The sequence below is a fragment of the Leopardus geoffroyi genome, chromosome B3 (assembly GCF_018350155.1).
Source record: "Leopardus geoffroyi isolate Oge1 chromosome B3, O.geoffroyi_Oge1_pat1.0, whole genome shotgun sequence".
NCBI lineage: Eukaryota > Metazoa > Chordata > Mammalia > Carnivora > Felidae > Leopardus > Leopardus geoffroyi.
This window is the reverse complement of record NC_059337.1, coordinates 87,787,305-87,859,393: the sequence shown is the minus strand read 5'-3', so window position 1 is coordinate 87,859,393 and position 72,089 is coordinate 87,787,305. Positions and strand designations below refer to the sequence as shown.

The window sequence follows — 72,089 nt, the reverse complement described above, 5'->3', positions numbered from 1 at the left end:
CCACCCCCATCCTGAGATATTTGAGAGAAGACATTCATGGCCATTTAGAACCAAAGAAACAACAGCAGCAGCCATGAAATTTTATTCCTGAAGAAGGTTGGATGATTTCTCTTTCAGCTGATCTTCAGTAAGAGAGCAAATATTCTCTGTTACAGATCCTTAAGAAAAGTGAGAAATTAGAGTCGACAATCCAAATACCAGCTGATGCTAATTGTTTTCCAATAGGAAATAGGTCTTTGTGTCTTAGTTACTTTTATTCCTTGCATATTAATCACTTTGTGTCAGTAGGCCTCTAAGAGGGCATTAAATAATGAGATAGTAATACAAACAAGGGGTTTTGAGCTCAACTCCAGCTAAGTTATTGGCACATGTTTTATATGGCGTCTGTATGGGAACTCCATAATGAGTGAGATTAAGGCAATGAAGTGAGAAAATGAAAAATTCATCCAGGAGGTAAATGTCCATGGCCAAATTTCCAGTGTTCATATACATATATAACAACTTAGCATCAATGAGTTGGTTGCAGTAGTTATAACAGGCCTTTGCAAGGAATTTTAGGTTAGAAGAGAATTTGAGTTTATTATAAAGTGGAGTGTTACAATGTTTTCTTCAACTTGTTGGGGTTTCTGAGCCAGTCCCTCTGATGAGGGGAGGAGACATGACTGAAATTAGGATATCTGGGAATAGTTGGCTATTCCAGCACAGAGGCCAGCTATGCCACACCTGTTCAGAGCAATGGGCTATTTATATGAGACGATACCAGGCAGAGAATGCTGGGAGAACATTGTTGAAACCATGCAAAGCCAAATGTTTCAAATGTGTCTTTGAGAATGGCTCACTTAATAATGATGATAAAACATGCTCACGATAGGATGTTAAGTGAAATAAACTAGGTAGCAATTTTATGTATAATATGCTTTCAACTGTTTTTTTAAAAGGCATATAAAAAAGGCCTGGAAGGAGATGTATGTTAACAGGTTTGTCTTTGCGTGATTGAAACCTGGAGCATTAAATATATTGGGACAAATCTTGGTCCGACACTTAGGAGTAGTAAAAGTAAAAATTATTTCTGTGTTTATTTCCTTTTTGATTGCATATTTTGTTTGTATTATAATCTGTACACATGCAGTCTGCTAATAGTGATTTAATATATGGTTATTGCCTCCAGTACTGTATTAATGACGGCAGGATATGAGTATTTAGATATAAATACCGTGAGTTCTGTTCAGAAACCTGAAGATATATATTTGTATAACATGTAACATATTTATTGAACAAGTGTTATGTGTCACATACTCAACTAGGCATTGGATATATCAGACAATAACTAACCTCATGAACTTTGCAGTTTAATGGAAGGTATATTAGTTTCTATGGCTGCATAAGAAATTACAATACACTTAGAGGCTTAAAACACTTTTATTATCTAACAGTTTCGGTAGTCAGGATAGTGGCACAGATGAGCAGGATCTATCAGCCAGGCTGTGTTCTCATATAGATGCTGACCTGGGAAAGAATCTTCTTTCAAGCTCACCTGATTTGTTGACAGAATGATTTCCTTGCAGCTGTATGATTGAGGGTGCTAGTATCTAACTTTCTGTTAGCTGGAGGCCAGCTCAATTCTTAGAGGCTGCCCTCAACTCTTTGCCATGTGGGCCTCCCAACATAGACAGTTCTTCTGAGCCAGCTAAGGAGAGAGAATCTCTAGAGTGAGTCTGCTAGCAAGATGGAGTTGTATATAATGTAACATAATTATAGGAGTGCCATCTCATCCTCTTTGCATGTCCTGGTGGTTAGAAGAAAGCCACAGTTCCTATAAATAGTTAGCCACTGCTGTTTGTTATTGGGAGCTTATTCTGCTGGGAACATCTTGTAGAATCCACTTCAGAATTGACTGTAGCTGATGTTCAAGGTCAGTCATGGTTTGCCATAGGGGGGGAGAACTCTCACTTCAAAGGGTGTAGATGATTCATTTCAGAATGACCTAGTAGATTCTCAAAGGCATGTCTCCCGGGGGCAGCAGAGAAGCCCAGGGTGGAAAGACATGCTACCTAGAGCAGCTGAAGTCAGGTGTTGTCAGGTTACAGATGTGCAATGCTGGTTACCACAGCGACGGCTGGAGTTAAAAATGTGGGTCCGCAGGGTGTGAGTTGGGGATGAGTGTTTGATGCACACAGCCAGTGAGAGGCAGAGCTGGTGGTTCAGCCTTTCAGACTTCACTGTCCCCAGCTGTCATACCACCATCTCCTGCACTTTAACAAATATCTTTTTCATATGCACTGCATTTCTTTTTTGCACTGAAATTCTCCATTTAATTTTCGTTGCTTTTAGTAAAACTATTTACAGCACTGCCTCTCAGAATTTAATGTGCATACAAATCACCTGGGGATCTTGGTAAATGCAGATTTTGACTCAGAACATTGAGATATGGACTTCTAGTCTGCATTTCTAAAAGGCTCCCAGGGGATGTGGATGCTGCTGGTCTGGAGACCACACTGTGAGGAGCAAGGTCATAAGGTAAGAACCTAAATGAAAAGGGATGATTAGGTTGTATATTTGAATGAAATGAATAAAAGACAGGTGTTGTGATGCACCTTGAAGCTGCTGACTCAACTTCCAGCAGAGCCTTTGTCAAACTTACTTGCTTTCTCTGTGGCCTGAAGGTTTATAAGACCCTCTAAATGTATTTTGAATGATGATTTGAATAATACTGTTATATAAAACCTTCTCCCAAAGCAGTTCAAAGTGCTTTTTATAATGTTAGCCATCTGGTCATTGCTTTCTGAGGGTGCTAATCTCCTTCTAGGAAAACACTAATAATATACTAGTAATGTGAAAAATCAAATCCATACTCCCCACAGAACGTCATTTTCTTGCTCTGCAAGTACATTCTCATTACAAACTGCATTCCCTAAACCAAAATAGCAATATTATGAGGGTGCACTGGGCCTATTGTAGTTTTGTCTCTACTTCCTAACGGGACAAATAGGGAATTTCAAAGTCCTGCATCATCTGCTAAGAAGTTTTGTTCTGGGGACGCTGTATTTACTATTGACTGATTCAGTTTGATTAGATTTTCATTCATAGTATCCGCAATTTCAAAGAAGAAACAAATGAAGTAATCTCAGAGATCCTATCATACATTTATGTAGTTCTGTAAAGGATGTGATTAACTTTTGCAGTATGGTTTATGAAGAAGCACTTTGAAAGGAAATACGTAAAAGCATACTTCCAAGGTTTTCAGCTAAATTGAGATTTGATGTTGTAATATGATAGAGCAGATAAGGCATGGACTTGAAACGCAGAGCCTTAACAAAGCCATCATAGGGATGATGGTTTTTAAAAATTACTTTGATACTTTTTCTTCTCTGGGGCTTATTACGTGTTCACTTAGTGTTTAATATGCATCTATTGAGCATCCATGGTGAGCACTGACCTATCCCTAGGCTTGCAGTGGGAGACAAAATAGTTACCAACCTCATGGAAGTTACACCTGAGGGGAAGGCAGGCTAAAACAAATAGCTACACAAATACATATATGATTACTCACTGTGGTAAGTGCTACGAAAGGCAGTCCCTGGGTAGAGTCATAAGGGCAAAAGAGAGTTCATCACATTTGAAGAATTAAAAAAGCCAAGTGCTGCTAGAGCGTAGTCAATGAAAGTAGCAGTGAATACTTACATAATGTGTGCAAGGTACCAGGCATGGTGCTGAAGCCTTACAGGCCATAACACATTAAGGCCTTACTACTACCTTATAAAGTCAGTACCACTATCCTCATTTCCTATATCAGAGGCACAGAGAGGGTTAAGCTAGTTGCCCAGTGTTTCATGGGTGGTGTTTGAACCCAGAAGGTCTTCATCACTGCCCAGCATTGCCTCAGTGCAGAGAAAAGGGGGCAGGGCCCAGCTTGGCAGCTTGATGTTCCCCTCTCTTAATATAATGTGCAGCTTCAACGTTTTAATCACCATGTGAAAGAACAGGAGGTTAACTGACTTATTCAAATACAAATAACAGTGACATAAAATAATAATGGTTTACTATATCATAAGATAACTTATAGCCCCGGTAAGTAAACTCTAAAAATGCATAGCCATCTTATCATTTCTAAAAAATTCTCCATGAGGGGTGACCTGAAGAGGCAAATAGCCATAAACTATATTCACATCTCGGCATGGATGATTCAGGTCTTCATTTTCTGACTATGATATTAATATGCCCTTTCTGTAATTCATGGAGGATATATTAACTAATAATCCAATGAGGAGACTTATATCTCCTTTGTATTTTCTATGGGAGGACAATGCAGCAAGAGTGTAGATGTCATGGTAGGATATGAAAAAAATGGAAGTTTATATGATTACTTTTTGTCATTCTGAGTAGATCAGCTTTGCTATGGATTTAAGTTTTAAATAATGAATCACTATAAACTTAAAAACACTTACTAAAATTTTCATTTAATTTTCTATTTATTTCATATACATTTCCCAATGTAGAAACCAAGCCCTGGGATATATTATTGCTGTCATAGTTCTGTAAGTGACAACGCAGTGGAAGAGAACACAGCAGACACCAGGCCACTTCTTATCATACCAAGTCATCCAGAAGGCTCCAAGCAGTTGGAGTGTCTGATGAGAAACTTGGAAAAGGATAGATAAGGCATTCTTAAGTCATAGTCTATGCTTTTCAGGGCTTTGCTTTTTGTGGCTGAGTTTTAACAAATGTCATGGTTCATTGTGGCAGAAAGAAAGGAAAAAACATAAGTAAATCACAAGCCGGGTAATGTCTTCTAGAAGCTAAAAGTTGCCCATTTGGAGTTTTGATTATCATAAAGTGATGGGAGTCTTGGAGTAATGTCACTTGAATTTTCCCCTTTAAGGATGGGAAACAAGGCTGAGGCATCAAATGAATTTCCTGAGGTCATGTATCAAGCTGGTAGCAGCAGAGCAAAAGCTAGAGCTCAGCACTCCTGACTCAGGCTGTGCACTTGGGGCAGGCAAGTGTATGAGACATTGTGCTTTAGGGTTCCTCTGACAAGGGCATGGAATTAGAAATACAGTATGCATTTTTTAAGGAGTACACACACCCAGAGAACACAGATATTCCAAAACTCGTGTACATGGTTTATGAAGCAAAGATAAGTCAGTAGAGATATGATACTGGGATAACATATGAACAATACCCTAATATTGGTCTTAAAAATAATAGAACATCTTAACCTTGATGACACCCATGGTCCTTCTCTTTGACCTAACCAGTCTTTCTAAAGACTAAAACACCTTACAAATAGTTTTCACATGTGAAAAATATTAGGGTCATTTCATAAATTCGTTATGTCCTGATTTACTCTCGGCCATTAGATGTCTCCTCTTTCCTGTGAGAACCCAGAATGATCCTCTACTGGTGTACTCCTGTGTGAAGCCCACTCAGGGCCCTGCTAGAGCTATGACAAACAAGAGACTGAGGTAGCAAGGTTTGTGCAGGATTCAGGGAATGAGGGTATCTGCTTTTTATTATTGCGTTGAGTCTGAAATCATAAGCAATGTCAGTGATAAAATCTTTTCCTTGATGAGGTTGACTGCAGTGCTCCCTCCACCTGTGTGTACTACTGCTCTGGGGAACTATGAACAAACTAAATCCAAGGGCAGGGAAGGGGGGCAGAATTTTCACCTGGATAATAACATTTGCTTCTCTTCTAATCTTCAGACCTTCATGCAGAATATCCATGAAAATCAAGTAAACAGTGAATTGTACTAATATGAGAAATAATTAAGATTGTCTGCTACAAGTCAAATGTTAATGAAAAAAGTAAATTGTAACTAAAAAGCTTTCCTTTATACAATAGAAAAGTAGATATATAATGGAAAACAATCACTTGCAAAGTAATAGAAATTATAAAATATCTAGAAATAAATTTTATCCCAAATGCATAGATATATATGAAAAAAACTATAAAACTACTGAATTACCATATTAAAAAAATTTTTTTAATGTTTATTTATTTTTGAGAGAGAGAGAGAGAGAGAGAGAGAGAGACAGAGTGCAAGCCGGGGAGGGGCAGAGAGAAATGGAGACACAGAATCCAAAGCAGGCTCCAGGCTCTGAGTTGTCAGCACAGAGCCCGACATGGGGCTTGAACTCATGAATGGTGAGATCATGACCTGAGCTGAAGTCAGACGCTTAATCCACTGAACCACCCAGGCACCCTAGGCATACCATATTCTTGGTTGAAAAGATATTTCTTTCTTCTAATTTAGTCTATCAGTTTAATGAAATTCCAATAAAAGCCCAATAGAATTTAAAAGATTTCCTTTTAATTTGACCTTGGATATGATAATAACCTCTTTGGACTTTAGTGTAAGACTAAAGTGATCAATGTTTAAGACATTTCGGAATTATGAATAATGGCCTTAAAATGCTCATATATTTTAACTCAGTAATTTCACTTGTAAGAGTTTATATTAGGTAAGTAATTGGGAGAGGACCATAAATCTCCATGTCTAAGAATGTTTGTTAAAGTTTTATAAAAAAAAAATTGGCAAAAGACAATGAGGTATTTAGCTTAAGCACATTTTGGCATGAACATAAAGTGAAATATTACATAATTATTAAAACCTCTATTTCAAATACTAATTAATGGAAAAAATAAATGTAAAATTACATTAAGTATTTCCATTAAAGTACACACATACATATGCAAAGAACATCTGTAGGTCAAGAAAATATATAGAAATGTTTCTAGTAGCTATCTCAGGATGGTGATGTTGTAAGGTGTGGGTTCAAATCTCTTGTGCCAGCTGTGAGATCCTGGCTTAATGGTACTGTTACTTGAAGTCTTAATTTCCTCATATGTAAAGGTAATAAAATGTTTTTGTGAAGGTTGAAGTAGTTAATATATGTGAAGCTTAGCATTTACCAGGTGCTCACTAAATGGTGTTTAATATCAATAATACTATAGATTTCTGTATTTTATAAGCCTACTTTTATTATTTAAAAGCCTGAGATATATTTGATGTATAGCATTATGTAAGTTTAAGGTATACAGTGTATTAATTTGATGCATATATATATTGCAGTATGATTAACACTGTAGCATTGGTTAACACCTTTAACATGTCACCTAATTATCATTTCATTTCGTTGCAAGAAAATTTAATATCTAGTCTCTTAGCAACTTTGAAATATATAATACAGTATTATTGACTATAATCACAATGGTGTGCGTTAAATCTCCAGAACTTACTCATTTTCTAACTGCAAGTTTGTACCCTTTGACCAACATCTACCCATCACCCCCTGCTCCCTCTGTTTCTAGGAGTTTGGCTTTTCTAGATTCCACATATAAGTGAGATGATACAGTTTTATCTTTTTCTGTCTGATTTATTTCTTTTAGCATAATGCCTTCCAGGTCTGTCCATGCTGTCACATTTAAACATTGCAGATTTATTAATTTCATGATCAGAAACGAATGATGAATATTACACATTTTCAAAAGAGAACATTCAGAAACTTGAGGCAAAATGAAAAACCAATTGCGAGAAGAATTGGGAAATGAGCAGAAAACACAAAATAGACCCCATGATGTAGGAGACTTAAGTATACCAATTTAAAAGGGAAATAATATTTATTGAGTTATTTTTCTGTGCTTTGGGTATTGTGTATGTATAATTCAGTTTAGTTTTTGATATCACCCCGTGAGACAGGTACTATTCTTATCATCATTCTACAGATGAAGAAACTGAGGTACAGAAAATTTAATGCATCCAAGGGTGTAGAGCAGCAGAGTGGGGCTATGAAGCAGTTTATATCAGCTTAACTACTGGGATAGTTAACTACTGATATAGTTAACTACTGATAGTACAGGCAGACTACTTTCTCAAGGATGAATTCTGCGTGATTCATGTAGTATAAGAGCAAATGAATTGCTTAGGATAAGCACAACAATTCTTGATTCTGAGACAAGAAATACATTTCTCCTGAATGGCCTCATGCAGTTGACACTGCTCAATTCCATGATGAACATCCTCAAAAATACCCTTACAGCAGACATACTGACAAGTTTCATAGGACTGTTTATTATAATGTCCTTCAATGTGATCCTCTGGCCTTGCATTTAAGCCCAATTCACTATAAAACAAACAAACAAACAAACAAACAAACAAACAAAAAAGGCTTTTTGTTTTAGAAGAGTCCATAAGAAGAGAGTGGACTGGACTTGCATTTAAGCCCAATTCACTATAAAACAAACAAACAAACAAAAAAACAAACAAAAAAGGCTTTTTGTTTTAGAAGAGTCCATAAGAGGAGAGTGGACTGGACTGATTGATGGAGGGATACTGACACACTGAGATATCATTAAAATAATTCTCTTTTGTACTGAAAAATCTTGAAAATAACTTAGAGGAGTTAAAAATGTTATGGCTTTGCCATATACTTGAAACTCAAACAGGACTTTAAAGGGGCAAGAAATCTCCCAAGACATAGGAATAAGATCACAATTAGTTTCTACTATTCTTCAACAATTTTGTTATGAGAAAGATTCAAAATGTAAGATGTTGACTGAAATAACTTATAAAAAATTGCATGTAGTTGTGAACTTGGAAATTATCTTGTTGATTTGCAATTGGAAAAATGATATTCATTAATTTGGGATAGCATATTGAATAATTAATTCAGTTGTCATACATAGAGTTTAGGTCTTTGTCACAAGTTGTCACTCTCCAGAAGCAGACCTTGAGATGGAGTTTGGGTTCAAGATGTGAAAGCAATGGGGATGTAGCAGGATTGTTCACATTGGGGCAAAATGGCCTGACATTTACACACATGCCTTGCTCAGCTTCTGGATGTGAGTTGCCCTGGGAAGGGTGTGATCTGGGGAGAAGCAGCTCTCCCAGCTGAGGCCGATCCTGAGGGAGCTGGCCCTGGGCACACTCTGTTGACTGCATGTCCCACAACTGGGCATCAAATCTTCCCTTTAAAGAGGATCTGAGTAATTAATTTCCATCCCCATACACATATGATAAAGAGTTCTCTAGCCTATTTAAAGAGATAATGGAACATTAGATTTTTGCATAAGTTTTGAATCTGAGGTAGGAAGTGACCTTGAAAAATTTGGGCCTTATTTTGTCTGCTTTATAACTGTAGCCGATAATCTATTTCTTTAATCTCTTGATACACATTCAAGCTGAATGAAGAATCTTGCTTGTTGTAGCTACCTAGAAGAATGTGGTTGATTTGTAGTGTGATTAGCAGGTGTCTCAGTCTGCTTGGGCTGCCATAACAAAATGCCACAGACTGAGTGGCTTAAACAACATAAACTTATTTCTTACATTTCTAGAGGTTGGGAAGTCTAAGATCTAGGTTTTGGTGAGGTAGTCTTCACTCTGCGGCCTCTTCTCTTGTCTTGTATGTAGCCGCCTTATCTTGCTGTGTGCTTATGGTGTCTTTCCTCAAAGTATATGCATGAGAATGAGAGAGAGAGAGAGAGAGAGAGAGAGAGAGATTACTCCCTTCCTCTTTTTATAAGGCCACCAGTCCTTTTGAATTAGGACCCCACCCTTATCCTTAATAACCTCCTAAAGACCTTATCTCCAAATACAGTCACGGTGGAGATTAGGGCTTCAACATATCAATATAGGAGGGACACAACTCAGTCCATAACAGTTGGTAAGCATTAGAAGAGTAATGCTTAGAACAGGGTAAGCAAACTTTTTTGGACCATGGGCCAATAAAAGCCACTGGCCCATTTTGTGTGGCCCATGAGCTTGGAATGATTTTCCTATTTCTAAAAGATTACAAACAGATAATACCCCCAAAGAGTAGTGTGATGGGCACTGTATTTGACTCACATAGCTTAAAATATTTACTGTCTTGGGGCGCCTAGGTGGCTCAGTAGGTTAAGCATCAGACTTCGGCTCAGGTCCTGATCTCGCAGTCTGTGAGTTCGAGCCCTGCGTCGGGCTCTGTGCTGACAGCTCAGAGCCTGGAGCCTGCTTCAGATTCTTTGTCTCCCCCTCTCTCTGACCCTCCCCCATTCATGCTGTGTCTCTCTCTGTCTCAAAAATAAATAAAACATTAAAAAAAATTAAAAAAAATATTTACTGTCTTATTCTTTACAGAAATTCTGCCAATCCCTGGCCTAGAATCATGACCAGACTTACTTTCAGATATTCTGGACCTAGTTTCTGCAAAAAATTTTTTCTCAAAAAATTAGAACTAGAAATTATTTTTTTTTTAATTTTTTTTCAACGTTTATTTATTTTTTGGAGGACAGAGAGAGACAGAGCATGAACGGGGGAGAGGCAGAGGGAGAGGGAGACACAGAATCGGAAACAGGCTCCAGGCTCTGAGCCATCAGCCCAGAGCCTGACGCGGGGCTCGAACTCACGGACCGCGAGATCGTGACCTGGCTGAAGTCGGACGCTTAACCGACTGCGCCACCCAGGCGCCCCTAGAAATTATTTTTGTTGCATTCCTTAAAAGAAAGGGGTTACTCTGTATATCAGTTGAACAGGAATTATTTCGTAATTGGACAATCAGAGTGAGAGAGTCAACCCAGATGAGGCCTTTTAAATTGGTTTTCTAGTCACTTAGGGCTTTTTGTTCTCTCTGTTCTGGAGAATGATGCCACATATACTTGATATGACAGATATGATATGATGTGATATGATATCATTTGATGTGATAGAGACAGCTTGGAAGGTCTGGTTAGGGAGAATGCTCAAACCAATTTGGGTTCCTAGGAGATTGGTAATAATGAGTGACAGGAATGTCAATGAGTGATGGAAGTTTAGATGATACTAGAGTAGGGAGCGTAGATGGTAGTCTAGTTAGGACCCCAAGAAAAGAGGGAAGACACGAGATGAGAAACTATTGATCGTGCCGTGGCTAATAATTTCAGAAACCCAGATATTTCTTCGTGCTTTGGGTCAACTATTTTGGTGAAATTTTGCTTTGTTCCTTTGAGTCAGTGTAAAGTTACTGGAAAATTATAGGCCATTCACATTCAAAAGGCTTTTACCTTGTTGGCCACAAATGGTCTGTGCTACACCAGTCTTCAGGATGTCCAGTCTCTAACACTTTGCTATCCTGGAAAAAATAAATAATATTTAAAGGATAATTGGGATTTTCTAATACAGAAAAAGAGTAACAGTCCAAATGATTGAATAAGATAATCTTTGATGGTATAGTTGTAGACTGGGCCACGAAATCAAGGATGAATTCATCTGTAAATTCAAGGCATACTCAACAGAGGCATAATTTCAAATCCAGTATGTTTAAAGTACACATCTTTTAAAATTTTTCAGTTATAAATCCTATTTATTTTTTAGGTTATGAAAGCAACCAGGAATTTGAGACATTGACTACAACTTAGCTGAACAAGAACTTCAGTCTTGTAAAAATGTTATTTTCTTCATGGTAGAATTGACATTGTTACAGCTTTGAGTTTCATACGGTTTCACTGAACTTAAACTTGTTTAAGCTGAAATCCCCCTTGCCTGACAACCCCATAAGTGCATGCTGGGTGTTGACTATTTGGAGAGAACTCCTTACTTGATCATTTGGTTCAGTGACCTGTGTTATATATATTTTTTTCTCTTCTCATGCCTTATTACCCATTTAAAATACTTTCATTAGAACAGAGAACTGTGTACATTTTGTTCTTGGGTTTTTACTCAGCTAGACTCAACTACCTCCTCCTAGAGAAAATTTCACACAAAGGAAAATGAAAACTAGCAGAAGTTTTATTTATAAACTAGCAGAAGTTTTATTTATTTATATTTATTTATTTATTTATAAATTTATTTATTTATTTATTTATATATATATATAAATTTATATATATATCAGTTTATAAATAAATACTGGATTACCAGCTGGATTGCAAGGGCATTCACACAAAACGTACACATTTCTACATTAGCTATGCCAAAGTGAAGGTGCCAGAAAAGAAGCCAGCATAAACTTTCAAAATAGGGGAAATTTTACTGAATATTAAAGGTCATCTGGCAGCCTGAAGAGTTGCATAGAAAAGGTCAGGTCCTATAAGATGCAGAATGTAGAGGGTACAAGCAGCTGTCCAGGTGTTTTGCCTTTAAGGATGGCAGACAGCAGACAAGGTTAAAGTAAAAGACAATATATCTTGAATGTTTTGCCAGAAGAACAAACTTACCCCTATTATGCTTGTTGAACATAATAGGACTAGAAAGAGCTTTTCTAACTGGAATGTGGTCAACCATGGTGGGAGAGGAAAATGTGGTGCTCACAGTAGATGCTGCCATGCATCCTCAGCTATTTTGCTTCTAACTAAAGGAAATGGCGGGTTATGAGTTCTACAACAAACAAAATCACAGGAGAGTAAAGGCTTATCATTAGCAGAAATGTCTGGTCAGTGAGAATGCAAGCTGGTACAGCCACTCTGGAAAACAGTTTGGGGGTTCCTCAAAAAACTAAAAATAGAACTACCCTATGACCCAACAATTCCACTGCTAGGCACTTATCCACGGGATACAGGTGTGCTGTTTTGAAGGGACACATGCCCCCCCCCCCATGTTTATAGCAGCACTATCAACAACAGCCAAAGTATGGAAAGAGCCCAAATGTCCATCGATGGATGAATGGATAAAGAAGATGTGGTATATATATACAATGGAGTGTTACTTGGCAATCAAAAAGAATGAAATCTTGCCATTTGCAACGACGTGGATGGAACTGGAGGGTATTATGCTAAGTGAAATTAGAGAAAGACAAAAATCATATGACTTCAGAGAAAGAGAAATATATGACTTCACTCATATGAGGACTTTAAGAGACAAAACAGATGAACATAAGGGAAGGGAAACAAAAATAATATAAAAACAGGGATGGGGACAAAACAGAAGAGATTCATAAATATGGAGAACAAACTGAGGGTTGCTGGAGGGGTTGTGGGAGGGGGGATGGGCTAAATGGGTAAGGGGAATTAAGGAATCTACTCCTGAAATCATTGTTTCATTATATGCTAACTAATTTGGATGTAAATTAAAAAAAAAAATGTCTGGTCAGGGGTTTTGGTTCTTAAAAAAAATTAGAGTATAATTTTAAAATATTGTATCCTGTGTTGGCTCAGATAAATTTTTGGTTAAGTTTTCCTTTTTTTTTTTTTTTTTTTTTTTTTAACGTAAGCAATTCTCAATTGTCCATGATGTTGTGGTCAGGGAAAACATGGGTAACAAATCCAAGGACAGGAAATTTTTAGTCCTTAATAGGCCCCATTAATTCTGTATCCTCCAGCATTAACCTATGACCTTCACCTGGTGATGACTGTTTCATTTCTTTTTTACTTCTTTGTTCATTAAAGATTCTTGTGGATAATGAAATAGAAGAACAGGGACAGAAGGCCTCCATGATTAATCAATGAACTGGGTAAACAGTCCTCGCAACTGAGAATTTATTAGATAGTGAAATACTGTATTTTAAGTACTGACTATCCAATTTTTAAGTCCTAACCTTGTTTTAGAGCCTCAGCCTTTAATTTTTCTAGCAAGTTGGTACTTGGACAATATAAACTCTTAGTCCTACCCAAGGAGAGGCTATTATTTCAAATCATGCAATACATGTCATGAAAGTACACATTAGTTTTAGTTTTTTAAGGGAAACAACTAGTGCCATTCCCCCCCTCCTTCATTAGGGAGATAATTATTGAGGTATCTTTTATGTCTAATGTACTGTCTACAAAATAGGTAATGAAGTTTCAGTGTCTACCAACTTGCAGAAGAGTACCTGCCACGCCTTGCATGGGGTTTGTATGCATTTACATGCATTTAACAATTTAAAAAAGGAAAGACTCCACCAAAAAATTGGTCGAACTGATGCATGAATTGAGTAAATTTTCAAAAAAACTAACATACAGAAATCTGTTACATTTCTATACACCAATAATGAAGCAGCAGAAAGAAAAATCAAGGAAGCAATCCCATTTAATTACATCAAACCCATAAGATACCCAGGAATAAATCTAAAAAGGTGAAAGACCTGTATTTTGAAAACTATAAAATGATGGAAGAAACTGAAGATGACACACAAAAAATGGAAAAACATTCATGCTCATGGATTGGAAGAATAAATATTATTAAAATGTCTGTACTACCCAAAACAATCTATATATTAAATGCAATCCCTATTAAAATACCAACAGCATTTTTCACAGAGCTAGAACAAACAATCCTAAAATTTGTGTGGAATCAGAAAAAAAAACCCTTATAGCCACAGCAACCTTGGAAAAAAAAAAGCTGGAGGCATCATAATTCTGGACTTCAAGTTATATTTCAAAGCTGTAATCATCAACACAGTATGGTACTGGCATAAAAAAACAGACTCATAGAACAATGGAACAGAATAGAAAACCCAGAAATCGAACCACAACTATATGATCAACTAATCTTTGACACATCAGGAAAGAATATCCAATGGGAAAAAAGCGTCTCTCCAACAAACGGCTTTGGGAAAACTTGAAGCAACATGGAAACAAACCGGACCACTTTCTTATACCATACACAAAAATAAGTTCAAAATGAATTAAAGACCTAAATGTGAGACAGGGAACCAGTAAAATCTTAGAGGAAAACCATTAAAATCCTAGAATCCGAACTTCTTTGACATCAGTTGAAGTAGCTTCTTATTAGATATGTCTCCTGAGGCAAGGGAAACAAAAAAATAAACTATTGGGACTTCAGCAAATAAAAAGCTTCTGCACAGTGAAGGAAATAAGCTACAAAACTTAAAGGTAACTACAGAAAGGAGAAGATATTTGCAAATGACATATGAAGGGTTAGTATCCAAAATCTAAAAAGAACTTACCAAACTCAACAGCCAAAAGCAAATAATCCAGTAAAAAATGGGAAGAGATATGAAAAGATATTTTTCCAAAGAAGATATACAGATGTCCAACAGACATCTGAAAAGATGCTCAACATCCCTCATTATCCGGGCCATACACATCAAAACTACAATGAAATATCACCTCAACCCTGTCAGAATGGCTAAAATTAGCAACACGGGAAACAAGAGATGTTGGTGAGGTTGTGGAGAAAGGGGAACCCTCTTACACTGTTGGTGGCAATGCAAACTGGTGCAGCCACTCTGGAAAACAGTATAGAGGTTCCTCAAAAAATTAAAAATAGAACTACATCATGATCCAGCAATTGTACCACTAGGTATTTACCCAAAGGATATAAAAATACTAATTTAAAGGGATACATGCATCTTGATGTTCATAATGGCATTATCAATAATAGCCAAATAATGGAAAGAGTCCAAATGTCCATCAGCTGATGAATGGATAAAGAAGATATGGCACACACGCAAACACACACACAATGGAATATTACTCAGCCATCAAAAGAATGAAATCTTGCCATTTGCAGTGACGTGGATGGAGCTAGAGAGTATTGTGCTAAGTGAAGTAAGAGAAAAGCAAATACATATGATATCCCTCATATGTGGAATTGAAGAAACAAAAAAAATGAGCAAAGGGGAAAAAAGAGAGAGAGAGGCAAACCAAGAAACAGACTCTTAACTATAGAGAACAAACTGATGGTTATCTGAAGGCATGTGAGTGGGGAGATGAGTTAAACAGGTGATGGGGATGAAGGAGCGCACTTGTGATGAGCTCTGGGTGTTGTCTGGAGGTATTGAATCACTAAATTGTACACGTGAAACTAATATTATACTATAAGTTAAATAACTGGAAATTGAATAAAAAGCTAAAAAATACGAAGCGAAATAAGCACAGTAAAAAAAAAACCCAGTTACTGCTATGGCTAAAAAAAGCAATAAAAAAGGAAGCAGTGGTTATTATGTCTAAATTTTTGTGGAATTTAAACAGCTTAGCTATAAAATGATTAAAATGAAGTGTCCTGGGAGCACTAGTTAAAAATATTAATTGGTAATAAGAATTTTTATTTATTAGTACTGCCTTTAGAGTGGTTTGTTCTAGACTCTTCAGTATGACAGGTCCTACAATATGTCATCCTCATCTTTTAGACCATGAGCAAATGTCTGCTGCCACCTACAAATGAGTTTTTTCAACTTTAGTTGAGATTCTCCTGAAAGCGACTTCTAGGGTTCTTGATACTTGTGTACAGAATAGTGCACCAACTTAATGATTGTGTGTTCTAAATCCAGCTGATTTGAAACTCATTGTTGTATGAAAAACAATGTAGCTGCTCCTGCCTATTTTGGAACAATTATAATCATGAGTTCTGGGTCCTTTTGAGCTGGTGTCTTTACGATTTGAATTTTAAGTGTACTAAACTGGACTTCTACTTTCTTAAAAATTTTTTTTTAATTCTTTATTTTTGAGAGAGAGAGAGAGAGAGAGACAGTGTGCGGGTGGGGAAGGAACAGAGAGAAAGGGAGACACAGAATCCGAAGCAGGATCCAAGCTCTGAGCTGTCAGCACAGAGCCCAACACGGGGCTTGAACTCATGAACCACAAGATCATGACCTGAGCCGAAGTCAGACGCTTAACTGACTGAGCCACCCAGGTGCCCCCATACTTCTACTTTCTGATGAAATAGTTATTCCGACTAGAATCAGTTTACATTAGACAGTCCATAGAGAATGTGTTGTTATCCTGCAAAAAAATTATACTTGCCTTAACATCAGAAGTATGTTCTCCACTAATGTGACTGTCAAAATTTTGGAATAAAGATAAAATGTAGAGGTGAATGAATATAGTTTCTCAGATCTTTGAGCCTGAGTGACATTTACAGAGCTACTCCCCATTTCAAGAAGTTGAGGAGGGGAATTCAACTGCTCCAAACTAATAGTAATACTCCCTTAACATTTATAATCCTTGGCACTTGCTACTCAAAGATCAAGGACATTTAAATTGGCATTATTTTGTTTCTAAATTAAAGAGGAAGTAATTTATGAATTTCTCTCTTGAACTTTTTTTTTTCTCTCAAAAACTACATAGAAAGGTATAAAGAATTCTATAATGAACCCCCATATACATCTCATCCAATTAAAACCGTATTAAACCCATGGGTGAGTTTGTTTTACCCATCCTGGGTTATTTTGAAGCAAATTCCAGACATAAATTAATTTCATTTTTTTTTCATTTTTTTTTTTAACGTTTATTCATTATTGAGACAGAGAGAGACAGAGCGTGAATGGGGGAAGGTCAGAGAGAGAGGGAGACACAGAATCTGAAACAGGCTCCAGGCTCTGAGCTGTCAGCACAGAGCCCGACGCGGGACTCGAACTCACGGACCGCGAGATCAGGACCTGAGCCGAAGTCGGACGCCCAACCGACTGAGCCACCCAGGCGCCTCAATTTCATTTTTTTAAGTACTGAAATATGTATGTCTAAAAACCCCTTCCTATTTTAATATGAAAGAGGAGCGACAGGTTATCAGTTCTAAAAAAAACCTTGAGGAAGTGTTTATCATTAACATGTTTTTATTTCTCTTGGGTAAATGTAAATGCACATTAGTGGGATTCCTTAAGAAACCTACAGATCTTTTCTAAGTGAATGTAGCATTTTGCATATTCACCAGCAATGTTGAAAAGTCCCATTTGCTTCACATATAGGTCAATCCATTAGTATTGTACAGAAATGCAACAGCTTTTTGTATTTTACCTTGTACCCTAAAACTTTGCTAAATTTATTAGTTCTAACAGTTTTTTTGGTGGTCTTTAGGCTTTTCTATACATAATATCATGCTATCTTCAAAGAGTGACAATTTTCATCTTCCTTTTCAATTTGGGTGCCTTTTATTTCTTTTTCTGCTTAATTGCCGTGGCTAGGACTTCCAATATCATGTTGAATAAAAGTGGGGAGAGTGGGCATTTTTGTCTTGTTCCCGATCAGAGAGGAAAAGCTTTTGGTTTTTCATCATTGAGTATGATTTAGCTGTAGACTTGTCATATATGGCCTTTATTATGTTGAGGTATGTTCCCTTTATACCCACTTTATTGAGAGTTTTTATCATAAATGGCTCTTGAATTTTGTCACATGCTTTTCCCACATCTGTTGAGATCCTCATGATTTTTATTCTTCATTTTGTTAATGTGGTATATCACATTGGTTGATTTTCAAATGTTGTACCATCCTTGCATCCCTGGAACAAATCCTTCTTGGTGGAGGATGCTTTTACTCTGTTGGTTGTTTGCATTCTTAAATTTATTCTAAGTAAGAATTGTGCACAAAACAGGCATATTATTTTCACACAAAAACTGGCACCGCAATAAAAATATTTAACACTTTTGCCATGAAACTCAAAAGATATTTGAAAAACTTCTCAAGATGTTTACTTTAAGTCACTAGATTCTTTAATATCTGTAGTCCATGCTTGCTCAATTATAATTTATAAAGTATATTACAATTATATTGCTCATTATACTATCCATTATGCTTATTATATATTTAAAACTTTTCTGAAAATTTTATGTTCTCCAAAAAATAACTTTTAAGTAAGTTACGTAGCTCTCAGCAGTACTACTATAAAACCAAAATTGTGTTTTCAAATAGCAAGTACTCAAGCCACACCATTTCTGATTACAGATATAATGAGCATTCAATTTTACAAATGGCTTTCACTCCTTGCTCCTATTTTAATATGCCAACCATCACTGATATCCCAGAGTTTTCCTGTAACAGATTCATCCATAGCTTTGGGCAATAGTTCTTCCTGTTTACAATTTCCAAAGTACTTTCCTGGACACAACTTCTGTCTCAGGTGAAGAGGTTAAATATTAAGCTGAAGTCTGGGCACTTTCTACTGGGGTTTTGAAAAAAGCCCATGACACCAAAGTCAAAAGTGTTTTGACCAACAGTGGAATATATATATATCTACTGAGATTAGTCTGTGAAATACCAGGGTGTAATATGTTGACAGTAATATCTGTGCCTTCTAAACCATGGGCTAGTTCTCTGGCTAAAAAAAAAAAAAAAAAATGTTAGCCAGTTTGCTCCAACTATAAGAAAATGTTTTTTTTTTTTTTTTTTTTAATGTTCATTTATTTTTGGGAGAGAGGGAGAGGGAGAGGGAGAGAGAGAGAGAGAAAAGAGGGGAGGGGCAGAGAGAGAGAGACAGAGGTGCCAAATGGGCTTTGCAATCAAGGCAGAGAGCCTGATTGGGCTGAAACTGAAATTGACCAATGCTTAACTGACTTCAGCCACCCTGGCACCCCAGCAAAGTTTTTATTTAGTTTTGTTGACATTTCAAGTCTTCGTAGTTGATGTCTCCATATTTATAAGGTTTGGAAAAAACTACCACAATTCTTCTTGGAGCTGACCTTTTGAGGAATCCAAGGAGAAAATTTATGAGTAGGAAGTGCCCCAGATGGTTCACTGCAAACTGTGTCTCAAACTCATCTTTGGTCTTCATATACGAGCAATGGAAGATCCCTGCATTGTTGATTTAAGACGTCCAGTCGAGGCTCTTCCTGGAGCATCCCCTGACAGAAAACATGCACCGAGTGCAGCCAGGCCAGGTCCAGCTCCTTGACCACCAGCTCCCAAGCCTCATGACCTTGCCAGCACCGGCTAGGAGCCTGGTTTGGCAGAGCTCTTGGTGGAGTTGACCTGCTGCCTCCTGGGCTTGCTGGTGTAGATGCAAGTTTGCCGCTGCTCACGATCACCCATGCCCCTAGGCACAGCATTTCGCCACATGATCAGCACAGCCTTCCAGTGCATGAGGTCAGAGTCCTTGCCTCTGTGCAGCCACTGGACACTGGGCCCCACCCAGTGTGGCCAGGAGGGCTGCTACTATAGCCACTGGGCCGAGGGAGCACCGGTCCCAGAGCAGGACTTCCTCTTTCAATGTATTGTGGACCTGGGTTTGTTTTTACCTGGTGAAGATTTTTGGATTATGTTTATTGGGGATATTGGCCTGAAATTTTCTTCTCTGGTGGTGTCCTTGTCTGGCTCAGGTATGAGAGTAATTCTGACCGCATAAAATGAGTTTGGAAATATTCCCCCTGGTTCTGTTTTTTGGGAAGTTTGAGGATTGGTGTTAGTTTTTCTTTAAATGTTTGGTAGAACTCATTAGTGAATCCATCTTGTCCTGGCTTTCTGTTTGTTGAGATGTTTTTGATTACTGATTTAATCTCTTGACTAGTAATCAGTCTATTCAGATTTTCTATTTCTTTATGTGATAGTCTTGGTAGATTGTATGTTTCTAGGAATTTATCCATGTCTTCTAGGTTGTCAGATTTGTTGACATATAATTGTTGTTGGGAATATTTCTTGTGTTGAAATTTTCTGATATTGATGTAACCATGCTAGTGTTTTCCTGATACATCTTTTTTCATACTTTGGCCTTAAATTTTCTATGTTTAACTTTTTTATATTTCTTTTTGTTTTGTTTATTTATTTTGAGAGAGAGAGAGCGAGAGAGAGAGAGAGAGAGAGAGAGAGAATGAATATGAGTTGGGGAAGGGCAGAGAGAGAGAGGGAGAGAGAGAATCCCAAGCAGGCTTCTGCTGTCATCAAGGAGAGCCTCACTTGGGGCTTGATCCCACCAACCCTTAGATCGTAACCTGAACCAAAATCAAGAGTCAGAGGCTCAACCAACTGAGCCCCCCAGGTACCCCTAACGTATATTTCTTATGACCAACATATAGTTGACTTCTGTTTTCATGCAATCTGACAATCTTTGCATTTTGATTAGAGTGTTTAGGCCACTTAAAATTAATATAATTATTAATACAATGAGTATATATCTACCAATTTGTAATTTTTTTATTTGTCCCACCTGGTTTTTGTTCATTTCCCCCCTTTTTATGCCCTCATTTGAACTGAATATTTTAAATGATTCTTTTTTTCTTCACCATTGTTCATTTCCCCCCTTTTTATGCCCTCATTTGAACTGAATATTTTAAATGATTCTTTTTTTCTTCACCATTGTCTCAGTTATGCTGCTTGTTTATTTTTCCTGTGGTTGATCTAGGGTATACAATGTATATCTTTATCTTAGCATAGCCAACCTTCAAATATTGTTATGCCCTCAATATAAAGAACCTCACAAGAGTATATTTCCATTTACTCCCTCATCTCTCTCGTACTATTATTGTCTTACATTTTACTTCTACATATGCTGTAAACTCCACAGTACGTTGTTAGTAACTTTGCTTTTAAGAGTCAGTTGTCTTTTAAGGTGACTAAAAATGACAAATAAATTTTGAAAATATTTGCTCACATACTTAGCATTTCAAATTCTCTTTATTTCTTTTTGTAGGTTTAAATTTCTAAATAGCATTCTTCTCCTTTAGCCTAAATGATTTTGTTAATATTTCTTGTAGTGCATGTCTGCTGGCAATGAAACCCATCAAGTTTTGTTTGTTGGAAGTGTTTGTTTTGTCTTTTCTTTTGAAAGATATTTTTCCTGTTTTTTGTTTTGTTTTGTTGTTTTTTGCTTTTTTTGTTTTTTGCTTTCAGCACTTTAAAAATATTACTTTATTAATTTATGGCTTCTAGAGTTTCTTATGGGACATTTTTAGTCAATCTTAACTATATTCCTCTGGATACAATGTGCCTTTTTTATGACTACATTTAATATTTTTTCTTTATTACGGATTTTGAGGAATTTGAGTGTGATCTTCTTTGGTGTGGTTCACGATTTACGATTCTTTTTCCTAGAATATGTTGAAGAGCTTGGATCTATGAATATATGTCAAAACCATATGTGAAATGGTTTGAGACCTTACCCAACTTGCAAACTAGTAGAGTTCCAAGGAGTACTTTATTATTCACAGCACAGGTATTAGGTAGAGTATGAGCATTCTCCTTAGTTCCAGTTCTCACACTGGTGATGTGATGCAGTCCAGGAGACATCTGAATGTTCAAGTGAGTAGTGTTATAGACAAGGTTCCTAAGCTTAGGGAACCCAAATCTTTATAATGAGCAGGAAGCATGCCTTTCCTTTGCACTAGAGAGTGATGATATCTCTACCTTCTAAGACTGTAAGCAAACCTACCTTTTTGTCTAGAGGGAGACAGTCTATCTTCTAAGGTTGTTTGCTATGCAAACATCTTTCAAAACAATTCAGAACAAAGATAGCATCTCTGGTTGTAATGTAGGAATGTGAGAGACCCAGGGACAATTATCTCCCTATGATATATAGTTTTAATCAATTTTGGAAATTTTCCAGATAATGTTTTTTAAAATATTTTTTTCTGATGCCCTATTCCTTTTAGAACTACAATTAGATAAATTTTAGAATGCCTGATGTTTCTCCACATGTCATTTTGGCTGTGTTATTTTATTTTCAGTCTGTTTGTACTCTGTGATTTATTTTGGGTAATTCCTATTTCTCTCTTTTCAAGTTTACCAGTCTTTTCTTCTGCAATATCTAATATATTATCAGTCTCTTACACTGTAGTTTTTATTGTAGAGATTTTTTTGTAATCTCTAAAATTTCTATTTGGCTGTATTTTATATCTTACATTTATGTCTCCATAATATGCATGTTTCTCTCTACCTTCTGGAACATTTAGAATATATTTATAGTAAGGGTTTTAAGACTTTTATCAGTTAATTCCATCATTTCTGTCATTTATGACTATTTCAATTGGTTGATTTTTTTTCCCCCTGGTTATTGCTCAGATGTTTCTCCTTCTTTGCTTCCTCATAATTTTTGATTGGATGCTAAACATTGTGAATTTTACATTCTGGAGTCCTAGATATTATTTCATCCCTTTAGGAAGTGTTGGACTTTTTTTTCTGACATGCAGTTATTTGGAATCAATTTGGCCTTTCTTTGGCTTGATTTTAAGTTGGTTAGAATGGGTCAAGAGCAGTGTTTAGTCTAGGATTATTTTCACTTCACTAGTTAATGTGATACCCTCAAGAGAATTTTATCTGATGCCAATGTATTATGAGGTCTTTCCACTGTGGCTGGTGGGAATATAAACAATTCTTGGCCCTAGTGAATTTTGGTTTGTTACTTTCCATTGGTTCTTTTACCACCCTCATCTTCTTATTCATATATATATGTGTGTATGTATGTATGTATGTATGTATGTATGTTCATATGTGTGTGTGTGTGTGTGTGTGTGTGTGTGTGTTTAGATTCAAGGGAATTGGATCGCTCTGTATATTTCTGAGTTTCTCTCTCTCTGTAGCTTCTCTCTCTATGACTCTGCCTCAGAAGCTGTAACTGCCTTGGCTTCTCTGCACTCTGATCGCTATCTCTTCAACTCATAAAGGCTGTAGGGCTTTATCTGGGTTCTCCCTCCCTGCAGGACATGAACAATTAGGCAGTGACCTGGGGGCAATGGTAGGGCTAACCTCATTTGTTTCTTCACTCTTAAAGATAACTACTCTTCACTATCTATTGTCTAATATCTAAAAATTACTATTTTATATAGTTAATCTGCTTGTTTATGTTAGAAGGGAAAATCAAATCCTTTTTACTTTATTATGTTTGGAGGCAGAAGTTTGTCATTCCTTCTTAATTTATTAGCTCGGATAATTCTAAAAGAGTAAACTCCTTTCATCAACTTGGTTATCCTGAGTATAGTCTATATATAAAAGGTTAGATTCTTTACTCATTTACAAAATGACACGTTTCTTAGTACATCCTAAAGGACAGAAGTGGGTTTTTTAAGTATTATGTATTCATAATAATAGCTTTGATGTTTTAATATTGAAGTTATTATTATCATGGATGTTCAAATTATCTCTTCTTTCACCAGTGCTAGACTCTTCAGTTTGATGCTTGTATCCTTTTAACACAATTTAATAGTCTTTGAATACTATCTTGCTTTTCTGTTATGACAAAATCCAATGTAGATGCTAAGAGACTCCTTGATTCCTTCAATCATATCTCCATGAATTTTATCTAGTCTGGAACTACTCATATAAGAACAATTTGGAGATGGATAAAACTGCCATCATTATAGATAATTATTCCACATGTTCTGAAAGTGACAGTACATTACAATCTATCAAGTTCGGAAAAATGGCTGGGATATTACACAAATCAAAGGGCATCATTAGGTAATGAAATCATACAACTTTGGATAATTCAGATATGGGTTATTTTTTGGACAAAAGGAATAAGAAAAATGGAACTCAAGATAAAACTGAATGGAAAGATGATTATAGAGGGTCTGGGAAGAGTGGAAGAAACATAGTTTGAAGGAATGAAATTAAAAGCAGAGATATATAATGCAAAGGGTATGTTTAAAATGGTAGGCAGATGGGGCACCTGGGTGGCTCATTTGGTTAAAACATCCAACTTAGGCTGAAGTCATTCATGATCTCACAGTTCATGAGTTCAAGCCCTGCATCGGGCTCTGTGTTGACAGCTTGGAGCCTTGAAGCCCGCTTCAGATTCTGTGTCTCCCTCTCTCTTTGCCATACTCCTCTCACACTCTCTGTCTCTATCTCTCTCTCAAAAATAATAAATAAACATTAAATAAAATAAAATGGTGGGTAGAAGGCAGAGCCTGAGGGTCCCCAAGGCACTGGAGCTCTTAGCAGGAGGAAGCCATAACTGTACTTGGGAAACCTCATTATATTCATAATGGCACCATAATAAGTGGATTTGGGTAAATGAGGCTGATGATGAGTGACATGAAGTTACATTAATCTGACCCATGTTTCTTTATTAAAGATCTCCAACCAATACAGAGACAGAACATTCTTCTTTGATAATCAAGGTGTTCTCTGAGTGGTGTTAGAATTTTGTTTCTCTAATTTCCCCTTTTATAATGCGCTGTTCAGTCCTTTTATGATAGCACACTCTTCACGCAAGGCACCACATAATAAGGTTAAATGGCTAGAATCACAATTTTGCCACATTTTCTTGAATTTATACCTTTATACTTAGGCTTTTGGATGCACTTGAAACTGTCAATCTGAGATTGAGAGTCTCTTGGATGGTGTTGTTGGTAGAGATGACGTCTTATCATTTAAGTTTGATTCTTTTATTTTTTTTTAAATCAGGTATAATTGACATAAAATTATTTCAGTTTCAAGTATACAACATAATGACTTAATATTTGTGTATACTGTAAAATGATCAACACAGGAAGTCTAGTTAACATCCATCATCATACATAATTAGTTTTTCTTCTTGTGATGAGTCCATTTAAGATCCGGTCTCCTAGCTACTTTTAAATATGCAATACGGTATTGTTAGGTATAGTCACCATACTATACCTTACATCCCCATGATTTATTCATTTTATAACTGAAAATGTATAACTTTTGGCCCCCTTCACCTGTTTTGTCCACTCCCCATCCCCACCACTGGTCTGTGGTCTATATCTGTGAGCTCACTTTTTGTTTTGTTTTGTTTTGTTTTGTTTTGTTTTGTTTTTTCTTTAGATTCCACATATAAGTGAGATCACATGGTATTTTTCTTTTTTTGTCTGACTTATTTTACTTAGCATAAGGCTCCCAAGGTCCATTCATGTTATCACAAATGGCAGGATTTCTTTTTTATTTTTATGGATGACTGATATTCCTTTATATATATATATATATATATATATATATATATATATATATATATGTATATATATATACACACACACACACATACACACACACACACATACCACCATTTCATTCATTCATTCATTCATTCATCAGTGGACACTTAGGTTGCTTCCATATCTTGGTTATTGTAAATAATACTACAGTGAACATGGGGGTGCATATATCTTTTCAAATTAGTGTTATTATTTTCTTCAGAAAATACCCATATGTAGAATTGCTGGGTCATATGATAGTTCTATTTTTATTTTTTTGAGGAACTTCTGTAATGTTGCAGTTTAATTCTTCCTAATTGCACTCTCTGGTGGTAACTTAAACTTCAGATTAGGGATTAACACTTTTCTGTTCTATATACCTTCATTATAGATATTTATAGGGTTTCTGAGAGTCAAATAAATAAATATTTATAGAGTATATACTGTTTCAACTTAATTCTGATACAAGCCTAAATGGAATCCATGTTTTAAACATCAATTATGTTTTATTGATTTTATTTTATTATAACACTTAGCTTTGTTCATAATTTCCTGATTGTGTTTTGATTTTTATGTATTACCTTTGCCAAATAGGTATACTATATGGTATAATTTCACTCTTTATATTTTATTTTTTCTCAGTATTGGAAAATTAATTGAAAAAGGAAAGCTAAAGTAGCTAAGAAGACATTTTATGTGTTTTTTTTCTGTATTAATTTTCTTTTTGGCTATTATATTGCTTAATACTTCAAGCGTTCTTCCATAAACAGACAATGATTATAAAGTAAGCCCATTTAACAACATGAATTTAAAATTCTGAGCCAAAGGTTGACTCCCCTTATATTTAGCCATATATTTTTTTAATCACATTACATTACTACATTTCTATTATTTGAATATATGGCTTTTCCTCCCATTTGTGCTTTCCTTTGAGGATAGAAGTCTTACTTCAATTATAACAATTTAGGTGCATAGAATGCCTACTCATGGTACATATTATGGTAAGCATTTATAAAGATTATTTTATTTAATTCTTGCAGCAACCTCATAAAGATAGGTATTTTTATGATACTTAACAGATGTGAACATTTAGGATTAAAGCACTCTTGTAACTTTCCCAAAAATACACATTTGGTGTCAAACCGGGGCTCTCTGATATCAGAATTCATAATGTTATTGACTATGCTTGTGATAGGAATATTAGTGGGAGTGATAACACTTGTAGTTAAGCACTTATGGATTAAGTGTATAGATAGATAAGTGGATAAATAGAGATGTATTTAGATATAGAGAGCAAGAGAGAGAGAAAGAGAGAGAGAGATTATCATTATGCTTTTAAATGAGTGTTGGAACTTGCTGTTTGTAGCATTTACTTGGGGCACTGCATCAGTTTCTGATTTATGAATTCGGATACATGACATTATCTCCCATTTGATTATACTTTCATTTGAGGACAGGAGTCTTACTTTAATTGTAACAACTTAGGTGCCTACTCCTTCTTACTTGTAAAAGTTTCATTGAAAGCTGCTTGTAATGCTGAGGAAAGCCTGATGTATATAGACACTGAAATCCTCCACATTCACAGAGAGACTGTATTTAAAAAACTAAATATATTAGTGAATTTGTAAAAAATGAAATGATGCCATTGCTTTTAAATCATGGCTAATCTAGAAAATTGTTATATAACCATGGCTTTTAAATATTCAGTTTTTATATATCATCTATCATGTTAACATAAACATAAAAATCAGTCTAGAAAGATATACAGCAGGTTATTAACAGTGGTTATTGCTAAGTGGAGGGACTAAGGTTGTTTTCACTTTCTTTTCTTTTTTTTCCTAAGTAAACACAATGGATATGTATTGGTACGGTTGTAGGAGGAAAAAACAATAGAAGTTATTCTATATTTTATTTTATTTATTTATTTTTAAGTTTTTAAATTTACTTTGAGAGAGAGTAAGTACAAGGCTGGGAGGAGGAGCAGAGAGAAGGAGAGACAGAATCTCAGGCAGGCTCCGTGCCATCAGCGCACAGCCCCATGTGGGCTCGAACTCAAGAACCGTGAGATCCTGACCTGAGCTGAGATCAAGAGTCGAACACTTAATTGACTGTGGCACCCAGGCACCCTGAAGTTATTCTTTATTTTAAAGAACCATCCACATTATACATGATCCTTCACTCTGGCAGAGAAATTCAGGGCTGACCCTGTAGAGGTCATGGTTGGGGCTGGGACCATTTGGTGAGTGCAGTACTTGCTTAAGTGCGAGACTTAAAGGCAGGCCAGAGAACTCAGTAATGAAGCTAATAAATAAATAAATAAATAAATAAATAAATAAATAAATTTTATTTAAATATATTATTTATTTTATATTTAAATATATTATATTTATATATGTATATAATGGAAGTATAGCTGACGCACAATGTTACATGAGTTTTAGGCGTACAGCATAGCGATTTAACAAGTCTGCATGTTATGCTACTGTCACCACTAGCATAGTTACTCAGATGACAATATTTTAAAAATCAAAATTAACACAGAAAACTACAATGTACAAAGTATCAGTATGTTAAATAAAGGCAGGTTCACACAGGGCTGGCATTAGGGTGAGGTGGGTGGGTTGAATTGTGCAATTGTGGTATGGGACCCGGTGTTTATGATACATGTTTATCTCAGAGCTTTCTGTGAATTGTGTTTCTTTAGGGCAAGAAAATTATACACTTAATTTCCAGGAATCATTCTTGGGCTGGACATGGCTCTACAATGTTTATTAATGTACCAAAAATAATATTCACTGAGTTTCCTGTAGTTCTGCCCTTGGTAGACTGGAGGTGTTTTAGAAACTGACTGTGGAGTAACTTGGCTGGTTATTTCTTAGCATATATAAAATACTGTTCCTCAAGCAATTTTTCAATGAACAAATCACTTTATAATAGCTTTGTACAAAATCATTTTTTGTGAAAGGAGAGAATAAGGGGCACTAAAAAAAAAGCATTTTGAAAGAGATACACGTGACTGAGCAGTACATGTTGAAGTGGTCTTCAGGGAGTTCATGTTTTGTCTGTCTCTTTAGTGCTTTTAAATGGAGATGACAAAATGGACCCCATTCTCCATTTTCTGAGGTAAACATATTTAGTGGTTTTTGAGCAACAGAGGATTCTGATCTTTAAGGAGAAATCAATATGGTGCTCCTGTAGAAACTGCTTTCTGATGCAAAGAGAAGAACCCTAAATAGCTAGAGTTTTCATTTGGAAGGAAGACAGGTGGAGGAAAAAAATCATGAAAGAAGGTGAGAATTCATGTTTCAAGGATAATCTTTAGATTCATTTTTAAAATCTTAACTGTATGAAAATTTCCCCCGTCACATCACCATGGAGGTATCTATGTTCTTGAACAGGTATAGGTTATTTAGAAGTTATCATTTTCTTTCTTTTTATTCAGAGTTTATTCTTTTCTGAGCAGAACACCAAAATGACATCTTTTCTGATGTTATTTGACACATGAGAAAAACTACAAAGTGAAAAATACTGCAAGTTCCCCTTGCCAAATAACAACAAAGAATTTTTAATTAAGATACGTATACAACCTAAGTGTCCATCAGTGGATGAATGGATAAAGAAGATGTTATATATATGTACAATGGAGTACTAAGCCACAAAAGAAGAAGGGAGTCTTGAAATTTGCGACAACACATATAGACCTTGGGGGCACTAAAGTAAGTGAAAATGTCAGACGAAGACAAATACTGTATGATTTCACTTGTATGTGAAATCTAAAAAACAAAACAAGTGGCCAAACAAAATAAAACTCATAGATGCAGAGAACAGAATGGGGGGTGCTGGTTATCAGAGGGGAAGGAGGTTAAAGGATGGGTAAAAAAGGGTGAAGGGGGTCAATGGTGATGGATGGTAACTATTATGGTGATCAGTTTGTAATGCATGCAAGTATCAAATTATTATGTTGTACACCTGAAACTAATAAAATGTTATATACCAGTTTTACCTCAGTTAAAAAAGAATTTTTGGTTAGAAATCCCTTTCCTATAATAAAATGAAAACCTGGATTTATTTTAATAATAATTTTTACAACTCAGTACTCCCGTGATAATCTGTCAGCAACATGAGACTGCCAGTTTAGTAATTCAAAGGTTGTTTCTGTTAATTAGTTTTACAACTGGATGGCTTGACTGTCTTGCTGCCATATGAAAACTAGCAGAGATGAATATGTTATGCCTAACAAAATAAATAACTCTGCCGAATTTGAAAAATGGACTCAATTTGTCTTCTCTGTTTTCAGTGGCAGATGCGAGATGACAGCTAAATGAGTGATCAGTCCATTTAAGAGGAAAATGTATATCAATATTGCCATCCATTGCCATCGAACACACATACATAATTTGATAGGCTGGCATACTTCTGTAGGCAAGCGATATAAATGCCACTAAAATTATGGTAATCTTGATGTATGGTGAGGAACTTTGAGCCCTTGATCATTCATTTATCTAAGTACTGGAGATATTTACAAATAACTTCCGGGGAGAGTTTGGGCCTTGCCTTTGGACACTTCCTTACTCCCCTTCTATTCAAGACCTCTTTGGCAGGGTCTTCAACTATCCTCAGGCCAGGTGACTGTTAAAGCCACAGAGAAGGCATCACTTCCAGGTCCTTTCAGCCAATGTGAACACACACTCTCTCCTGTTCAACTTTCATTTACCCTGTACAGATTTATTGAAAGCTTGTGTCATGCAAGGATCTACACTGGGGGATAAGGCCATGTGAGTGAACAAAGGACTATCAAATCTCATTTGAGAGAAAAGGAATTTATAGGAAAACATACAGACTGTGTATTCTTTGATAACAGTGATTCCAAGTCATTTTGGAGTGACAAACCCCTCTGAGAATCTGATAAATCTACATAGGCATTGTTCCCTGAAAAATTCTGATGTGCACAAACTGAACTGAATTTCGCATTCAGCTTTTTGTACATAATTTTTCAGTGAGGGTGAGATGTGAGGGTATGGACTCCAGTTCAAGAAATGCTGCTGTAGCTGTCCTCCTATCCATCTATTCAGGAGCAGACCACTTGGCCTTTAGGCCACCTGTCTTCTTGTGAAATTCTTTTTTTTTATCTTATTTTTAAAAAATTAAAAAAAATTTCCAGTTTTATTGACATAGAACTGACATACAGCACTGTGTAAGTTTAAGCTGTGCAGCATAATGATTTGATTTACACGTATTGTGAAATGATTATCACAGTAAGTTTAGTTAACACCCGTCACCTCATACAGATACAATAAAAAAAGAATGTAAAAAAAGCAAAAATTTTTTTCCTTGTGATGAGAATTCTTAGGACTTACTCTCTTAACAGTGTTCCCATGTAGCCTACAGCAGTGTTAGCTATAGTCACCATGCTGTACATTATATCCCTAGTACTTATTTATTTTATAAGTGGAAATTTATACCTTTTGACCACCTTCCTCCAATTAATTCCCCCTCCCCCATTCCCCACCTTTTGTAACCATGAGTCTAATCTCCTTTTCTATGAGTTTTGTCTTTTTTAGATCCCACATATAAGTGAGATCATATGTATTTGTTATCTCTGACTTATTTCACTTAGCATAATGCCCTCAAGGTCCATCCACATTTTTGCAAATGGCAGGATCTTCTTGTTTTTTGCTTTTTGCTTTTGTTTTTTTAAATGACTGAATACTTTGTAGCTGAGTTACTCTATAATGTTTTGCTGGTATGGGATACCATAACTTTGATGGACACTGACAACCCACACTGTGAAACTGATATTATGCCTACTGGACAGGTGTCTCTGAACACTGCTCACTGTAGTTAAACTGTTGTTTTATTAGGAGCACCGGATAAATGTTTCTTCAGAACTAATACTACAAACATTTGCTTTTTGGGCAACTGGATTGATTTGTAATTATAGACATGGTGAATAAAAGCCCTTAGGCTTACAGAAACTACTAAAATAACCCATTCACAGAAGTGATGAAATAGCTAGAATCAGGGACAGAAACCTCTGTCTGTCTTCTCCCTAGCAGAGCACTGGACATCTTCATCGCAGAATTGGACCCTAGAGCCTAGACACTCTATGGAAAAGAGAATGTCCTGAGTAATATCCAGGGCTCCTGATGACCAGCAGTAGATCTGACAGTCAGGATTGTACTAGTGTCTTTATTGTCACAATAGTTTGGTTAAAAATGTTATCTTTTTGTACAAAAGATGTTGTTGGGATTGTTACTTTTGCCTTTAGAAAACCATAACAATGAAAAGTCATTGTGTGCATGTGTGTGTGCAATATATCAAATAGTAAACTAAGGTCTAAAATCCCATATTCCAGGGTTCTCAACTCTGGCTGCACCTGGACGGAATTACTGGGTTAAACATACACAGGGCTTGGCCCCACTTCCAGGAGATTCTGATGTGCATCTATGGTTGAGAACCACTGTCTGGGTTAGCTGAAGAACCTGTCCAAAGCCACTTCAGGAATATATTGGTTCTTTTAGATAAAAGAAGATCCTTGATATTCCATATATTGGTAATGAGTGGTAATTCACTGCCCATGGAAAAATGTCTTGAAAATATTTTAGCCAGTATGTATGTGAGAGAAGAGAGGAATAGCTTGGTATGGTAGGAATATCATGGGGTTTGAACCTGAGTTTGATTAATATTCGAATCTCCTTCTACCTAGCTAAGTAATCTTAGCCCCCTCTTCTGCAAAATGAAAATATTAGCACCTTATTTACTGAGTATCACTATCAAATGGGGGAGCTTTGTCAACTGCAAAGCAGTCTGCTAACACAAAGAGAGGAAGGCCACGTGAAGACAGAGGCAGGGCCTGGAGCTATGCTGTCACAAACCACAGAACACCAGGAGCCACAGCACGGATGCAAGAGGCAAGGGAAGGGCTTTCTCCTCTAGAATGTGGCCCTGGAAAGCCTTGATTTTGGGCTTCTGACATATAGAACTGTGAGAGAGTAAGTTTCTCTTGTTTAAAGACACCTGGCTTGGAATAATTTGTTACGGCAGTCCTAGGAAATGAACACACAGCTCAGTAGGAGAGCCTTTGGGAGGGGTGGTGGTCAGTGCAGGATAGCTGTTCCTGAAGGCTGCTTTGGGGTCTGACTCCTTACTTCTCCCAGTTTCTTCTTTTCCTCTGCTTTTGGACTCAGAGTTTTCCGCCTGATTTCCATGGGAGCAGGCGTTAGCGCTCTTATGTTGCTGTTGTGGTTGGGGGCAAACCTACAATGATGGGAGGAAACACAGGCACCATGTGTAGGATTTGTCTGTGAGGCCCAAATCACTTAAGACATGGAGTAATTTAAAAACACACAGGCATGAGAACTAACAAGTGCTGGTGAAGGTTGTTCTGTGCTTAACTGTAAAAATAAATAAGGCTGGTTTGCCATTGGGAGTATCATTGGCACACGAAGAATTAATATAATAATGTGCTTAAAAAGTGTCTTGTAATTGTGTTTGCACTATTGATTTGCTTAGTAAATTATTTTGGAAAGATGGTCCAAACTTCAGTCCCAACCTGGTTAACTTATGGGAGTCTAATTTAGTTGATTCTAAATTGTTGACATTTTATTGTACACAAATGCAAATCATATATTTGCTTATCTGCTTGCACTCAACTTTATTGTAGGTCATATAAATAGAATAAATTAAGAGAAAATACCTTGGGACGAAGAATTATGTGCTTATATATACTGATATGTGGCCAAACTGAAGAGTCATTTTTGCTAACCTGAAATTTTTAAATCCTTTTTTGTCTTTAGGGGAAATGTATAGCTCTAGTTACTAATTAGAATGCTCCTTACTGTATATTTTTAATGTTAAGTTATTCTGTTTTAGACGTGTTCCACATTATAAGTGATTACATTTTTTTAAAAAGCAGACATAATCCTAAGTAAATAATCAGAACATCCCTGGAAGAGTGAGGTCTTCCTTCTGTTTCACTGTGACATTCTGTGAACATTTAGGGGCTATCTCTAAAATGCAAATAATTCCTTGGGCAGTAGGTCCTTTCATCTGTAGGAAAAGGGAATTCTGAAGCTCTTTCCCATGTTTATACAGAACTTTTAATGTCTCTCTGTAAGGGGAAAAGTATAAATGACTTTTTAATAGCTTTATTATTATTATTACCTTTAAAATATATTATGACAATTCCTCTTTGCTTTTTTTAGTAAGGCAATTTTTGTCATCTGCCTTCTTGTTTTTATTCTTTCATTTTATTGTCCTGGATATTCCACTGCTTTTTTGACACCTGACAACTTTTTTTTTAGTTTGGTCCTTGCTGAATTAAAACTGAGCTCTATGAATTAAGATCATTGTTCATAGAGTGGGTAATAGATGGATGGTAGATAGAAAAAGATGCATAGAGGTAGGATTTCTTTTTTTGATGATGTAAGGTTTTATTTGCGGGGGTCTTTTTTTCCCCACTGAATCAGATAATATAGTCTCTATTATGAGAGTTGCCCATTAGTCACACTGTTTACTTTATGGATTCAATTTGGTAAGACAGAGATAACATGTAGTAGTGCTACCTCACTGAATGTGCTTTATGAAACATGAGCTCAACTATGTCTTAGCTGAGCTGTAGTGTGTGGATCAAGGTCCATTAATCAATCTAGAAAATATTAATTAAGCCTCAGACTTGTCACTTTGTTTAAATCAACAACACAAGATGAGGCTTAAATATGCAGAGGCCTGTAACTGGTGAGAGATTGTGAGACAAACGTCTTGTATCATTTGAAGTTAAAGTTCACCGGAAAACAGAGTAGATTAAAGTGACAGAGTAGATTAAAGGCTGGCTTTAGCGGAGGTGGGGGGGAGATTAGAAAATTTGATTTCTACAGATTTTTGGAAACAAGCTTTTGAATAGTTGTGAAATAAAGTTATAGCTTTCTTTTAGCTTTATATGGCTAAATTACAATGTAAGAGTTCTTGAAAAGTCTTATAAAGCAACAAGACCCTTGAGTACCTTAAATATTTTTTTTTCCCCAGGGAGGCCTAAAGACTCAATTGACCTTAATAAAGAACTCTACAGAGACGAACAATAGAAATATGGGAGGTAAGGGAGTGACTCCTGTTGGATACTCGCTTAAGGCTTCTAACTTGGATGGATGAATGATTTCAACTGTCTCTCATTCTGCCAGATGCCAAGGTTGTGCACATCTAGGAGAATGCCCCAGGCTGCAATGAGGTAGATTGTCTTCAGATGGAGCAAGTCAGAGCAGCTTAATAGCTATATTTATATTCCAGACAGGCCACACTCCTTATGTTGATTCCATCATCTGTGGTATTGCTCATTCTACTTCCTCTATCTTCAGTGGTCCATATGAGTGGTTCTCAAAGCATGGTTGCTAGATCAGCAGTATGAGCACAATTTGGGAATTTGTTAAAATGCAAATTCCTGTGCCTCACCTCACATCTACTGAATGTGAAACTCTGGGGTGGACCCAGCAATCTGTGTTTTAACAAGCCCTTCAGGAAATATTGATCCATGCTAGTTTGAGACCCATGGATCTTAACTATCCTCTGCCTAATTTACTTTCAAGACTTGATCAGATATTTCCCTTTTCTTAGAAGATATTATGCATGTCATATACAGCATATATTATACATCATCTAACAAAATACCTTATGCATCAAAAGTACTTGATAAGTAGTTGTCCCGTGAGTGCTCAGTACTTCTGCAGAGTTTTTGAAAGAAAGGAGAATGTCTTAGTCCTACTGTCTAGCACACTGCTTGCCAACATGCTCCCAATTGCCTCTGTCTACCACTAGAAGTGCTCTAGTGATTTTGTGTGCAAAATTACAGGTGTTCCACAAATAGCAGTAAAATAAAACCTGCCCTAAGGGAGCCACAAGTAGAATGTGCCAGCCACCTACAAAACAGTTAAACTACAGTGTGTGCAAGTGATGTGTTTGTAAAGAGCATTCTTCCAGAATTTCTCAGTGGAATCAATCATAATTATTTTATATCCTTTTCCTCATAAATATCTGTGTTTCTCTCTGATCACATGTTCCAAAGTTTGGTTCAGAAAATACAATGACTATAGTCATAATGAAGCTAATGAAACACGGGCAATAGGGGTGTAGAGAAATTAGGATTTTAATATAATCAAATCTGTAAACTGAAGACAAGACACAAACCATTCAGGTGTTTTGGCTTGGATAGGAGTGGGGCAGTTGATTTATAGTTTGGGGGGCTGTGGGATCCTTTCAGCTTAATAACAATTTTTAAGGTAAAGTCAAATGTAGTTGGGTGATAAGAGTCTGATTTGAAGTCCCAACACTTCCATGTATTTGGTATATAAACTTTAACTTATTTATCTTTCTGTGAACCACGTATAAAATAAAAATATTAACATTCAGGTCAGACTCTAAGAATTTTCTAATATTCGGCCTTTTTGACCTATGAAAATGGAAATTTCACATGACTCAAACCAATATCTGGCTCAAAGAATTGTCATGAGGATTTAGTGAAGTCAATATGTAGAGTTCCTGGTACATAGTGGGTGCTCAATAAATATTAGATCTAGTCTCCTCATATGAAAGTGACTGGCACACGGTGTTCAATAGATATTTTTAAAGAAAACAATCACAAGAGAGAGCCGTCTTCACAATCTAAATATAAAGCCAGTCTTTGATATTGTCACCCTAACGGGCACTTCCATGCTAAGTAACTGTCTCCATACTCATTACTAAATTATTTTCCAGAATATTCATAGTTTGGAAGGGGTCTATTTTTTATCCAATATTTACTACTTTTGTGGGCATTAAAAATGTGATATTTTTATGCATATTTTCATTATTTAAAGTATTCATAATTTAGTGTTGGCATTTGTCTTGAAATGGATTTTGAATTGCATAAAACACTTAACTTCTATTGTGCTTTGGTTCAAGCAGGGAGAAAAACAACTTAAGGCAGTCAGCCTTTGGTATATTAAAAAACATTATTCATGCTTTCGTTTAGGCTCTCCTGCATATCACAAAGCCTGAGAAATGACTGGAGACTGGCTTTAACCCCTCAATAACAGTTATGTTTCCACTGTGGAGCATCTTTGAGAGTCAGGGGATTGTCAAATGTATGTCAGCGGAGTACATTCCACATTGATTGAAATTTGGTCTCCAAATACCGGCAAATAATGAATAGTCAGTTTTCAAGGAGAAGGCAAGAAATAGTGATAATGCTATATAGAAAACAGTATCAAAATATAGGACTAGCTGCATGTTTAGAAAATAAAGCACAAAAAGAATTTGACCTGTTGCAGGTTTTTGTTCTCAAAAAAAAAAAAAAAATAGTCATCGTAGCATTATTATCCTTGGGTGTCAGCATTGACCATGGGGGCTAGAAAACCTTTCCATCTTTAATCTTTATCTTCAAGTCAGGGTTGTGTTAGATTTTCCACAGCTCAGAGACAACATCTAATACTGGGTCAAGAGATCATGTAACTACTTAATGTTGCCAGCAGAAACCATCCAGATGGTATCACACCTGCCATTTGCTTAGGCAGTGGTTCTTAAAACTGTTTCTGTCTTTTCATTTCTTTCCTTTCTCAACCAACATAAAAAAATTGTCGGAGGAAGGTATGCAGTGTCCTTATGCCTATTTCTCTTCTGATTCATCCTTCTTCCCCAGATGGAAATTGCAAAAAAGTTTCTGTGATTGGGAAGGCATAGCATCTTGGGATGTCATACTCTTTCTTTTTGAAAAATTTGTTTTGCTTCTAACCAGAAGAAGGTAGAGGGTACAGGTATGGTGGAAAGAACATAAAACCAGGTAGCTTCACTGATTCCTGATGGTTTCACTGATAAAATAAGGGGGTTTGGATTATCTTATGAATATATGAATAAATATTTCATGAAGCCTTTGCCTGCTCCAACAGTTCATATTAAAAGCTAACTCTCTTTTAAAGGAAAGAGAAACATTGCTCTTTTCAATGAACTTTCTTGCTGTGACTCTGGAGACATCACCTTTTTTTTTTTTTTTTTTTTTTTTTTTAGCAGCCAAGGATGCTCTCAGCATAAAATGTTTACAACCTGACTCTAACCAAGACACATGAGTAGACAGAGCACTAGATTTTATGTTCCTTTTGTACCCTCAGTACCTGATATATAAAAAAATATAAAATATATATAAATTTCTGCTGAACAAATTTTTGCTGAAGGGAAGTCAGAAAATCTGTGTCCTATTGTTGGAATGAACTAACTGTGAAACTGCATCCAGGTCACTAGAGCTCCCTGGGCTCTATGGTGAGGAGGTAATTCCAGGTGACCCCTGAGATCTTTCCTAGCTTTAAAGTCTGTGAACCTGGATTCCAAAACAAATTGCTCTCTGAAAGCACTGTTTATACTTTTCAGAAACTTTCACGTTTTGAACACTTGTGTAACAGAAAACAGTTATGGTTAAGTATGAAAGTTTAAAGTGGTTGCAGTTGGAGCACCAATAATGGTTAATTAGACTAACCAACTCTCACCTGGAATCTCACAGGACATGAGGACTATGCCACTTACTTTGTTTCCTTTTTGAGTAGCTGAGCTGGTGCAGGGAAAGGAGTAAGAAAAGTAGGAAGAGGGGTAAACTGTAGTGGTGTCCAGCCTCGGGCAGCTGGAAAAACTAAGTGTGAAGGCAGAGCCTGGCCCAGGGTGGGACAAGAAGTCAGAGAAAAGAACAGGATACCTCTGATGGATTTGGCCAAAGACAAAGGCCCAGAGCCATGCATCACATGTGCCCATTGGCTGGTTACTTTTTCCTATGGGTCAGTGGCCACTAATTCTTAGCAGTCATGGCCTAGTTGTTTACGCTTTCTCTATTTGAGTCCCAGGTCTTTGGGAGAATTTTTCAGTTCTGTATGTTTCAATGTTTTCATCTTTAAATGGGTAATAATAATGGGGATTACATGACAATCCATGCAAAAATCTGTGTGCAATGCATGTTAGCCTATTAATATTAATAAACATCAATGCATTAGCTATTATTTTTATTACTGCTACCACCACTCATTCATTAGAAGAGATAGACCAGCTCACTGCCTAAAGGGGAAATAAGAGGTGTGCTAAGAAGATAAGTCCTGCTATGATCACTGAAAACCTCCTTATCTGTCTCTAAAAACAAAGCCCTCACCTCTTATGTGACTTTAATTCCATTTTTATAGTAACTCATTCTCTTGAGCAAAGCATTGCCCTCTTGCTGTGGTCCTCTCTTAAAGTGGAAATATTCACTGGGGACAGCATATTAGGTCCCTAAAATCTCACTATGGAACAATATCTAGAATTTCTGTTCTGTATGACAGGAGGGAGAGAGAGAGGGAGAGAAAGAGGGAACGAGAGAGAATGGGTCAGAATAATAAAGGGAAAAAGTGCTTGGTTCTAAAACGGCAAAGGGAACGTGGAGGTGAGTAGGAAGACTAAGAGGAAAACAGGAACCATGAAGGACAATTACCCCCTATTTCAGAGTTCTGTCCAGCAGAGTGTGCTCTACTCACCAATTGTGAAAATTTAGATACAGGATCAGTTGTGGTTCTGACAAGGATATCCTGGGAGCTGTAGGATTTTTATATCCAAAATTGAATCTTCATCTATAACATCACCATATTTTCAAAAAAAATTCTGCAAACTATGTTTTGGTGGTATCTCCAGTCTTCTATTTCTCGTTTATGTTTAACAGAGACACAATGGGGCTTGTTGGATCTAGTTCTAATAGTAAAACAGGCTATAAAAGATAAAAAAGATGGAGACTAAAACATCACCCGGGGAACTCTGAAAAAGATCATATGATTATAGGATCCTGCAGAATTAAGAGAACTCTTGAGAATGATTAGTTCTAGTCATAGGAATTATAGAAATATGGATACTGGCTAAGAAAGAAGCTATGTAGAATATCTAGGAAGATGAGATCAGAATGGAAATTCTTTATATGAGAAATTGTATTAAAATAAAATTTAAATTGATTAAAATCAAAGTCAGTACATTATGAAGCTACATACAACCATTAACAATTTAAAAGCTAGCTCTTGGTGTAGAGGATAGTCATTGATCTCCCTTTTTTTAGCATCACCTTCACACTCAAGAAAGCATATGTTTTTCCATTTGTTAAACTCTTCATGGCTCCCTCTTATACAGCTCTCGGTCCATTTCCTCCAGGAGACTTTTCTTCATACCACTGTACATGGGTATTCCTCTCACTTTTGATTCTCCTAAGCCCTTCCTGTTGGGGCCATTTCATGGATACTGACTTTTTATATCTATACCTGTCATTCTTGTGTATGACTTATCTCCTCATCAGTATTATAAAGTATTTGAGAGGAAGAATTACAAATACCTGTGTATCCCATACACTGTCTTTTTCTGTGATGTGGACAAAATAAATACTCAAGTAATATTTGTGGTTGAGTAATTTAGTTCTTGTAGGGAAGAAAATTTATGATTATGAACCCAATTTAAAAGAAATTTGTCTATTTGGAATTGGTGATTTGAAAGTAAGGAGTGTCACCATATTGACCAAACAATTGGTAGTGATTAATCAAAGTTCAAGTATATCAATGAAAAAAATTTCATTTTAAGGCAAAGTGAGTAAGGTAATATTAGAACCCATTGGTTTATGCATCATTATTATGCTTGCACTGTTTACTCCATTTTCTTTCAACTAAAAAATTCTATTGATGTCAATGGATTGGGATTTCCAAAATACAAAAAATTATAGACATGATTATTTATTTTTAAGGGACATTTTAATAAAAATTTATTTGTAAAAATTCTCAGAATCCTAAGCAAATGCTTTTAGACTTAAGATGTAGTTTATGACTCTTTCTCTTAAAACGTGACTTTATTCCACACAATCCAGGGGTGTTTTCTGATTATTGTTGGTTAGTGTCTAATATTCCCCTAGATGTCCTAGAATTGGAGAGTTGATTTTAAACAAGTGTCATAAGTACCAGGCAAGTTATTGCAGCCAAGGAAAGGTGCACCAAATTAGGGGAATTGAATTATGTGTGTAGTCTGGACCATTCTGCACAGACGGTGCCTGCCTGGGCCCTGATGTGGCTCTGTTTGCTCCATTTTGAAGTGAAACTTAGGGGAGCCTAAGACTATCTGAGGTCTTAAGTGAAGAAACTTTACCTAAGGGGGTGGGCTTAACATTCTGACGTGGAATAGAGGGGAGAACATGAGTCCCACCTACTCCCCAGCAGCACAGCTGGGCAAACAAATTTGGCTTTATACATATAATTGCCCCCATGGAGTGTGGCAACATGGACACTTTCCCCCCTGACCTCACCATTTTGCCTTTTCCTAAAGGACTTATGAAATATAGGATTCTCAGGTAGCAACAACTGCAAGAGTAAACATTGAGTGGAGGAGAAATACAGCATACATGAATTTATAGTGGTAAAGCTTTTCTCCTTTTCTATTTTGATGGAAATTTTGTATTGGACTTCTAGAACAAATTACCTGCTGATTTATATTTTAAAATTTATAAAACTTCATATCCCTTTGAAGCATTATTTTCCTGTGGTGATGACATCTCAATTGACTCCAACTCTAAATTCATTGTGACCTTCAATTAATTACAGTACTTCTCCTTACACCCATTTGTATTTAGTGTTCTTCCACTATGACAGCATCTATCGCAGTTTTTCAAAGCATCCAAATCAGAGTAGGGGAAGGAGTTCTATCTCCTACAGTTGCTCAGTGAGCCTCTAGCACTTATTCACCATGCCCCCAGCTGTACTGAGATATACTTGACATTTAATGTGTAAGTTTTAAGTGTGAAACATGATGATTTGGTACATGAATATATTGCAAAATGATAACCACAATAGAATTAGTTATTGTGGGATTTTTCCAATATCCAGGATATGGAAACAACCTAAATACCCATTGATGAATGAATGGATTAAAAAAGGTGTGAGGGGCGCCTGGGTGGCTCAGTCGGTTGAGTGTCCGACTTCGGCTCAGGTCATGATCTCACAGCTCTTGAGTTTGAGCCCTGCGTCGGGCTCTGTGCTGGCAGCTCGGAGCCTGGAGCCTGCTTCGGATTCTCCCTCTCTCTCTGCCCCTAACCCCTTGCATTCTGTCTCTGTCTCTCTCGAAAAATAAACATTAAAAAAAATTTTTTTTAAAGGTGTGATTATATATATATATATATATATATATATATATATATATATATATAATTGAGCCATAAGATTATATATATATATATATAATTGAGCCATAAGATTATATATATATATATATATATATATATATATATATATATATATAATTGAGCCATAAGAAAGAAGGAAATTCTGGGGCACTTGGGTGGCTCAGTTGGTTGAGCATCCAACTTCGGCTCAGGTTATGATCTCGTGTTTGTGATTTCGAGCCCCACATCTGGTTCACTGCTGTCAGTATGTCAGTACAGAGCCCATTTTGGATCCTCCGTCCCCCTCTCTCTGCTCCTCCACTGCGTGTGCTCTCCCAAAAATAAATATTAAAGAAAAAGGGAATTCTGCCATTTGTGATAATATGGATAGACCTCAAGAACACTATATTAAGTGAAATTAGCCAGATAGAGAAAGAAAAAAAAAAAAGCCAAACTCAGACCCCCAACACTTCTTTAGCCTCCTGGATGTACAATTTATTGCCAAGCCTCTTTACCTTCCCTACCTGTCTCCCAGGGTAGACACCAACACATTCTCCAGCATGCTTTGTTTCCACCTCCTAAAGAAAGCAGAACAACGTCCTTTCTAAATTTTCCAAATAACTGATACTACGTATCTCATGCTTAGTATCTTTCTATTTGTTGACATTCATATTTTCTTTAAATAATTTGAAAAAATGTAATTGAAACAAGTAGGCTAAGTTTGGAACTCTGTATAATGTTTAACTTTTTAAAGAATTCTTATTTATTTATCTATTTGTATATTTATATGTATACTGATACATAAGAGACAAAAAATCATTACAAATCAGGTAATACATAGGAAAGTGGGGTAGTATGTAAGTCCGAAGTATATTAATAAGATATTGTTGGCCCCCCATGAATATAAATATTACTTTCTGTAGAAATTTGCCTATTTGATACATTTAAAACACCAGGTTGATTACAAGAACCATCTAAAATATGACACAAATTAGTCTAAAACATGATATAGTATTTTAATAAACATTTATTAAATATCATGTGCTGAGTACTGTGTTAGGAACTATGTATATTTTATTTATTTATTTATTTATTTATTTATTTATTTATTTATTTATTTAATTTTTTTATTATATGAAATTTATTGTCAAATTAGTTTCCATACAACACCCAGTGCTCATCCCAAAAGATGTCCACTTCAATGCCCATCACCTACCCTCTCCTCCCTCCCACCCCCCATCAACCCTCAGTTTGTTCTCAGTTTTTAAGAGTCTCTTATGCTTTGGGTCTCTCTCCCACTCTAACCTCTTTTTTTTTCTTTTTTTTCCTTCCCCTCCCCCATGGGTTTCTGTTAAGTTTCTCAGCATCCACAAAAGAGTGAAAACATACGGTATCTGTCTTTCTCTGTATGGCTTATTTCACTTAGCATAACACTTTCCAGTTCTATCCATGTTGCTACAAAGGGCCATATTTCATTCTTTCTCGTTGCCACATAGTACTCCATTGTATATATAAACCACAATTTCTTTATCCATTCATCAGTTGATGGACATTTAGGCTTTTTCCACAATTTGGCTGTTGTTGAGAGTGCTGCTATAAACATTGGGGTACAAGTGCCCCTCTGCATCAGTACTCCTGTATCCCTTGGGTAAATTCCTAGCAGTGCTACTTCTGGGTCATAGGGTAGGTCTATTTTTAATTTTTTGAGGAACTCCACACTGTTTTCCAGAGTGGCTGCATCAGTTTGCATTCCCACCAACAGTGCAAGAGGGTTCCCGTTTCTCCACATCCTCGCCAGCATCTATAGTCTCCTGATTTGTTCATTTTGGCCACTCTGACTGGCGTGAGGTGATATCTGAGTGTGGTTTTGATTTGTATTTCCTTGATGAGGAGCGACGTTGACCATCTTTTCATGTGCCTGTTGGCCATCCGGATGTCTTCTTTAGAGAAATGTCTATTCATGTTTTCTGCCCATTTCTTCACTGGATTATTTGTTTTCCGGGTGTGGAGTTTGGTGAGCTCTTTATAGATTTTGGATACTAGCCCTTTGTCCGATATGTCATTTGCAAATATCTTTTCCCATTCCGTTGGTTGCCTTTTAGTTTTGTTGATTGTTTCCTTTGCTGTGCAGAAGCTTTTTATCTTCATGAGTTGCCAATAGTTCACTTTTGCTTTTAATGCCCTTGCCTTTGGGGATGTGTCAAGTAAGAAATTGCTGCAGCTGAGGTCAGAGAGGTCTTTTCCTGCTTTCTCCTCTAAGGTTTTGATGGTTTCCTGTCTCACATTCAGGTCCTTTATCCATTTTGAGTTTATTTTTGTGAATGGTGTGAGAAAGTGGTCTAGTTTCAACCTTCTGCATGTTGCTGTCCAGTTCTCCCAGCAACATTTGTTAAAGAGACTTTTTTCCATTGGATATTTTTTTCTGCTTTGTCAACGATTAGTTGGCCATACTTTTGTGGGTCTAGTTCTGGGGTTTCTATTCTCTTCCATTGGTCTATGTGTCTTTTTTGTGCCAATACCATGCTGTCTTGATGATGACAGCTTTGTAGTAGAGGCTAAAGTCTGGGAGTGTGATGCCTCCTGCTTTGGTCTTCTTCAAAATTACTTTGGCTATTTTGGGCCTTTTGTGGTTCCATATGAATTTTAGGATTGCTTGTCTAGCTTTGAGAAGAATACTGGTGCAATTTTGATTGGGATTGCAATGAATGTGTAGGTAGGATTGACATTTTGACAATATTTATTCTCCCAACATATGAACATGGAATATTTTTCCATTTCTTTATATCTTCTTCAATTTCCTTCATAAGCTTTCTATAGTTTTCAGCATACAGATCTTTTACATCTTTGGTTAGATTTATTCCTAGGTATTTTATGCTTCTTGGTGCACTTGTGAATGGGATCAGTTTATTTGTCTTTCTGTTGCTTCATTATTAGTGTATAAGAATGCAACTGATTTTTGTACATTGATTTTGTATCCTGCGACTTAGCTGAATTCATGTATCAGTTCCAGCAGACTTTTGGTGGAGTCTATCGAATTTTCCACGTATTATATCATGTCATCTGCAAAAAGTGAAAGCCTGACTTCATCTTTGCCAATTTTGATGCCTTTGATTTCCTTTTGTTGTCTAACTGCTGATGCTAGCACTTCCAACACTATGTTAAACAACAGCAGTGAGAGTGGACATCCCTGTCGTGTTCCTGATCTCAGGGGGAAAGCTCTCAGTTTTTCACCATTGAGGTTGATATTAGCTGTGGGCTTTTCGTAAATGACTTTTATGATGTTTAAGTATGTTTCTTCTACCCCGACGTTCTCGAGGGTTTTTATTAAGAAAGGATGCTGAATTTTGTCAAATGCTTTTTCTGCATCGAATGACAGGATCATAGGTTCTTATCTTTTCTTTTATTAATGTGATGTATCACATTGATTGATTTGCGAATGTTGAACCAGCCCTGCATCCCAGGAATGAATCCCACTTGATCATGGTGAATAATTCTTTTTAAAAGCTGTTGAATTCGATTTGCTAGTTAATCTTATTGAGAATTTTTGCATCCATATTCATCAAGGATATTGGCCTGTAGTTCTCCTTTTTTACTGGGTCTCTGTCTGGTTTAGGAATCAAAGTAATGCTAGCTTCATAGAATGAATCTGGAAGTTTTCCTTTCCTTTCTAATTTTTGGAATATCTTGAGAAGGATAGGTTTTATCTTTAAATGTCTGGTAGAATTCCCCAGGGAAGCCATCTGGTCCTGGACTCTTATTTGTTGGGAGATTTCTGATAACTGATTCAATTTCTTTGCTGGTTATGGGTGTGTTCAAGATTTCTATTTCCTCCTGTTTGAGTTTTGGAAGTGTGTGGGTGTTTAGGAATTTGTCCATTTCTTCCAGGTTGTCCAGTTTGTTGGCAAATAATTTTTCATAGTATTCCCTGATAATTGCTTGTATTTCTGAGGGATTGGTTGTAATAATTCCATTTTCATTCATGATTTTATCTATTTGGGTCCTCTTCCTTTTCTTTTTGGGAAGCATGGCGAGAGGTTTATCCATTTTGTTCATTTTTTCAAAGAACCAACTCTTGGTTTCATTGATCTGCTCTACAGTTTTTCTGGATTCTATATTGTTTATTTCTGCTCTGATCTTTATTATTTCTCTTCTTCTGCTGGGTTTGGGGTGTCTTTGCTGTTCTGCTTCTATTTCCTTTAGGTGTGCTGTTAGATTTTGTATTTGGGATTTTTCTTGTTTCTTGAGATAGTCCTGGATTGCAATGTATTTTCCTCTCAGGACTGCCTTCACTGCATCCCAGAGCATTTGGATTGTTGTATTTTCATTTTCATTTGTTTCCATATATTTTTTATTTCTTCTCTAATTGCCTGGTTGACCCATTCATTCTTTAGTAGGGTGTTCTTTAACCTCATGCTTTTGGAGGTTTTTCAGACTTTTTCCTGTGGTTGATTTCAAGCTTCATAGTATTGTGGTCTGAAAGTATGCATGGTATGATCTCAATTCTTGTATACTTATGAAGGGCTGTTTTGTGACCCAGTATATGATCTATCTTGGAGAATGTTCCATGTGCACTCGAGAAGAAAGTATATTCTGTTGCTTTGGGATGCAGAGTTCTAAATATATCTGTCAAGTCCATCTGATCCAATGTATCATTCGGGGCCCTTGTTTCTTTATTGACCATGTGTCTAGATGATCTATCCATTGTTGTGAGTGGGGTGTTAAAGTTCCCTGCAATTACTACACTCTTATCAATAAGGTTGCTTATGTTTGTGATTAATTGTTTTTATATATTTGGGGGCTCCCGTATTTGGTGCATAGACATTTATAATTGTTAGTTCTTCTTGATGGATAGACCCTGTAATTATTATATAATGCCCTTCTTCATCTCTTGTTACAGCCTTTACCTTAAAGTCTAGTTTGTCTGATATAAGTATTGCTACTCCAGCTCTCTTTTGACTTCCAGTGGCATGATAACTAGTTCTCCATCCCTTCACTCTCAATCTGAAGGTGTCCTCAGGTCTAAAATGAGTCTCTTGTAGACAGCAAATAGATGGGTCTTGTTTTTTTATCCATTCTGATACCCTATGTCTTTTGGTTGGCACATTTAGTCCATTTACATTCAGTGTTATTATAGAAAGATATGGATTTAGAGTCCTTGTGATGTCTGTAGGTTTCATGCTTGTAGCAATGCCTCTGGTACTTTGTCTCACAGGATCCCCCTTAGGATCTCTTGTAGGGCTGGTTTAGTGGTGACAAATTCCTTCAGTTTTTGTTTGTTTGGGAAGACCTTTATGTCTCCTATTCTAATTAACAGACTTGCTGGATAAAGGATTCTCAGCTGCATATTTTTTCTGTTCATCACATTGAAGATTGCTTGTCATTCCTTTCTGGCCTGCCAAGTTTCAGTAGAGAGATTGGACACGAGGCTTATAGGTCTCCCTCTATATGTTAGAGCACGTTTATCCCTAGCTGGTTTCAGAATTTTCTCTTTATCCTTGTATTTTGCCAGTTTCACTATGATATGTCATGCAGAAGATCGATTCAAGTTATGTCTGAAGGGAGTTCTCTGTGCCTTTTGGATTTTAATGCCTTTTTCCTTCCCTTTTTCAGGGCAGTTCTCAGCTATTATTTCTTCAAGTACACCTTCAGCACCTTTCCCTCTCTCTTCCTCCTCTTGAATACCAATTATGTGTAGATTATTTCTCTTTAGTGCATCACTTAGTTTTGTAATTTCCCCCTAATACTCCTGGATTTTTTTATGTCTCTTTTTCTCAGCTTCTTCTTTTTCCATAATTTTATCTTCTAGTTCACCTATCCTCTCCTCTGCCTCTTCAATCAGAGCTGTGGTCGTCTCCATTTTATTTTACAGCTCATTAATAGCATCTTTTAGCTCCTCCTGGCTGTACCTTAGTCCCTTGATCCCTGTAGCATTAGATTCTCTGCTGTCCTTTATACTGTTTTCAAGCCCAGCGATTAATTTTATAACTGTTATCTAAATTCACTTTCTGTTATATTGTTTAAATCATTTTTGGTCAGTTCATTAGCTGTCGTTATTTCCTGGAGGTTTTTTTGAGGGGAATTCTTCCATTTTGTTATTTTGGATAGTCCCTGGAGTGGTGCGGAACTGAGGGGCACTTCCCCTGTGTACTTCCCCTGTGCTGTCTTGAATAACTTGTGTTGGTGGGCAGGGCCGCAGTCAGACATGGAACTGTGTATATTTAAAGAATAATCATACATGGTGTCTGCTCTTAAGACCTCACATTCCAACCAGGACATCAGTAGGACAGATTTAACCATTTTAGGGTAACAAAGTAGGAGTTATAAAGAGACTCCTCCTTATAAATCTCTGGGATTCTTTATGTTGAGATCCCTCTTTTTGAAAAGCAAACTGAATGCACCACAGTATATGTATCCATTCACCTACTGAAGGGCATCTTGGCTGCTTCCAAGTTTTGGCAATTATGAATAAAGCTGCTATAAACATCTGTGTACAGATTTTTATGTGTACATAAGTTTTCAACTTTTTTTGATAACTACCAAGGAATGTGAATGCTAGACTGTATAGTACAGTTTGTTTAGTTTTGTAAGAAATAGCCTGCCTGCCAAAGTGTCTGTGTAGTTTTGCATTCCCATCAGCAATGAATGAGAGTTCCTGTTGTATCACATTCTCTCCAGTATTTTCTGCTGTCAGTGCTTTGGATTTTGGGAGGAAAAGATGGGGGAAAGAGGGAAAATTTAATGTCAAAATCAAGAGGATTTACTGATAGATTAGATGTGAGGTGTGAGGAGTCAGGGATAACTGCAAGATATATATTTTTTCCCCTGAGATAGGATAGAATAATTGTATGTACTGAAATGGAAAACTGTTGGAAACAGGTGGTCTTGGAAGAAGGCCAAGAGTTTGCTTTTGGATGTGTTAAATTTGAGATCCTGGGTATATATCTAATGAATATGTTGAGGCACAGGGTAGGCCATGTTGATGTGGTGTTCAGGGAAGAGATTTGGGAAAGAGCTATAAATTTGGGAGTCATTGTTCTTGTGGACAGTATTTGACGCCATAAAACTAGATGATATCACCAATAGAGTTTGTGTAGATAGAAACAAGATGCTTAAGAAGCCTAGGACATCCCATTGGACAGTAGTTGTGAAGATTTGCAAGAAATAGCAAAGGAGATTTTGAGGAAGTGGCTATGGATATAGGGGGAAAGCTAGGAATGTGCCGATTCTAGAACTAAGTGAAGAAAATGTTTCTCAGAGAAGGGAGTAATCAACAATGTCAAACTCTTATGATAATTCAGGTAAGATGAGAACTGAGAATGGCTGGTTGGACTTAGCAACATGGGGGTCATGGCTGAAAAGATGGTGGGGATAAAAGTATGATTTGGAATGAGTTCAAGAGAGATTGGGAGGAGATGAATTGGAAACAGCAAGTATACACAACTCCTTTTAGGTATTTTCTGAAAAGAGTAGAAGAGCAATGAAATGGTAGCTTGAGGAGAAAGTGATATGAGAGATGGAGATGGGGAGAGTGTCTATTTTAGATAAAGAAATAATGGTGGTTGTCTACATATGGATATGAAAAAGTAGAGAGGAAAGAATTGATAGTGCAGGGGAAGGAGGAAAGAATTCCTAGAGAAATGTCCTTGAGTAGGTAAGAGGGGATGGGATTGAGTATACAAGTGAAAGATCAGCTTTTTTTTTTTTTTGTTTTTTTAATTTTTTTTTTTCAACGTTTATTTATTTTTGGGACAGAGAGAGACAGAGCATGAACGGGGGAGGGGCAGAGAGAGAGGGAGACACAGAATCGGAAACAGGCTCCAGGCTCTGAGCCATCAGCCCAGAGCCTGACGCGGGGCTCGAACTCACGGACCGCGAGATGTGACCTGGCTGAAGTCGGACGCTTAACCGACTGCGCCACCCAGGCGCCCCGAAAGATCAGCTTTGATCCAAGTAGGCACAGTTCATTTATAAAGGCACCAGAAGGAAAGGCAGGGCTAGAAGCAATGGTTGAGTAGACATGTTAGAATTTTGTAGAAGTTCTCTTCTGACCACTTCTATTTTCTCAACAAGAGCCAAGGTTATCTAATCTTATTATCTGATGAGAGCGAGGAAGGGAGTGGTGTTAGAGATTTGAGAAGTAGGAGACGGTATATATTAGTCTAGAAGGGTTGGGGAGTGACTATTCTGGGGAAATGCAGTAGGGTTCCTGGGTCAAACTATGAACTCACTTGAGGTTATTAATTATGAATTTAAAAAGAGACCAGTCAGCATTTGGAACATTCAATGCAGTTTATCTTCATACACATGTAGTTATTTATTTAGGTGCAGATGCATTGCAGATGGAAAGTTAGATCTAAGCAGGATTGGGGTTTGCCAAATAGGTACAACAAAATGACAGAAGACCAGGAGAGCTGAGAGTATATATACCAGAGTGATTATAATGTTGAACGTTGGAATAGAACTTGGATATAGGGGTGCTTGGGTGGCTCAGTCAGTTAAGCATCTGACTCTTGGTTTTAGCTCAGTTCATGATCTCACTGTTGCATGAGTTTGAGCCCTGCATCAGGTTCCTCACTGACAGTGGGAGCCTTCTTGGAATTATCTCTCACCCTCTCTCTCTAACCACCCCCCTCTCAAAATAAATGTATAAACTTAAAAAACAAGTTGTATATATTGGGAAGTGAGGATATGAAGGGAATAAGGGACAGAAAAAGGTGGAAGACCAATGAATGGATTCTAGGTCCTGCCGGAGTTGTCATTAATAAGCTGCTATTAAATGACTAGTCTGGCTAGCTAGCTACTCTATGGATACTGGCACAAAAATAAACACCACAGCTTGTAGAATTGTAAGTTGGCCTGACTGGTGAGATAATATAATATGTATGAGGTGAAAGGGTAGTACAGAGAAAAGAATACCAAAGTCAGGCTCTAAGGGTAAGGTTTTCAAATAAAAGACTGGTTGATCTCAACAACCTCAACAATATCAGGTTCTGCTTGCAGACCCATAGTAATCAGGATAAATGTCCTTCATCTCATTAGAGCTAATCTGTTGGAGAGCTAAACCCACAAATACCTATATAGTGTTACTGAACACAAGGCATTTTGCTAGGCTCTGTGATGAATATGAAGCTATAAGGAATTCCAAGTCCCTACCCAAGGAATTTTCAATCTAAGTTATTGTGGAATGGATCTTTTTCCCTTCCCCCCTTCCTTCCCCGTTTTTTGTCCCTGAAGCCATCTGGTGGAAGTGTTCAGGAGAAAAAAAGTCTAGAAATGTCAAAGCAAACTTCTGAGAAATTCATTGATTCTAAGCACTACTTACTAAGTGCTTTACTACATACCAGCAATTTTGCCAGGCTTTGATATCCAGAAAGGGGACATACCTGTGAAGCTGACATTATTAAATGAGATGGTAAGAGAGGAGTAGTAGGTAAATCTGACTGGTAACATCAAGGAAGGTCTCAAAGTGGAGGTGGCTTGAGTTGAATCATTAAAGCTGACTAGAGTTTGTGCTTATGCATAAATAGGAGAACTAGTCCATTCTGCTATTTTCTGTTGTTTTGACTGAGAAAAACCCCCTCTTTCTGTTAAAATCATCCTCACACTCTGCCCTTTTTCATTCCTTCTTCTCATCTTCCTAAAGACCTGTTGATGGCTTGAGTTCTTCCATATGCAAGTTTCTACCTCCAAAAAAACCATAGTTTTAAATAACATTTATTTAACTGTTATTAAAGTAATATTATTTATATGGTTTATGTTAGCTCTCATTCTGTTTTTCTTTTTTATTAGCAGCATGTGAACTTCATACCTGTTCATCACATGGTTTTGCTTTGTTTTGTTTTGTTTTGGTGTTATCCTATGTGAGAGCAAACTAACAAAATAGTATCTTAAAGCTGCTACAGCTCTTGGACGTTGTTTTACATATGAACAAATAGTTTTGGAAGAGTGAAGTCATTTATAACCTTACTTCCTGACTTTTACAGGTAAATTAAAGTTTATGTCACACACTTTAGTTTTGAATTGTCCTGAAATTAGTCACTATCAGAACAGTCTTTTTTTTTTTTTTTTTAATTGATGTAATATTCCCCTGTATACTTTTAGGGCATGAAAAATCTTAAGATATTTCACAATGGGAGATTAGCTATGACCAATATCATGTCTCCCAAATCTACTTTTGATTCCATAGACACTAGTTCACTCCTTTCTTGGTGGAGGAAGCATTTCTGTCCATGCCAACCCATTTTGCTGCTGTTCTCACACTTCCATTTTATTCTCCTGTGGATATGGGTGGAGTTGATGTTGAAGTTTACCTTTTTTTTTTCTTTTTCCAAATGTGAACCAGGTGTGGATAAGGTCTCAACTCAAATGTTCTTTGAAGGAGAAAATACATTTTCCCTGCCAGAAGATGTTATTAAGAGATTAAATAAATCCAAAAAGTGTATTTCATTTAATAAAAAATGTATTTAGTTTATAAAAGAAATGTATGCATTTATATTATGCACTATAGAAAATAGATGGCACCAGTAGCTCTGGCAGGATATTTGATCATTCTTCTTTGACTACATAAAACTCCGTAAATGAGTGACAAGCAGCTGGTGTCTCATTATCTCCAACACAGAGTTTTGAATGCAGTCTGCAAGCCTTTGAATAGTCTGTTTTTGTATCTAAGTGAAAAACTTTTGAGCTCAGCCTTTTTCCTCTTCTTTTTTGCATAGACATATTACTGGGCTGTATTAACATTGAAAATCCAATTGATTCTTATCTGTATACTTATAAAAATTCTCACTTTTGGAATAAGGACATGTATTTCACACTGTGGATTTAAAGTCACAGTAAATAATATATGAGTAAGAATTTGAAAAATGGAGACAATAGTGAATATGTGTATAAGAGACATAGGCAAATTAATTATTGCAGAAGTTTTTCTGATGGGTATTTTATGGGTTTTTGGGTATTAGGGATTAGGCCCATTAAGTATGGGGTCCATGCCTTACTCAATACCTGATTTCTTATTCTTCCACACATACCTTTGTATAGACAGCATCTAGAACCATGCCCATTTTGAAGGAATTTCATTAAATTTGTTGAATGAAAATAATATTAGTTAAATTCACATTACTTTTGAACTTTTATTGTATTAGATTCTTATGGTTAATCTTCTCATGCATCATGAAACATGCTTATACTTAAATTTATGATGACTACACAGCTTAAAATTTAAGTTCATTCTGTTTTTGATATAATGTAGTCTTTTAATAACAGTGTCAATTATACGCATTTCCAAATATAGCTTAGATTTCATAATTCTGTAAGACTTTACATATAAATAAATATGCAAATAATTCCTGACATGCTCCAGTACTAATGGAGGAGCTGAATACTAAAGATTTACAATGATATTCACATAAATAGCATCAGTTCTATCCCATGCTGTATTAGTCATTTGGGGCTGCCATAATAAAATACTATAGACTGGGTGGCTTAAACAACAGGAACATATTTCTCACAGTTTTGGAGGCTGAGAAGTCCAAGATCAAGGAGCTGGACAATTCACTTCTTCCTGTTGAGGGCTCTTCCTGGCTTTTAGGCAGCTGCCTCCTTTTGTGTCTTCACAAGACCTTTTCTTGATGAATACTCTCTTTCTTTTGAGAGAGAGAGAGAGAGAGAGAGAGAGAGAGAATGAATGAGTGTGAGCTCTTTGGTGTTTCTTCCTATAAGAGTACTAATCTCATCATGAGTTCCCATCCTTATAGCCTTTTCCAATCCTAATTACTTTCCAGAGATACCATCTCCAAATACCATCACAACTGGGGGCTGGGGCTTCCACATATAAACTTGGAGGGGGGGAGCACAAACATTTAGTCTGTAACACATGCAGAACACATTTCTGGCTCGTTACTGCTTATATTTAGCCACTATCCCCACTCCTTCAAGTCAGCTTCTTTTTTGATGTTTATTATTGTTATTGTTATTGTTATTTTATTTTATTTTATTTTATTTTATTTTATTTTATTTTATTTTACTTTATTTTAGAGAGAGCAAAAGTATGGGAGAGGGGCAGAGGGAGTGAGAGAGAGAGAATATCTTAAGCAGGCTCCATGGTCAGTATGGTGGGGAGATGCTCGATGGGGGACTCGATCCCACAACCTTGGGATCATGACCTGAGTGGAAATCAAGAGTTGGATGCTCGACTGAGCCACCCAGGCACCCCTATTATTTTTCTAAATTTTATTTCCAGTATAGTTAACATACAGTGATATATTAGTTATAATACAGTTGTTCAAAAATTCCATACATCACTCAGTGCTCATCACAAGTGCACTCCTTCATCCCCACCACTTATTTTGCCCATCCTCCAACGACCTCCCCTCTGGTAATGACCAGTTTGTTATCTACAGTTAAGAGTCTGTTTCCTGACTTGTCTTTCTCTCTTTTTTTATTTTGCTCATTTGTTTCTTAAATTCCACATGAGTGAAATAATATAGTATTTGTCTTTCTCTGAGTGACTTATTTTGCCTAGCTCTATTTCTCTAGCTTCATCCATGTCATTGCAAATGGCAAGATTTCATTCTTTTTTGTGGATGAGTAATATTCCATTTTGTGTGTGTGTGTGTGTGTGTGTGTGTGTGTGTGTGTATATATGTATATGTATATATATATATCACCTCTTCTTTATCCATTCATCTATTGATGGACATTTGAGCTGTTTCTGTAATTTGGTTATTATAAATAATGTTTTTATAAACTTAGGGGTGCATGTATCCATTTGAATTAGTAGTTTTGTATTCTTTGGGTAAATACCCAGTAGTGTGATTACTGGAATGTAGGGTAGTTCAAATTTTAGCTTCTTGAGGAAACTCCATACTGTTTTCCAGAGTGGCTACACCAGTTTGCATTCTGACCAACAGTGCATGAGTGTTCCTTTCTCTCTACATCCTTGACAACACTTGTTTCTTATGCTTTTGACTGTAGCCATTCAGAAGGTGTGAGGTGCTATCTCATTGTGGTTTTGATTTGCATTTCCCCATTATAAGTGATGAGCATCTTTTCATGTGTCTGTTGACAATCTGGATTTCTTTTGTGGAGAATTGTCTGTTCATATATTTTGCCCATTTTTTAAATTGGATTATTTGGTTTTTTCTGTTGAGCTGTATAAGTCGTTTATATATTTTGGATACTAACCCTTTATTAGATAAGTTATTTACAAATATTTTCTCTCATTCAGTAGGTTGCCTTTTTTAGTTATTTTTGTTATTATTTATTTGTTTATTTGTTATTTAGTTATTTAGTTATTATTGTTTCCTTTTCTGGGCAGAAGCCTTTTATTTTGATGTAGTCCCAATAGTTTATTTTTGCTCTTATTTCCCTTTCCTCAGGAGACATACATAGAAAGATGTTGGTATGGCTGATGTGAGAGGCATTTCTGCTTGTGTTCTCTTCTAGGATATTGATGGTTTCAGGTTTCATGTTGAGGTCTTTAATTAATTTTGAGTTTATTTTTGTGTATGGTGTAAGAAAGTGGTTCAGTTCATTGTTTTGCATGTAGCTGTTCAGTTTTCCCAATACCATTTGTTGAAGAGACTGTCTTTTTCCCATTAGATATTCTTTCCTACTTTGTTGAAGATTAATTGAGCATATAATTGTGGGTTTATTTCTGCGTTTTCTATTCTGTTCCATTGATCTATGTGTCTATTTTTATGCCATTACCATACTGTTTTGATTACTACAGCTTTGTAATGTAACTTGAAGTCCAGATTTTATATGCCTCCAGCATTGCTTTTCTTTTTCAAGAATGTTTTGGCTATTCTGGGTATTTTGTGGGTCCATATAAAATTTATGGTTGTTTGTTTTAGTTCTGTGAAAAATATTGTTGGTATTTTGATAGGGGTTGCATTAAATGTGTAGATTGCTTTGGGTAGTATTGATATTTTAACAATATTTTTTCTTCCAATCCATGAGCATGGAATGTTTTTACATTTCTTTGTGCCATCTTGTTTCAAGTTAGCTTCTTTTGATTGGAATTCCTGCTGATCCAAAAGATGAGCTAAGAAAAACAAATAATTGGTGAGTGAGAAGAACAAAATAAGCACAGTGGTGGAATGAATGAAGTAAGACCAGTTAGGAGTAGAACCAATGAAGCAGTCAGAATGTTATTATTTTCACCACCGAAAAAAAATTGAAAGTAAAAGCCGAAAGCATATAAGGCTTAGTCAGACAAAGAATGACAATTGGTGTACTGAAGTGATATTGAGATGCCTGCCAGGGGACTTCTGGAGCAGGCTGTCTACCTGTCCACCGAGGTAGATGCCAGTCCTGGGGTTGGTGGTTGTGGGTACCCATGGCACTTCTCTGGGAATATGTCAGAGATGTGTGGGGTGTGGGTGCTAGGAGGCGTCTGCTCATAAAGGATCCCCAATGTGTGTCTCTGTGTGGTTGTTCACTGATTATGGTACTCACGATACCCAGTAGCTGCCTTGTTTAAATAGTTCAGGCAGATGAAGCCTAGAAAGCTTCTTCTTAAAGCCCTCAGGTCACTCTGTCTGGAGAATGAAAACAGCTCATTAGCTCAAATATTTAACCCTGGATCTGAAGTGATGACATGGACATTGAAATCCTGAAGTGTGGCTTCAGGGATGTAAAGCCTCATTCAGTGGGGGGAAATAGTAATATGACAATAGAGTTAGTGCAGCAGTGTTCCCACTAGATAAAACCTCTTTGTCACTCCTGATAGACCCTCTAGATGTCATAAGACACTAGAATACCATTTCTAGGGCAAATGTCAAACAAGATTTAAGTTTTCTTTCCTAAAAGTATTTGCACAAGTTATGGTACCAGGGAAGGCCAACCATAGGACAAGGATCAAAGAATGAAGTTAGTGAGTCCTACCCTTGGGGTTCTTCCTGGAGCTAGTCTTTTTCCATTTGATCGCTCTGTTTCTGGAACTCAAAGCCTTCGGTGGTAGTTAGAAAAAGCTACTGATGATTTAGTTGCTATGCTATTATCCATACTAATAATACCTCTGTTAATGGGTGATTCTTTAGGTCAGGAATCATGTATTTTTCACCAGTGTCTCTTAAGCATTTAACATTTTAATTAATGGAATAATTATGAGTGAACCAGATTTTTCTGAAAGTAGAGGCAAGATGAGTATTAAGAAGAAAAGCTTCTTCCTGACACTTGAGATGAATGAAGAAAACCCATCCTTTCAAAACTGGGATCAGTGACATGCTATGTTCACACCAAAGTTTCAATGAGAAGTTGCTTGCCCCTAGCTCATTTCCCTCCAGTTTCCTGGGATGGAATAATTATAATAACAATAACAAGATATCATACGTTGCATGCTTATTAGAATTTAAGAACTGTGATATGCACTTTAAATTCCACTAAAGATGAGGTGCCTGGGTGGCTTAGTCAGTTAAGCCTCTGACTTTTGATTTCGGCTCAGGTCATGATCCCATGGTTGTGGGATGGAGCCCCGTGTTGGACTCTGCACGGTGCATGGAGTCTGCTTAAGATTCTCTCTCTCCCTCTGCACACACACACACACACACACACACACTCTCTCTCTCAAAACAAAATTTAAAATAAAAAAATAAATTACATTAAAGATAATAGCAGCAGCTAATATTTATTGAGCAATTGTTATATACCAGGTATTAAGTGCTTTATATAATAACATCTCATAATTACTTAAACTATGTTAGTCCCACATTGAAGATGAGGAAACTAAGACACAGAGGGGAGGGTATGGACGTAGCCGCTAATAGGTGTGAAGTCAGGTATTAACCTTAGGCCTCATGGCTCTCTCTTAATTCTTCTGCAGTGCTGTTTCCTATGTGCTATGCTACTTCCAAGGCTGCCACTGGCCCTTTTGTGCAAATGAGAAAGAAGTTTGTCTTTCTCAATAATAAGAAATATTACAAACATAAAACCAGTTTTTTTTTTTTTAATTTTTTTTTTTCAACGTTTATTTATTTTTGGGACAGAGAGAGACAGAGCATGAACGGGGGAGGGTCAGAGAGAGAGGGAGACACAGAATTGGAAACAGGCTCCAGGCTCTGAGCCATCAGCCCAGAGCCTGATGCGGGGCTCGAACTCCCAGACCACGAGATCGTGACCTGGCTGAAGTCGGACGCTTAACCGACTGCGCCACCCAGGCGCCCCATAAAACCAGTTTTTAGGACTTACGCAAATTGAATTATCAAACATAAAATAATGTTTTGAATTTTTTTTTTAATTTTTTTTTTTAACATTTATTTATTTTTGAGACAGAGAGAGACAGAGCATGAACGGGGGAGGGGCAGAGAGAGAGGGAGACACAGAATCGGAAGCAGGCTCCAGGCTCTGAGCCATCAGCCCAGAGCCTGACGCGGGGCTCGAACTCACTGACCGCGAGATCGTGACCTGAGCCGAAGTCGGACGCTCAACCGACTGAGCCACCCAGGTGCCCCTAGATGTTTTGAATTTTTAATAAAACTTTGGAAAAATAGCCACTGGGATATAAAATTATTTTCAAAATATACATCTTGCTTTCATTGAAATCAAATTATTTATGACAGAATGCTTACTTTCTCCAATATCTCCTTTCCTATAGAAAGGGTTCCTAGACTTGTGTGACATCTCTTTTGTGACATTATAGGCCATAATGAGTTTATAGCTTTTGAGTATAAGATATTTTCTCCACTGGTGACTAATATTGGAAAAGTTAAATATGTCCTAAAGTATTTGTATATGTGTCTTGCAGAAAGTATATTATTTTATACACACATTTGATTTTTGAGATTTTATTCTTCTATGCATAATAACTTTTAATGAACAGTGTGATTATGCTGTTGTAAAACTTTAAAAATATTATGGTAAGAACATTTAACGTGAGATGTACCTTCTTAACAGATTTTTACGTGTACAGCAGAGTAATGTTAACAATAGGCATAAAGGTTGTACAGCAGATCTCTAGAACTTAATCATCTTGCATAACTGAAGCTTTATACCTGTTGAATAAAAACTTCCTACTCCCCCCATCCCCGGCCCTTGGCAACCATTCTGTGTTCTGTTTATAGATGTGTGACTATTTTAGAATCCTCATATAAGTGGAATCATGCAGTATTTGTCCTTCTATGACTGGCTTATTTCACTTAGCATAATGTTCTCAAATGGCAATGATTTTCTTTTTCTTTCTTTTTTTTGGCTGAATAATATTCCACTGTATGCATATACCACATTTTCTTTATCTGTTCATCCATCAGTAGGCATTTAAGTTGTTTTCACATTTTGGCTATTCTGAATAATGCTGCAGTGTGCATGGAAGTGCAAATGTTTCTTCTAGATCCTAATTAAAAAATTTTTTGATAAAAACTTAGAAGTGGAATTGCTGGGTCATATGGTAGTTCTATTTGAAATTTTTTGAGGAATCTCTATACTGTTTTTCATATTGGCTGCACCATTTTGCTTTCCCACCAACAGTGTAAAAAGGTTCCAATTTCTCCATATTCTCACCATTTACTATCTTTGTTTTTTTTGTAATAGCCCTCCTGCCAAGTGTGAAGTGATAGCTCATTGTGGTTTTACTTTGCATTTCAGTGATGATCAAGGAAATGTAATACTTCAATGAGAAATATAACTGATTTTTCAAGACAACTTAAACTTAATGATATCATAACAATGTCTTATTCCTTACTATGGTCATCAGTCCATATAAATCATAAATTTTTACAAAGTTGTAGTAATTGACATTCATCATAATTTTCAAATTATATGTGTTATCTGGGAAAGTACTTCTCAAACTGTAGTGTGTATTCAAATCATCTGGAGATCATATTAAAATGCAGATTACAATTCAGTAGGTCTGGTGGGACCCAAGTGTCTGTAGTCTAACAGTCTCCCAGGTAATGGTGATGTTGCTTGTCTATGGACTATACTTGAAGTATCAAATATCTAGAACAACGAAAGGCCATGATATTCCTCATTATCATAAGTCTTTCTTTCAAAGACAATATTAGTATATTCAATAAAGGAAAAAATTGGTTTTGAAATTTAGTTTTGGATCATATGCAGACTGATAAATTTATAGGTGGATGAAATCTTCCTCCTCTTTCTGGTAATTCAGTGTTGGAGAAGTTGGTGTCAATCAAGAAACTGCAATTGATTTCATACCAATGGTATCATTTTAGTAAACAACATTACTTCATGTTTCTTCACAGGATTTCTTATTACTTTTGACTTTTTCAAGGATACTATTGATTGAATTTTGGCTTCTGTACATTTTACATATAGCAGTAAGTGATATTTATGTAGCAGGAGGCTGCAGTACTTTAATCGTAGTTAATTTTTGTACTGCCAGATTTTCATAACAAAAAATAACCAATTGCCATATTAGTGGATGATTACATAGTAATCCCTACTATTTGTCTAAGGAACACTGGCTTTGTATATTATTAAAGGGAAATGAATATTTGCTTTACACAGTGATTTATATAATCCTAAATGTATTTGTAGACTTACATTCACAATTCAGAAATACTAGCACACAAGTAACAGATAATATGAACTATACAGGTTTATGTTTAACTTGTGCACTAATACCAATACAGGACTTTAAAAACTTTTTTTAAATGTTTACTTATTTTTGAGAGAGAGAGAGAGAATGGGGGAGAGGCAGAGAGAGAGAGGGAGACACAGAATCTGAAACAGGCTCAAGGCTCTGAGATGTCAGCACAGAACCCGATTTGGGGCTTGAACCCACAAACCATGAGATCATGACCTGAGTTGTAGTCAGACACTTAACTGATTGAGCCACACAGGTGCCCCAAGGACTTTTTGCTCACATCTTTAGATATATATCTATCAGTACACTAGGCAGAAGTGTAATTCTTTTTGTAAAAACACAGGTTATTTTAGATGTTTGACCAACAAGGCCTTTTGATTATTGAACTCATTTGTCCATTGTTAGAGAAGAATGGTGACAACATACTGATTTCATTTGAACAAGATACAGACCTGCTATATGTTAGAAAACTGTCATAATAAATAGAAAAAATGCCATGTTTTGAATCAATAATGTTATAATCAAAATTGGACAATAGTTCAAAATAGCAAAGCTGTCTATGAGGTGAATTTTGCCTCTTGAATATGGAGTCCCTGTATAAGTGCCTAAATGAACAACCCTGGGTGGCAGCCCTGGATGCTTTCCTCAGCCTGCTTCATCCCTCATGTTGTCCCATACTGAGACTCCAGTTGTACTGGTTCCAGCTCTCCCACCTTCTCCGCTTTCCAAATTAACCCCAAGAAGCCAGTTGTAGAGAACAGTTAGTTACCACAAGCAATAATCATAAAATCCATTTGGGTTTCTACATGGAGGCCTCTCAGAGAGGGAGTTGGTGTTTTTAGGTCCTCCATCCACAGAGTTTGTATGTCAGCTCTTGAGCAGAAAGAAACTCTTGAGCAGGTTTTTGCATGGTGGTCATTGCATTTAACAGTCTGTTTTAGGTAGCAGAAAGAGATCTGCATGTTAGGCTCCCTGGATTTATCCCATCACAAGAGCAGATCCTACCACCACCCAGTATTCTATACAAAGGAAGTCAGACATAGAGTTCTTCCTTGCCTAAGGGCCATATTCCATCTTCATTTCCACATTACCTTGACTAGAAATGCAAGTGCATGATAGAAGAGTTGTGTCTGAAAGGGACGTGTGGAATCACCAAGCACAGCCTCCTCTCCAGTGCAGGAATCCCCTTGCTAGCTCCATTGATCACCTACCTTCTATCTCAGAGTTTCCAGTGATGGGTGGCTTAGTAGCCCATTTCATTTCAGCTCATTTCAGGAGCCCAGGTCTAATTATTAGAAATAGTCTCCGTATATTAGGTTCCCTTAATTATCAGTTAATTAGTTATTTCCTTATAACTTCATTTATTCAGATGATTTTTTTTCTGGAACAGCATAGACTTTGTTCTTCTTCAAGCTTGTTTACAAAATTGATATTAAAGTCCACATATAGCTATAATGAATTGTATAGTAGCAGAATACAGGCTTATAGAATTTTAAAATTAGAAGAAATTATATAATAATTTATACTTGATTTTCTTCATTTATTCCTTTTTCACAGATATTTAAGTATACTTTAAATCTCTTGCATCCTTTAAATATTGCAAGAAAATCTCTTCTAGCATGTAAGATAAGAGCTGAAATGCTATCAGATATCACTGAAAATAAAGGCTCTATAGAATGTAACTGATTGTATAGAAATGCTCAAGGTCATTTAGTCTAATTAACAGTAAAGTCAATCAATACCTACTGAATGTTAGTGGATGCCCATGGAAATAATTAAGCAAATTGTCTTCAGGGAATCCATGTTTCAGACTTCTTTTCCAATTTGCCATGCTCTGTCCAAGGCTGCCTTTCTCCCTCCTCTTTATAGTTCTTTTTCTGTTTTCACTTGAGATCTGTAAAGATCCAGTTGGAATTTAAATTGTAATCATTTCTTGTGGGAGCTTTTCTTCTTTCCCTTTAGCCAGGCCCATTTTTTTTTCTTTATTAAAAGAGTTAGGCTTAGCTTGAGTAAATCATGATCGTTGAGGTCTTCCAGCATACTAACAGGGGCAAAATGAGGGTGTATGCTGGCTGGTAGTTTTGAAGGCAAGTTGCGTATGGGTGGGCGATGCTGCTGAGGACTGCTATATGCTGGACGTCTGTCTGATAAATTTGGGCCTGTTCTTCTCCTCAGTTATTTTTGGTGGGGAGGATTATTGACAGTATAAATGAAGGACAATCTCAACATGGCCATAGGGGCCATGAATATGCTCAGAACACTCTTTCCAGAGGACACACAAAGATACCAAGTCCTGAGGTATTACTCCTAGTTTTCCCAAAAAGTTCTATCTACCTCTGAAATGTATAATCTAGAATAATTCTCATGAGACATTTAATAGGAAAGTTGGAATCATAGTGAAAGGAAATACTCATGATTCTACAGTTCCTTTGATACTCCTTCCTTTCAGCTATCTGTGCCTGTATACAGAAGCATAAGCAGCAAATACTAAGTGAATTGCTATGGAGGATTCTTGCAGGGAAATGATCAAGCTAAGAGAAAATACCTACCTTCTAGTAATTTATAACTTAATTGAAAGAATTATGTGCAAAAAATTCTTCAGGCTCAATATACTTTTTTTGAAAAAGCAAAAAAAGTGGGGTGTGTAGTGGTAGTTATATCAAAGGAAGTTATATGTGCATTACAAAAAAATATTTTGAATAGTAGCAGTTGTCAACATTTTGTCTCATTAACTAATTAACTCTATCAATCACCTAAGTGTTCTGATGGTGCCATTTTTTGATACCTCTATTTTTCAGGTGGTCTATGATACCTGAAGTCAGATCCATATGTTCTGTTTACGGTTCAGAAATGTTGATCACTATTAATTCACAGGAGATCAGGATGGTTTTTGTCTTAGTTAAAAAAGTGAGTTATGTTAGAAAAACAGCATAGAAAAATAAGAAAATACAAATGAGTGAAAAAGGTCCAACTGCCAGAACAACTGAATACTCAAATATGCTTCCTCTTCCACCTGTGTCCCACCTGAATTTAGCCCAAGAGAAAGTCCTAGTCCTAGATATGACAGCACAACTGAGGGGTTATCACCATACAATTCTAATCACCCTGGGGCCTGGCTGTTGTCTGACCAGTGAGGGATCCACTTCCAGAATCACATCTTGAAGAGCTTACTTTCTAGAATAATTGCTTTTTCTTCATTAATTTTCTCTAGCGTTTTTGTTTTGTAATTCATTGATATCTGTTATATTTCTTACACGCCTTTCCTTCTGCTTGCTTAGGGTGTAATTTGCTCTTCTTTTAATAATTTATTAATGTGATATTTTTTTAGTTGCAATATATTTTTTTCTTTTCAAGTTTTTATTTAAATTCTAGTCAACATACATGGTAAAATTGGTTTCAGGTGTAGAGTTTAGTGATTCATCACTTATATATAACATCCAGTGCTCATCACAAGTGCCCTCCATAATACTTCTCACCCATTTAGCCCATCCCCCACCTTCCTCCTTCCATCAACCCTCAGTTTGTTCTCTATAGTTGTGAGTCTTTTAGGGTTTGCTTCTCTCTCTCTCTCTTTTTTCTTTCCCATATGTTCATTTATTTTGTTTCTTAAATTCCACATATTAGTGAAATCTATTAACATGAAATCTTATATCATGGGTTTTAAATCATTCTTGTTTTCTAACATAAGCACATATTTTCTCCCTCTAAACAATTCAGTATGTTCCACAAATTTGGGTATGTTGTATTTTCTTTCTTTTTTTTTTTTTTTTTTAATTTGTTTAACGTTTATTTATTTTTGAGACAGAGAGAGAGCATGAATGGGGGAGGGTCAGAGAGAGGGAGACACAGAATCTGAAACAGGCTCCTGGCTCTGAGCGGTCAGCACAGAGTCCGACGCGGGGCTCGAACTCACGGACCGTGAGATCATGACCTCAGCCGAAGTCGGATGCTTAACCGACCGAGCCACCCAGGCGCCCCAGGGTATGTTGTATTTTTAAATTTTTCATTCAATTCAAAATGAACTGGGTTTTTTTTTTTTTTTTGTGGTTTCCCTTTGACTCATAGCTTACTTATAAATATTTTGTTTAATATCTAAATACTTGGAGATTTCCAGAAATTGCATTATTAAAATTTCTAGTTTAATTCTGTCAGAAAAATACTTTGTATGGTTTCAGTCTTCTAATATTTTTAAGACATTATGGTAAATAATGTTGTTTATTTTTATTTTTTATTGTTAAAGCATATGCAATTAAACAGAATGTTAATCTGTTATTTATGGGTGTATTTTTCTATAAATATTAATTAGGTCAAGTTGGTTCATAGTAACATTCAAATCTTCTACATCTTTGCTCATTTGCCATTTATTTTACTATAACTGAGAGATGACTAATGAAATTTACTATTTTAATTTGGATTTATCTCTGTTTTCTGGAAGTTCTATCTATTTTTGCTTCATAAATTTTTAAGCTCTGTTATTAGATGCATAAACATTTAGGACTATTCCATTCTGTTATAATGTGAAAAGTATTGCTTTATCCCTGGTATTACTTTCTTTTCTGAAGTCTACTTTTCTGATATTAGTATAGTCATGCCACTTTTCTTATGACTAATTTTTGCATGTAATATTTTTTCCATCCTTGTAATTTTATTTGTTTTTATTATTTTATTTTTAGAGAGAGAGCTCATGAGTGGGGGAGAGGGGCAGAGGGAGAGAGGGAATCTTAAACAGGCTCCATGCTCAGTGCAGAGCCCAATGCAGGGTTCGATCCCACAACCCTGAGATCATGACCTGAGCCAAAATCAAGAGTTAGATGCTCAACCAACTGAGCCACAAAGGCACCCATCCTTGTTATTTGAATCTACTATAATCTCTATATTTAAATTGGTTTCACACATATATATCATATAGTTAGGGCTTAATTTTCTAGCCAGCTGAACAATATTTTCCTTTCAATTCAGTATTTAGAACATTTACATTTAATATAACTAGTTAGAGGGCTGGTTTTAAAAATTACCACTTTGCTACTTGTTTTCTATTTGTCTTTTCTGATTTTTGTTCATTTTTTCTGGTGTCTAAGCTTTCCTTTGGATTCGTTGAATTTTTAAAAAATCTTTAGAATATCAGTCTCTTAGATAAATCTTTATTTTTATATTCCAATGCTTGCTCTAGAGATTACAATATATGTCTTTAATTTATTACAGTTTACTTTCAAATACTGTTACAACATTTCCTGTCTACTGTAAGACCCTTACAAAAATATACTTCTATTTATTCTTTCCCATTTGTTGTACTATTATAGTTATAAAGGCTATAAACCATACAATCCAGTGTTATTATTTTTGCTTTAAAGTGTCCATGACCTTTTAAAGGTATTTAAAAATGAGATAAAGTATATTTTTATTTACTCATATTTATCATTTGGCACTCTTTATTCCTTTGTGTAGAGTTAAATTTTCCTAATTTTCCTTTTGCTTAAAGAACTTTCTTTAACACTTCTGACAGGGAAAGTGCTAGGGATAAATTCTCTCAAGAGTTACTTTTCTGAAAAGCATTTGCCTTTATTTTTATAAGACTTTTTTTCTGGGCGAAAAATTCTGGTGATAAGTTTTTTTTCCCCCTTTTGATATTTTAATGTCTCTTCATTCAGATAGTTTTTGATAAGTTCATAGGTTCAGATAGTTTTTGGTAAGTATGCTGTCATTTCAATCTTTGTTCCTTTATGCATAGTGAGTCTTTTTTCCTTCTAGGTGATTTTAGGATTTTTATCAATGAGTATTTTACAATTTGATTCTGATATGCCATGATATTTCTTTCCTCACATTTCTTTTAGTTGGCATTCAATGAGCTTGGATCTGTGGGTTTATACAGTTTTTCATCAAATTAAATGAGATCATTGTTTTGTTTTATTTTCTTTTCACTGCCCTTCATCTTGTACTGCAGTTACATACATATTAGAATATTGTTCCACAGATCACTGAGTTTTTTAAAAAATATATATTATTTTTAAGTAATCTCTGTACCTAACGTGGGGCTTAAACTTACAGCCCCAAGATCAAGAGTCACATGCCCTACTTACTAAGCCAGTCAAGTACCCGCAGATCACTGATTTTAATTTTTTTTTCTCCATGTTCATTTTGGATAGTTTCTATGGCTCTGTCCTCAAATCTGTTGGTCTTTTCTTTTGCAGTATCTAATATGATATTAATTCCATCCAGTTATTGTTATTATTGTTATTCCATCTAGTTACTATATTCGATCAGATATATTTTTCATCTCTAAAAGTTTGGTTTGGTTCTTTTTTTTATATCTTCCATTTCTCTCCTCAGCATGCTCACATTTTCTCTCCCTTTTTGGAATATGAAGCATTTTAACATCTTTGTCCACTTGTTCTATTATCTCTGTTTTTAAGTCTTTTTCTATTGACTGGTATTTCCTCTTATTAAAAGTTATAGTTTCCTGCTTTTTGCATATCTGATAATTTTTTATTGGATGCCAGACATTGTAAATTGTACATTTCTGGTGTTGGATTTTGTTTTCCTTTTAATAGTACTGGATTTTATTTTGATGTGCAATACAGTTACCTTGTATCAGTTGAAATGTTTAGAAGTTTGCTTTTAGTTTTATTAGGCTTTTAATCTATGACTGGTATTACCCCACCTAGATAATAAACTTCTGAAAATTTTATCTGATGCCTCATCTATTTTAAAGTCTTTCCACTCTGCCTGGTAGGAACACAAACTATTCCCAGCTTGGTATGCTTAGGAAGTTGTTCCAACTACTTGCTTCCTGGGGCTTTTCCTCAGCCACAGACTCAAAAGGACCCCTCTGCAGATTTCTAGAGCTCTCTTTTTGTGTAGCTCCCCCCTCTCCTGTACCCTGATCTACAAATTCTGGTTGTCTTGATTTTACTGAGCTTTTTTCTCTGTCTCCTCAACTTAGCAAGACTTGCTGGCTCTATGTGGAGTCCCTCCCCTCACAGCTCCCTTCTGCAGCCTGGTAACTCCCAGGTATAACTTGGGCAATAGTAATGCTCATCTTGCTTGTTACTCTCCTTTTGTGGATCATAGTCCTGTCCTGCTTTTTTTCCAGTGTCTGAAGATTGCCATTTCATTTATTTTGTCTGATTTTTTAGTTGTTTATGATATGAAGATGAATCTGGTCTGTGTTATTCCATCTTGGCTACTAGCACAATCTGTATGTTGTTTGTAGAAATATATAGCTTTGATAAATTCTGCTGATTAGAGAATACACTCTATATTACTTCAGTATTTTGAAAGTGTTAAGGTTTGTTTTAGAGCCTATATGGCTTTTGTCTCTGAGCTATCAATTATTGAAAAGATTGTTATGTTCAGAATATTATTATGAATTTATCTATTTCTCCTTATCATCCTTTAATGCTTTGCTCTCTAAACTTAGAGTTTATGTTATTAGAGTTATTAGAATTATGTTATTAGTTTTTAGGAAATTTAATATTGCTATTTTTTTCCTGGTGGATTGAAACTTTTAAAATGTGAATGGCCATTTTTATGACTAGTGATGCTTTTTGCCTTAAAGCCTATTTTGTCTACTATTAATATAACTTTTTGTTTTCATAGCATATCTTTTTAAATTCTTTTTACTTTCAACCATGTGCTCTATGTTTTAGATAATTCTTTTATGTATGTATATATTTAATATATCTCTCTCTGATATGCTACTTTTTATATTTTAATTGGAACAGTTAGCCCATTTATATTAAATGTAATTACTGATATATTAAATTTTAAGCTAGTGTTTTAATGTGCTTTCTTTATTCTACTTGTTCTGTATTTCTTTTTTTCTCCTTTTTGACTTTATTTTTAAGTGCTAATTATCTTATTATAAAATTTTATATAAAATAAGAATTAATATAAATGCAAAGTATATCAATTCAAGTAAACTTATATAGTGCCAAACAAGGTATTAATATTTAAGATGAAAAGTAAAAAAGAAAAACCTTTCACCTTATAGGTAATTATTCATGCTTTAGATGTTGTTGCTTGTTGGAATGTCACTTTTTTCTTAGATTTAAAATGATGAGTTCTATTAAACTTAAGTATGCTATGAAATATTAAATTGTATTTATGAAATCACAAATGAAAACAGGTTATAAAACTTAAGAATTTACAAGTAAGCACAACTAATTACTGAAATGTCTATATTTAAAAACTCTAAAAATATAGGATATTAAATATGTCTGGAAATAACTAGCCAAACACCACGTTTCTTAAAACTCAGCTTTTAAGAGGGTATCACAGCATAAATAGAATGTGGAATAAATAGAAGTTTTCATGTATGAACAAGTTTTACTAATTACTTTTAAAAACAAAGAAGCTGCAACTCCTCAGACTGTTCTTATTCAATGCTACAACTTAAAGGATTTTTTTAACACCCTCAAGGGAAAAAAACACCCTTAAATGTCTTTTAATGTTAAAATTACAAAGAATTTTATTTTTTTGAGTTTATAGAAATTTATATTCAAAAGCTTCTAGAGAAGAATCTCTAATATTACTGTATTTTTTTCATTGAAATGTAAATAATTATATCTGGGGATCACTATTAGCTGTTAAAAGAAAGTTAACAGTGTCTGGAAAATTCCCCAAAGGGCTCAGGCTTTAGCCTTTACAAATAAGCTCTTAAAACCATTGTTCCGAAGAAAAATGTACACTGCTAGACTACTTTACTCAAAGTTCCTGTTCATTTAAAGTGAGATTTTTGTAGTCACTTCGTGATGAACCATTTTTATTTGGGTCACATGTTCTAAACATAGATAGATGCCAGGCAGGGAAGTAAATACCTGTTTACATCTAAATTATTTCCAACTAGTGAATTGGGGTTTTATTTATTTAACTTGTCAAAGTTGACTTGGCAATGTATGGATTGTTTTTCTAAAATTGTCACTTCATAAAAACAACTGTCACTTCATAAAAATGACTTTAATTTGACTAATGTGCACTAAAACTATAATCAAACACAAAATCTCACTTTGACAAGTAATCATCCTATTACAAAAGTGACTCACAAATTTGCGTTTTTTTCCTCCATTTCTGGTAAAAACTAGAAAGCATTGAAAAATATGTAATGCATAGCATGACTGTCTCAAAAAATTACTGTCTTAGAAGTGCACAATGAAAACATGTTAGAAATATCTCTTCTAGGAAAATAGCTATATGAAAAATAATAGTGTATGTTTTTTGTATTATTTCTTGTCGAAGACTTTTTTTTTTTAATGTTTATTTATTTTTGAGACAGACGGAGACAGAGCATGAATGGGGGAGGGTCAGAGAGAGAGAGGGAGACACAGAATCCGAAACGGGCTCCAGGCTCCGAGCTGTCAGCACAGAGCCCGACACAGGGCTCAAACTCACAGACTGCAAGATCATGACCTGAGCCGAAGTCAGACGCTCAACCGACTGAGCCACCCAGGCGCCCCTGTCAAAGACTTTTTTGTGCAATTCTACTACAATTTCAAATTCAACTTTGATTAATCTAGAAGATGAAAAGGATGAGCATTTTATCATTATCCACTCATTTTTAGGCAGTGAAATTTTAAAGGCCATCTCACATACAGTGGAAACAGAGCTGAAACTGTAGAATATTGACATAAGACAAAAGACCGACATAACAAAGTTCAAGGAGATTTTGATGACAAAAGCAAGTAGTCATGTGATCACCATAAATTGGTGGTAAAAGATTAATTGAAATCTTTGGTTGTGATCACAAAGAAAAACCCAGAATAAATATTGCAGACTAGAAAGAATCTGAGGCTGTTCCTCACGAGTCGTACTGCATAGGAATCTGCTCCTTTGGGATGTCACAAGCCTGTTGTTAGATGCACAAATCAGTCTGAATTCTTAATTTCATTTGCTAACTATCTTTAACTTTCTTGATTCTCCTATGAGTGTGGCAAAGCAATTTGGTGAAGAATTCTGCCACAAGACTTTCTCTGTGTTGCTTCTTCATGTAACTCTTTGTCATTAAATCTTCCATCTCTTCCAAAAGAACTTAATTTCCTGCTGCTGCCAGCTCATATTTTCCATCTTTACTTTCTGAGGAATTAAAATCAGGAGGAGAGTTGCCAGGGTCTCCTAAGGAGTCCCTATACCTGCTTTTCATTTTCAGGGTATAAGAAATGCCGATCTTGAATGTAATATGCTTACCATAATAAGTTTGTTGAAATGGTCCATGAATAAATTGGGACATTCTACATATCCTCATAGAACCTATGTATTTAAAAATGTAAAGAGAGTCTTTGAATGCTTACTTTCCCCAGCAAATTTATTTGGTATCAATTCTGATAGCTGGAGACCATGGTGGCCTCAGATGCTTAGTAGAGAACCTTTGGCCAGGCAAGTTATCTTTTTGTTCTGTGGACTCACAACTTTCATACTTCTTGACTTGGAACTGATTTTCTTAATCATTACTTTGTTTTGCTCTTTTCCTATCTTTAGTGTTCATCTCAGAAATTAAAAATGTATCCTTGGCTTATCAATGTCTAATATTAATTGATAACTGTACTCTTCTCCTGGTTAGTACAAGGAGCTTAAAACATTTGACTACATTTTCATTATTTCCAATCTACAGATATATTTTTGATGAATCAATATTTATTGAGATTTATTTACATGTTTGCAACTTTCTTTTCTCTTTATTCTTTTTGAAGATCCCCTTGATCTTCTCCAGTGATATTTCCCTTTTTTCTGGAAAAATCCTTTGCAAATTCCTGTGGGTCTCCTAAAGGTAAATTCTTTCAATTGTTTATTCATCTGAAATGTCTTTATTTTTTTATGGTTACAAATTCTAGATTAGCGGTTTATTTCTGACTTCTGCTGCTACTGTTAAGAAGTCACCTGTCAGTCTATTACTCCCTTGAAGGCAAGTTGCTCTATCTGCTTAAAAAAAATTTTTTTTTATTTTATTCAGTTTAACTATGATGTGTTTAGGTATGGATTTCCTTTTATTTATCCTGAGTGGTATTTATTGGAATTCTTACATCTGAAGATTGGTGTTTTCATCAGTTTGGGGGAATTGTAAGCCCGAATCTCCACAAATATTGCCAGTGTCCATTCTTTCTTCTTCATCTAGATGCCAGAACTTAGAATTTCTCATGGAATTCTTGTATTTTTACATTCTGTTCCATGCTTTCTACCTTTTAGGCTGCTTTCATGCTACATTCTCGAAAGTGTCTTCTGACCTATTTTCAGTTCACTGTTTCTCCAACTCTTTAATATGTTGTTAAAATTCTCATTAAATTCTTAATTTTGTTTGTGAAAATTTTCAGTTCTAGAATTTCAATTTGTTTCTTTTTCAAATCTGTAAAGTCACTTTTTGTAATTGGCAGTTTCCTACTGAAATTTTTAGAGCTTACTTTTCTTTTCCTTGAAAATGGTAAGCATAGTTTTTTTTTAATTTAAATTTTAGTTAGTTAACATACAGTGCAATATTGGGTTCAGGAGTAGAATTCAGTAATTTGTCACTTATATACAACACTCAGTGCTTATCACAAGTGTCCTCTTTAGTACCTATCACCCATCTAGCCCATCTCCCAGCCTCTTCCCTCCATCAACGCTCAGTTTGTTCTATATCATTACGAGTCTCTTGTGGTTTGTTTCTCTCTCTTTTCTTCCCCCTCTTCCCATAATATGTTCATCTGTTTTGTTTCTTAAATTCCACATGAGTGAAATCATATGGGATTTGTCTTTCTCTGATTGATTTCGCTTAGCATAATACATTCTAGCTCTATCCACCTCATTGCAAATGGCAAGATTACATCTTTTTTTTTTTTTTTTCAACATTTATTTATTTTTGGGACAGAGAGAGACAGAGTATGAACGGGGGAGGGGCAGAGAGAGAGGGAGACACAGAATCGGAAACAGGCTCCAGGCTCTGAGCCATCAGCCCAG

The 72,089-nt window shown here is 36.0% G+C and overlaps 1 long non-coding RNA gene and 1 pseudogene across 1 annotated transcript; both read right to left on the bottom strand.

Moving 5' to 3' along the window:
• Nucleotides 1-18,569: 18,569 nt before the first annotated feature.
• Nucleotides 18,570-58,267, bottom strand: LOC123583713 (annotated as a pseudogene).
• Nucleotides 58,268-69,683: 11,416 nt separating this feature from the next.
• Nucleotides 69,684-71,278, bottom strand: LOC123582266. Its single transcript, XR_006704293.1, has 2 exons — nucleotides 71,180-71,278; nucleotides 69,684-70,920 (listed from the first exon to the last, which is right to left on the bottom strand). It is a non-coding gene; the product is annotated as an uncharacterized LOC123582266 (long non-coding RNA).
• Between the last annotated feature and the right edge of the window lie 811 nt (nucleotides 71,279-72,089).